At 54.7% G+C, this 57,500-nt stretch overlaps 2 protein-coding genes across 6 annotated transcripts; both read left to right on the forward strand.

Moving 5' to 3' along the window:
- Window positions 1-3,554: 3,554 nt before the first annotated feature.
- Rps7 (ribosomal protein S7) lies at window positions 3,555-9,672 on the forward strand. The gene is made up of 7 exons (XM_046441181.2): window positions 3,555-3,623; window positions 3,818-3,901; window positions 3,986-4,057; window positions 4,602-4,745; window positions 5,938-6,002; window positions 8,901-9,051; window positions 9,565-9,672. The coding sequence occupies exons 2-7, from the start codon at window positions 3,827-3,829 to the stop codon at window positions 9,640-9,642; spliced, it is 585 nt and encodes a 194-aa protein (XP_046297137.1). The 5' UTR covers window positions 3,555-3,623; window positions 3,818-3,826; the 3' UTR covers window positions 9,643-9,672.
- A 4,521-nt stretch (window positions 9,673-14,193) lies between these two features.
- On the forward strand, window positions 14,194-46,257 carry Colec11 (collectin subfamily member 11). 5 transcript variants are annotated; one of them, XM_046441182.2, is made up of 7 exons: window positions 14,201-14,392; window positions 20,686-20,839; window positions 28,960-29,031; window positions 42,622-42,693; window positions 43,590-43,643; window positions 45,111-45,206; window positions 45,337-46,257. In XM_046441182.2, exons 2-7 carry the CDS (start codon window positions 20,707-20,709, stop codon window positions 45,744-45,746), a joined length of 837 nt encoding a protein of 278 aa, XP_046297138.1. In that variant the 5' UTR covers window positions 14,201-14,392; window positions 20,686-20,706; the 3' UTR covers window positions 45,747-46,257. The 5 variants fall into 5 exon arrangements, with proteins under 5 accessions (XP_046297141.1, XP_046297142.1, XP_046297138.1 ...); XM_046441184.2 differs by having other exon boundaries at window positions 14,206-14,392; window positions 45,355-46,257; XM_046441183.2 differs by lacking the exon at window positions 14,201-14,392 and adding an exon at window positions 18,230-18,381.
- The last annotated feature ends 11,243 nt before the right edge of the window (window positions 46,258-57,500 follow it).

The following is a 57,500-nucleotide window of genomic DNA, read 5'->3' on the forward strand; positions in this document are numbered from 1 at the left end:
GCATGTGAAATCAACTAATGGGGACATCACAATGCCACAGGACAGTAAGGGCTCTGTGACCACAGTAACTCTCAGTTCTAAACAAATTGGGGTTGTCCTGCAGGCAGGCAGCACCTTGAGCAAACCGGACTCCAGTGTCTCCGTTTCCCCCTTATTGAAAACTTGCTCTCTTGTGGGTGCTGAGTGCCCTTTCTCCACCCCGGAAGTCAGATCTTCCTGAAGATGCTTGGCCATTCTTCCCAGGAGACTCTATTTTCCTGATACTGCTGGAATTTCACTTGTACCTCACTGAGCAGGACTTTGTTCTTTTTGCCTAGCTAATGATGGGTATATATTCTCTGTCTCCAGGTGATCCTTTCACTCTAACAGGAACTAGAAATAAAATATTGACTTGAAGGAAGTAAAATCTCCTTGTCAAATCCAGTTAAATCTATCTTTAAAAATTAACATTAGCTGGGCGCAGTGGCACGTGCCTGTAATCCCAGCAGTTTGGGAGGCTGAGGCAGGAGAACCCTGAGTTCAAAGCCAGCCACAGCAACTTAGCAAGGTCCTAAGCAACTTAGCAAGACCCTGTCTCAAAATAAAATATAATGGGATCCTAATTGAAATAAATTATACTCCATATATGTATAATGTAAAATGCACCCTACTGTCATATATAGCGAACAAGAACAAATAAAAAATAAATAAAATATAAAAAGGTTTGGAGATATGGCTCAGTAGTGAACTCCCCCTGGGTTCAATACCCAGTACCCGCCTCCCCCCCAAAAGTTATTAACATTGATAGGACAAGGGAATACTGTGAATAATTCTGCACATGTAATAACTTTTTTCTTTTTATGTTATAATTTAATTGTTTTATTTATTCCATAGTTTTACAGGTGCATTCTATTTGTACATAGGATTTGTTGTTACATATTTGTACATACACACAATAAAATTTGGCCAGTTCCACTCCCCAGCACTTCCCCTTCCTCCTTACCTACCACCCTCTCTCCCTTTCTGAGATTCACCACCGCCCTTCTTTTCTTTTTTCCTCTCTAGCTTCCACATGAAAGAGAACACAGGGCCTGTGATCTTCTGAGTTTGGTTTATTTTGCTTAACCTAATGGTCTCAAGTTCCTTCCATTTTCCTGAAAATGCCATATTCATTTTCCCCCCAAAGCAGGGCTGTGTATTCCACACAAAGGCAGGCAGTGAGGGGGTGATGGAGAACAAGGGAGGCAGACAGGGTGGAATGTGAGCAGACTGGGGCAAGAGCAAGGCAAATGCCTAAGGCACCTTGCCTGAAGTCCCCTAGAGGGCAAGGTCATGAAAAGGTGGGGAAAGGGGGACACGAAACTGAAGCTGGGGTCTGTGGGCAGTACACGCAGAAACGGACACCCTAGCCTCTTCCAAGCTGAAGGCAGGGGGTGGAGCAGGGCCCGAGGCCAGCAGGGTTGGGAGAAGCAGTGTGAAACCCAAAGCCTGGGACTAGTGGGTGCTAGAAGTTAGCCACACAAAGTTCTGCGGCTCCAGCAGGTTTTTCCTCAAGGGCAGGCAGGAGGGAGGTTGGAGGCCCAAAGCCAGTGGCTCCCATCTTGGTAACTTCCCCACTAAGGAAACCGTCAGTCCATGGGCGGACGCAGGACTGCAGTGTGAGTTCATTGGCTTCAGTCTAGGAAGGGAGGCCTGGGACCTGAGAACTACCAAGTTATCACAGCAAGTTCTTAAGAGGTACCATGTCCCTGACTTGAAATACCCCATATTCTCACTCTCACTCACCTCTGGGACCTACTGGAGGAGGGCAGGCCTCCGGAATTCCAGGAGGGGACCCACCTTCAGGGACGGGCATGACGCTGAGGATCTTGAGGTGAAGGCTAGGAACAGGTGTCCCAGGGACGTCCATGCTCAGACTGCAGGGTAGCAGGGCAGGGCGGAGTGAAGGTAATCTCATACCTGTGCAGGATCTTCAGGAAGCCAACCTTGACCAGAAAGCTGCTGTCCCCCTTCTGGGTGACCCCGGTCACTGAGTCATGTAGCTTCTCATGAAAGTGGACATGGCTCTGGGAGCCTTTGGCATCATGGCCTGCTGCAAGGTGGATACTCCAGACTCTGGGCTGACTGCCCTTGTTGGCTGCAGCTATCAAGGTGAAACACACAGCTCCAGCTCAGCAGAGTCCCACGCTCCAGGGACACAAGCAGGAACCTTGCAGGCTCACCTCTGGGATGGGCCAGGCAGGACGACCGTGGTGGTGGCTGCAGCTGGGGATCAATGCTGAGCAGGAGGAAGAGAGCCCAGTGCCCACCCTCCTGGCTTACAGCACACCCCCGCCTCCACCTCTCATTTTTCTTGAAGGCTGAATAAATCTCCATTGTGTACGTATACCACATTTTCTTTATTCATTCGTTGATGGACCTAGGCTGGTTACTGTGAGTTGTGCTGCTATAACCATGGGTATACATGTATCACTGTATAGTAATTCTTCAGGATAAAAACCAAGGGAAGTTATAGAGGAGTCATGGTGGTTCCATGCCTAGTGCTTTGAGAAACCTCTGTATTGATTTCCATAGTGGTTGTGGTAATTTACAATCTCACCAACAATGTAAAAGTGTTCCTTTTCCCCACATTCTTTCCATCACTTATGATTATTTGTATTCTTGTTGATTGCCATTGCGACTGGTGTGAGATGAAATCTCAGTGTAGTTTTGATTTCCATTTTACTAATTGCTAGAGATGTTAAACATTTTTTTTTTCATATATTTGGTGGTCATTTTTATCTCTTTTGAGAAGTTTTTAGTTAATTTGCCCACTTATTGGGTTGATTTTTGGGGTTAAGTTTTTATTACTAGTGATTATAACCTTGGGGCGCTTTATCAGGGAGCTACATCCCCAGGCCTTTTTAACCTTTGAAACAAGGTCTCATTTGTGAAGTCTTCCTAAATTGCTGAGGCTGACCTAGAACTTGCCATCCCCCTGCCTTAACCTCCCAAGTCATTGGATTACAGGCATGAGCCACCTTGCCCAGCTGGTGTTAAGTATTTCGAGTTCTTTATATATTCTGGATATTAATCCTCTGTCAAAAAAGCAAAGATTTTCTCCCATTCTGTGGGCTCTCGCATCACATTCCTACTTGGTTACTTTGCTAGCACACATAAATTGGACAACTTAGATGATATGGACCAGTTCTTTAAAAAGCACCAACTACCAAATCTCACCCAATATGAAATAGATAATTTGAATAGTCCTGTAATTATTTTTAAAAATTGAAAAAAGAAATCCTCAGACTCTGATTTCACAGAATTTGTCAAAATGCTCCAAGCCGAATTAATTTCAATTTTCCACAGTCTTTTCCAGAAAACAGAACACAAAGAAGTATTTCCCAGCTCGTTTTATGACGTATGTATTAACCCGATTCCCAACCAGGGGACACCCAGTACCGCATTCTAGGACTAACCAGCGAAGCTCACACACTCGAGCTCGGGACCCACTTCCGGGACGCTCTAGTTGTCCTGCGGCTTCTCAGTGGTTCTTCCGGTTTCCGCCTCTCTATTTTTGGTGTTCCCGCCTCTTTCCTTCCGCCTCCGGGATATGATGAGATCTCGCGAGAACTGGGCCTCTTTCTAAGCCGGCTCTCTTCAAGGTAGGTGGTGCGGGGCCTAAGCTCTGCCGCGCTTTTCGGCTGGCTTCGGGGAAAAGGCCCCATGGGGTCTGTTGGGACTGTGGGCCCTTCGCCTCGGCGGTGGGATGCAGTAGATTACCCGGCCCGCGCCCGCCGATGGCCCTGGCAGGCCGGGCGGGCGGCGGCCGACCTGTTGACCGCGCGTGCTCCCCCAGGATCGCGCCATGTTCAGCTCGAGCGCCAAGATCGTGAAGCCCAATGGCGAGAAGCCGGACGAGTTCGAGTCGGGCATCTCGCAGGTGAGTGGCCGCGCGGGCGGGACCCGGCGGGCGGGCGGGCGGGCGGGCGCGCGGGGCGGGCGCCCACGCTGTGTCTGCCCGCAGGCGTTGCTGGAGCTGGAGATGAACTCGGACCTCAAGGCCCAGCTGCGGGAGCTGAACATCACTGCGGCCAAGGTGAGCGGGGCCGGGCGGGCCGCCGGGGTTCCGCGAAACTGCGCCCAGTCGCACCCGCGGTGCGTTGGGAGGTTCGGCGTGGTGCCCAGGACCGCCGGCCGTCGGTGTTGGAGTCAGTGCCTGCGCCGCCTGGCCTCGGGGAGAGGAGACCGGGCCTGCGTGCAGGGTCGTCGTTAGGTTCACGAGCCAAAAGCTGGGCGTGCCAGGTGTGCCCGGCGTGGGGAGGCCGAGCCGAGGTAGGTGCTGGGGAAGGCTCGTCTGACTCCGCTCTGGAGGGTCTCTGTCTGGTGATGACCTCTTGCTGGCATCACATGGCAAAGGACAGGCCGGGCCCTCACAGAGCCACCTGCAGTGGGCTTGAAGGCCCTGTGGGTGAGCCGTGTTCACGGTGGGCTTAGGTCGCAACTCATGGACCTGCGCACACAAGCCAGGTCCAAACCATAGCAAAGTGATGTTTAGAAGGGATAAAGGCATCTCTCAGTGAGACAGGGGGTCTGGTCTGTGACAGCTTGTTGACCTTTTTTTTTTTTTTTTTTTTTTAAAGGAAATTGAAGTTGGTGGTGGTCGGAAAGCTATCATCATATTTGTGCCAGTTCCTCAGCTGAAATCTTTTCAGAAAATCCAAGTCCGGCTTGTGCGTGAATTGGAGAAGAAGTTCAGTGGGAAGCATGTGGTTTTTATTGCTCAGGTATCTGTTACTGTGAAAGGTTCTTTTTCCTGAGTTTGACCAAGTACTTTGGTTTAAGCTGTGTTGGTAATCACAATGCAGACAACAACCCTGTTAAGAGTACAAGCATGCTGGGTAGGGTGCCGGGAAGTTGTGGTCATGTTGAGTTAAGTGATTGAATACGTTCTCTTGAGGAGTCAGAAGGGCTTTCCATGATACAGTGCCATTAGTGTCTAGTGGGCTGCTGACAGGGCAACCAGACCAGACGAGGGCCCGTGAGGTTGTGCTGATCCTCTGCTGAATCTGACATGGGCTCTGAGATTGAAAGATGCCCCTGGATACCTTGTAGAGAAGGGAGCAAATGAGTGTTTTAACTTCACATCTGGCTTTGGTGCAAACTAGTCTGTGGGGAATAAAGGGCCAGGACTGATTGGGAATATAAGAAGTAGTACTTTGAGACTGGGGTTGGGGCTCAGTGGCAGAGTACTTGCCTCACAAGTGTGAAGCATTGGGTTGATTCTTAGCACCACATATAAATAATAAAATTAAGGTCTATCAACAACTAAAAAATATTATAAAAAGTAGTAGTAGTACTCTGAGTCTATCAACCATCTTCTGCCTGTGTTGCATAGTGGGCTTTGTTGAATATGGGAAGATGTCAGAAATGTGGGAGTTTTACTTGGGTAAAATAAGCTGTGGATTCTGAATTATTGAAAATTCTGGAAGTAATTTTATAGAAAGGGGTTCCTCAGTTGTTTGGTCTAGGTTTTTCCTAAACTTTTGACTTTTTTCTTTTATTTTTTTATTTATTATTATTTTTTTTAAAGAGAGGGGGGGAGAGAGAATTTTAATATTTTTTATTTTTTAGTTATCGGCGGACACAACATCTTTGTATGTGTTGCTGAGGATCAAACCCGGGCCGCACACATGCCAGGCGAGCGCGCTACCGCTTGAGCTACATTCCCAGCCCCGACTTTTTTTCTTTTAAAACCAACAGTTAGATCAGGGTTGTGGCTCATTGGTAGAGCACTTTCCTAGCATGCTTGAGGCACTGGGTTAGATCCCGGGCACCACATGAAAAAATAAAAACAAAGGCATTGTGTCCATCTACAACTAAGAAAATATTTAAAAACCCAACAATTATTAGCTTTCTGTCAACTTATGGCTCTTTTTTTTTTTTTTTTTTTTTCCTCATATAACTTTTACCTTACAGAGGAGAATTCTGCCTAAACCAACTCGAAAAAGCCGCACGAAAAACAAGCAGAAGCGTCCAAGAAGGTGAGTTTTTCAGCTGTGACTGAATTGTGCTGCGCTCCTGTCTGGCGTGTGATTTGTACAAGGTATGATGTGTATTGCAGCAAGTTATCCATTAAGAATCTTGACCAAGTGACATTGGTTTCCTCTGTAGAATTGATTCCAGACCCTCAGTTCTTAGGCGTGAGGAAAGCATGCTAGGTACAGTGGAGGTGACATAGTTGGGGATGGAGGTAGAAGTGAGGTGCCCTTCTGATGCTTCAGCTTATTTGGCATAGACTTACTTAATAGTTGACTTCCTGAACTAGGCCTTGTGTTTTTAGTGTCTCTAGTAGTTGATTTCTCAAATTTTGGATTCCAGGATCTCTGCAGACTCTTTGCCTAGGGACCAATTTGAGAAACAACTATTCTGGCTATTTCTCTAACTGCCAGAAGTGGCGCACTTAGGAATGTATCATAGTATTGTTTTCCCTAGTTCATGGATGAGAAAACGGACCCAAGCCCAGGAGAGTTTGCTCAGTTAACTAAAAGTGCTGACAAGTTTTAAAACTCAAGTTGTTCTATGAATACCTAGAAATTAGAGATGGGAACTTTAGTATTGTGGGTGTAACAGGGATTGTTGTTACCATGGGTGTAAGAGACGGGAGAGGGGCCTGAGGATGGGAAAAGGAAGTGTCTGATTTTCTAGAACTTTGAATTTGTTTCATGGGCAGTGGGAGTGGCATAAGAATTCAGGATTTTTTGGGCCTGGTGCCTTGGTGCACACCTGTAATCTCAGGAGGCAGATATAGATAGGAAGATCACAGGCTCGAGACTAGCTTCTTTTTTTTTTTTTCTTTTAACCCGCTTCTTTTTAAAAATCTTGACACTTAGAAGGTAGAAGGGGTTTGGAATCCCAGTTCTGAAAACCTGTGAGGAATTAATTGAGCGTAGGAACACAGCTAAGGGACTGTCTCCCGGACCTGCAGCCTTGATTGATGCTCTGTCCTCACAAACCTGCGATTTCCAGATGTTCTCAGCCAGGACTTGGCTCTTCCTAAGCTATTCACTAAGAATCTTGACCGAGTGACATTGGTTTCCTCTGTGGAATTCATTCTAGATGTAGAGGTCAGGTTGATTCATACAGTATAATAGAGTATAATAGAGATATATACAGTATAATAGAGCAGCGATGTAAAAGATGAGTCTGTCCATTTTTTCAGCAAAGGATAGAATGAAAGGGAAATCCTCAGTTCTTAGCTGTTGAGGAAAGCGAGCTAGGTACAGTGGAGGTGGACGTAGTTGGGGATGGAGGCAGACGTGAGATGGACTTTTGATCTTACTCTCCCGCTCCCTGAGATAACATTTAACAGGTTGTGGTGATTATGCCACTTTTCCAGTCTGGTTACCTGCTCTCAGATTGATTTTGCTTTTCAGTAGCCCCACCCCTCATATTTTTGGCTATGTAAGGGTTCTTTCCCTCTGAACAACTTCAGTCCCATGGTTTGTGATTATTAAAGTTGCATTGCCATTGTTTCCCATTTTAAATGATTTTTAAAAACAGAATTTGAGAGATGACTCTTAAGAATAGCTTTGTTTCTGTTTTAGTTTACATTTTGTTTTAGAGAGAATTTTTATATTTATTTTTCAGTTTTCGGTGGACACAACATCTTTATTTTTATTTTATGTGGTGTTGAGGATCGAACCCAGCATCCCGCACGTGTTACTGCTTGAGCCACATCCCCAGCCCTTAGTTTACATTTTAAAGGAAGTAATTGACTAATTTCACAGTGGTGTGTTTTCCAAGTACTATAAGAATGTTTCACTAATGAGTAGTAATGACTTTGTGAAAGTTGATGAAGACTTTGGAACGTGGATCCTGAGATCCACTAGAAAGCAGTTCCTGTGTGTGTGGGTACTGCCAGATAGGAAATACAAATGAGCACGACGTAGTGTCTGTTACCCACCCTGTGGTGACTGAGATCTAGACAAGTAGCCACAATATCAGTCTGCTTTAAATGTCAAAAATAAGAACTGTTTCTTGACTCAGTCCTGGCATCTTGTGGTACATAGTAGGTACCCAAAACTTGGGAATTACAGATGGTCCCTGGCTTGATTTGACTGTAAAGTCATGCAAAAGGGATAGAAACTGTACTTGGAATTCTGAATTTGGCTCTTTTCCCAGACTAGTGATATGTGATACAGTCCTCATGATGTGGGGCAGTGGCGGTGAGCCCACAGCTCCTGGTCAGCCTCATGATCTCAAGAGGGAACAACTGGCAGTCTACAGTGGACTCTTGTTAAGCTAGGGCGCTCAGCAGTTCAGGTGTATTAAATATGTTTTTGACTTTCTGTGTTTCCTGCTGCTGATGGGTTTACCAGGTATAATCACATTGTGAATCAAGGACTGTGCAGTTGAACCTTTTGATTGGTAGGTGAGGCAGCAGCTGGTGAGCTTGGTGGTGCTGCTCCAGTAAGGAACAGGTGTCCATGTCATTTACATAATGGGGATGGATGGAAAATCAGGGTCCACCTGGCTGGGGCCGCCATCCCAGAACTATGAGAGAACAGCACCTTTTGGGATGGAATAGTACAGGAGTTTTGGTGACATCTTAAGAGGCCATGGAGAGCTCTTAAAGGACCTTTAGTGGGTAAATTATGTGATCATATTGGTATTTTTGAAAGATTACTTTGGACAAGGATCCACAAAGTAGTAAAGAGGTTATTTTAAAAACCGTGTGAAAATAGATAAGTCCTCACAATGGCTTGGTGCACATGTAGTTTACCAGGGTGTCACATTTAAAATAGAAGAGACAGAACTGTTAACTCTCTTCCATCAAAGGTTGGATTTCAGGAGTTTTGTTTTGACTGAGAGGTGTCCTCCGGGGCTTACTAGGGCACAGACATTGCTAGATTGCTTAATTTTTCTGCTTATTTTTTAAGCCGTACTCTGACAGCTGTGCATGATGCGATCCTTGAGGACTTGGTCTTCCCGAGTGAAATTGTGGGCAAGAGGATTCGTGTGAAGCTGGATGGCAGCCGGCTTATAAAAGTTCACTTGGACAAAGCACAGCAGAACAACGTGGAACACAAGGTGGGGGGCTAATCCTGGTGGAGGGGCCTGACTGCTGGGAGGAGGGTGCACCCCAGGGCCGCCTTTCTGGCTCAGGGCTGGCTATTCCTTTGCCACCTCGACCCAAGTCCTTTGGACTCTATGTGCCAGGTTCTCAATTGGGGATGTTTAGAAATTGGACACTTGAATTTCTCTACCTTTTTGTTAGGAAGAATGGAAGTGACCCGGGATTGGCTTTGAGGAAGGCTTGTGTTTTCACACATCGGGGTGGGTGGTGGGGGATACCCGCTGACCCCCTGGCTTCATCCATATGCTGCAGAGGAGGAATGGCACTGTGTCAGGATGCAGTCTGTCCAGGGAGGCTGGAGTCAAGCTTGTCCCTGGTCCTGGGATTCTGGAGGGACGCCCTGAGGAGTTTTCATCCCTGGTTTTCCAGGAGGAAAATCATGCCAGGCATTTTCACAGACGTCAGGTTTTGGGGTCTGTGTGTGCATTTATTTAAGTTTGTGATTCATTTTTTTTTTTTCCTTGTAGGTTGAAACCTTTTCTGGTGTCTATAAGAAGCTCACAGGCAAGGATGTTAATTTTGAATTCCCAGAGTTTCAGTTGTAAACAAAATGGCTAAATAAACTGTTGTTTACAGTAGCCTGTTTTCGGGTATTCTGTATTCAAGATTGCGTAGATACGGGCTTCTGTTTTAGTGGCTTCCTGTGAAGACTGGAGAATTTGCACAGAGGGACCTACCTATATGTCAGGATTTTCAACAATGCTGCTACTATCACTAGAAACACCTCAGAGGGGTTAAAACAAAGCAAAAATATCTCCATGAAAAGAACCTTTAAACATACGTGAGAACATAATTGCCTTTTGAAACTAGTATAAGGATTAAGTGTATTTTAAGATGGCCTTTGGGAGATTCTTCTGTTTTAAGTTAGATTATCCTATAAGATTCCAAAAACTTGGAAATGGCTTTCCAGTCTGTCAAAGAGTTCCAGTTGGCTTTGTAACCACTTGTTAAACATTTAAAATGTTCAATGTGTTTTTTAAAATTTTTAGTTGTAGATGGACACAATACCTTTATGTGGTGCTGAGGATTGAACTCAATGCCCCACGCATGTGAGGCAAGCACTCTAGTACTGAGTAACAACCCCAGTCCCATAAAACGTTCAATATTTTCTAATTACTTTGCAAGAACAAAGATTACCAGAATACCAGGATAAGTGCAGAATTTTGGTTGGTCTGTAATAACAGCTGCACAATTGCAGGATGGGAAGCTCAGCCAAAGATGTGCTGCTTCAGGGCTGGGGATGTGGCTCAAGCGGTAGCGCGCTTGCCTGGCATGCGTGTGGCCCAGGTTCGATCCTCAGCACCACAAACAAAGATGTTGTGTCCGCCGAGAACTAAAAAAATAAATAAAATTCTCTCCTCTCTTTAAAAAAAAAAAAAAAAAAAAAGATGTGCTACTTCCATTTGCATCTATCTTTGTCTTGCAAAGTGGTAGTGGAGATTTTCTGTCACAATGGTGATGGTCAGATGCCCCTCAGCTTCCCCCTGTGTACTTTGTTTTGTCACTGAGGGTTGAGCCCAGGCGCCCTCCACCACTGAGCCACACGTCCTGACCTTTTCATGTTTTCAGACAGTCTTGATTAGGGCCTTGCTAAGTTGCTGAGGCTGATCTTGGAACTTTTCCCCCTCAGCCCCCAAGTCTAGCTCACAGCCCTCTTATTAAAGTGAATTCTAAACTCATATTCTTCAAAGTCTTAAAGATTTGATAATTATTAAAATCAAGAAAGTAAACTAAGCCTAGAGCGGGGTTTACAGTTGCTGTAAAGTATTGAGGCAAGCTTTTCAAAATGAAGTTGTCTCACTGCTTCAGCTACAATTAGTGCTTTGCTGAGCAGAGAGGTTTAGGGACCATTTCCAGTTTTATCCCAGAGTCTCATTATAGCTGGGGTAGTAGCCCAGTGGTAGCATGTGAGGCTCTGAATTCAATCCCCAGCACCACAAAACAGTGGAAATGTCTGAAATTTTGAAGGAAATCTAGTAGAAGCTTATGTTTGACCACCATTCAAAAAGTGACAGTGCAAAAAACAAATGCCAAATGTTTTCTCTGATACAAGGAGGCTGACTCATAGTGGGGTAGGGAGGGGGAGCATGGGACGAATAGGTGAAATCTAGATAGGTAAGAGGGGAGGGAGGGAAGGGAGAGGCAGGGGATTAGCAAAGATGGTGGAATGTGATGAGCATCATTATCCAAAGTACATGTATGAAGACATGAATTGGGTGTCAACCTGATTTATATACAGACATGAAAAATTGTGGTATATATGTGTAATAAGAATTGTAATGCAAAAAAAAAAGTACAAGTATAAAGAGTAAAAAAATAAAAATAATACATGCTCGCTGTTAAAACTAAAAACAACAAAAAACGACAATGACGTTTTCCAGGGAGGCTGTGGAGCTGGAGGAGGTAGGTGTGTGTGCTCTGGTGGGCTCCCTTTTGGTCCTGCAGTGCCTGCTGTGTTACTGGCTGCATGTTGAGATGGGGATCTAGCATGCTGAACAGTTGCCACCGCAACTTTCATTAGAAAACACACCACCAAGAAGTCTGTGAGCCAAACAGGACATGTCGGGAAGATAAGCAATGGCATTTGTGAATTTCTAATGTATGCCTTAGGAAGCTTGTTTTTCTTTTTGGCTTCAGATCTGTTTCCTTGACTAGCCTCATTTCTGGAGGTTCCTGTGAGCCTCAGAGATGACCTGGGAGGGTGAGAGGCCTGAGGACCACCCCCCAGGGAGCCCTGGTATAAGTTCAGGTCCACAGTTGCCCTGTGAGTGAGGAAGCTATGCTGGGCAGTTCACCATGTCCCTTTGTGTTGTGGGTGTGCTCGCTCAGCGGTGGAGTTGGCCACGGACCAGAGGGTTAAGCAGCATTTCTTCAAGACAGGTCCACCAGCAAGCACCCTTCCCTCCCGTCGGGGTGGGTGTGTTGTTTTTCAGTTCTGGCTGTGCTGCAGCAGGCGCGTACAGGCTAGTGAGGCAGCTCAGGGCACACAGGCAAGGGGGGCAGGCACCAAGCAATTCTGGCTGCAGCCACTGACCTGTGCTCCCTTGAATGCTGACAGCCATCTATGAGGCAGGTGTGGTTCTCAAAGTGTAGTCCTGGTTCTTGTGAGCTTGATAGAGAAGAAAATGCTTGGATCCCACTACTTAAGGCATGGTACCCCACAATCTGTTCTAACAAGTCTCTGAGTGATTCTGTCACTGGCTGCAGTTTGAGAAGCTCTGATGATGCCCTGACTTCCACGTGGTCAGTGGACACTGGCCTCCACACGGTCACTGGCTTCCAAGTGGTCAGCAAAGCAATCTGATTTTAAGTCAGTTAGGCTCCCTAGGAATCTGATGGTGTCCTCTAAGGCAGGGTGGCCACCCCCTCCAGGCAATCCATGACAAGCAGTGTGATCCAGATTCCGGCCTTGGATAGAAGCTTGGACAGAGAGTGCCGTAACCTGCCTCAGACGCAGAGTTTTAGCTGGCTCTCATCCATTTGCTGACATTGAGTCTTTAGTGCCTTCTCATTACTTTGCAAGAATAAAGGTCTGAAACGTGTTGGCAGCGATGTGTGTGCCCTGGGACCTGCTGGCTGCTGGGCATTGGCAGTGTGGGCTGGGAGGGAGAGGGGTGCTTAGGACAGGACCAGATGAGCAAGTCCTGCATGAGGAGGCCTCATTGCTGCCTTGCACTTCAGGGAACTCTGGAGAAACTCTGGATGAGGACCCGAGGTGGCTGCGGTTAATGTCCTTAGGGACAAAGTGCCCCAGAGATATGGGAGCATGTCTGGCGTGACCCTCTGTGAAAGTTCCCATCCAGAGACAAAGTGGTTTTCATGTGACTTATGCTCTCTGACCTCTTGATTATCTGTGAGAAATGTAAATACTGGATGTGACCAATCTTCTCCTGGCCCCTGGAGCGGAACAGTCTGTGGGGTCAGAGCTCATGTGCAAAAGAGTGCTTCCCGTGGCGTGATGCTCTCCAGAGGCCAAGTGGAGCGGGCAGGACATGGAAGTGGCGGGTGCCCCTTGGTGACTTCCTGGTACTAGTGTGCATACAGTGAACATGGTTTATCATCTTAAGTGGTCTGATTTACAACCTATGCAAAATAGGCAAATGGAATCACCACTTTTATTTTTGTAACAGGGTATTTCTCAGGTTGTTAGCATGTTTTGAAAGCCCTTTACCTTGCAGGACAATGTGAACAGACAGCTCTACAGCAGCTGTACGGGAAGGGTCCAGGAAGGAGGGACATGGAGGCTGGCTCGGCAGCAGTGGCCTGCCCATTTCTGCTAACTGGTCTTGGGCGAGGTCTCTGACTCCTGACCTCTAACATGAGGCTGGTGATGAGACTTGGTTCAGTGGTTGCAAGTGGTCTTAACCAGCACCTGGCGGCGGAGCCTGGCAGGTCCTGCTGTCCTCACCGTTGGTGTTCTGAGGGAGCAGAGGGGATGCTGCCTGGTGTTGAGGTGTGAATGTGTCCAGCCCTTGGGTGATTGCACACTGTGGCCCTGAGACGTCCACAAGACTTTGTTCCTGCATTCACTGCTTTTAAATGCAACTTAAGTGGCAATTTGGGTCTCACTGCTGGCCAGGTCTCCATGGCAGTGGTGAGTGCCTCCTGAGTTTTGCAGTGAAGTCCCACGTGGGAAACAGGACAGGAGAGGCTGAGCTGCAATTACTTCTGGCTGATGTGCTGCCAGGTGCTGGTCTCCACTCTTTCTTCTTCACACTTAGGAACTTTTCCACAGTGTGACTCATTAACAGCCACAAAGCAAAAAGAAGCTTGGCGCCTGGATCACGCTCGCAATCCATGCTCACAATCCCTGCAGCTCGGGAGGTTGAGGCAGGGGGATGCGAGTTCCAGACCAGTCTAGGCAACTTAGCAAGGTCCTGTCTCAAAGTAGAAAGGGCAGGGAATGTGGCTCAGTGGTAAAGCACCCTGGATTCAGTCCCAAGAACCACAAAACAAAAACAAAACAAACCAATAACAAAGAAAAAAGAAAACACAAAAGAATTCCACAAGAGGCAGGAGGGTGTTGGAGGCTGGGGCCATCTCCAGGCCCCGTGGTGCCGGCATTCCCACACTCAGGCACCATCCTGCAGCAGCGGATGGTCTCAGACAGGAAGCTTTTGCAGATAAGGCTGCAGCCATCCAGCTGGACTGCTGGGTCGTCCGGCAGCCAGGCAGGGTCCCCTCCGAGTGTTGGACTGGGGCCGGCCCTTGTAAAGAGCAGCCATGAGGCTTTGCGGCACAGTGTCCTTGCAGGCCAGCAGTGCTCAGGACAGCCCCCTCGCCTAGTGTGCCCAGGTAGGAGACACTGCCGACGGCTGGGGGGTTACTTGGACACTGAGACACGGATGCGGGGACAAGGTTCCATGTGGGGCTGGAGGTGGAGTTGGGCTGTGAGGAAGGTGGGATCTGGATTCAGGCAGAGACTGGGTTCAGTCATTCCTGGTAGGAACTTAATGGAGACTTTGATGACAGGAGTCAAGTCCTGGGGGTCACCAGATGGGGTCACTAGTTATATAAAACTCAACCTGCAGCCGGGGAGCCTGGTGCCTTCTCTTTTCAAACCACCGGGTCGTAACTGGCCACAGACCTCATCTGCCATCGTGAGCAGCGTTGAGTGCAGTGGCCCTCCCTGGGGACCTGCTGTCTGCCTCACCCTCGGTAGTAAGGCAGAGCTGGGACTGGAGGAGGCCACAGTCAGGGAGGGACAGTCCTTCCCAGTGGGTCATCTCCTACCAGAAGGAGTCCTCTTGTCTCTGGAATCTGGAAAAGAGCTCCAGAGGGTGGCCCTGCTGCCTGACACCAGCCCTGAGGAACCGGGGTCTTGCTGGAGCCGCGGAGATGGGGCACCTCCACGTCCAAACAGCAATGCTTGAAGCCACTGCATGTGATAGGGGACTCCGTCTGGTGCTGGGCCGAGCAGCGTCCCGGACCTTGTAGCTGTTCATTTATCTCTGATTTTGAGAAGGGACCAGGCCCATAATCTGCTTAAATCCAGGGAGACAAGAGGGAAGGGGCCTCTTCCTGCAGTGGTCGTGGTGAGGAGTTAAGAACCGTGTCCTGGCTGGAAATTGCTGTAAACCCTGGGGAGGGCACTGCAGGAAGCCAGCGTGGGCAGCTCAGTCTGCCAGTCAAACCAGCCCCCCTCGTGCTTCAGGTGTGGCTCCTGGTGGGCATTTGCAGTGTCTGGGACGCGCTGGGTCCTGCTGGAGGTATTTAGCGAGTGTGTTTGGCAGCTCGAGTCACGCTTTCCCCTTCCTTCTCCTGTCCCTGTGTGAAGTGCACGTTTCATGCCTTCTCCCTGCGGAGCTGATCTCATGGATGGCGCCTCAGAGACCTGGGCCTGGCTGGGAGATAAGGATGTTGTTCTTAAAGAGATCCTGCGCCTGCCGCAGCTTTCAGTTCATAAACCAAATTCCTCTTACGAGCAGCAGCACAGCCAGAGCGCTGGGGCGGGGGGCTCCTGGGGGGTGGGGCCTCCACCCAGTGCCTACCTGCCCTGGTTCATAGCTGGAGCCAGAGTCTGAGAGCGACTGGAGGGCAGGCCTGTGCCTCTTCCTGTCCCCAGGGAAAGGCCCGCTGGAAAGCAGGCCCCAAGCACATGCGTGGGCAGGGGGCTGCTGAGGGGGGTTGTACCAGCAGGCCCAGAGTGGCTCACTCTGGCCTCTGCCTCGCCCTGGTTACCTCCTTTCTTGGTGATAGCATCAGCCCATCCTTCTGGAAGTCACCGTAGGACCTGTACAGCAAGAGCGGTGACCGTTGCTAAACGCCCGGCTGTCTCTGGGCAGAACTGTTTCTGACCAGACAGGAAACCCCGTCAGCTTGGGGTAGCTGAGGAACCTCGAACACTCAGCATGGTTTACACCCAGCAAACACGGGGAGGGACCAAGGGCCGGGCGTGTGGAACGTGCTGCAAGGGTCAACATTGTTTTCAGAAGACGGAATCAAAATACTTGCCGCCCAGGTGGTGGCCAAGTGCGTAGGGTCAAGAGCGCTGTCAAGAGCAGGCCTGGCTGCACACTATGGCCCCTTGTTACCCAAACTCCTGGGAATTTCAGAACACTGACAGCAGAGCACTAACCCACGTGTGGCAGCCATGGCCCCCCCACAGGTGGACCGTGTAGCCAGCGACCGACCCTGGGCATTCTGTGTGGACGTTAGATGTGGTGAAGACTCTGGGAGCTGGGCATGGTGGCCACACACCTGTCGTCCCAGCAACTCAGGAGGCTAAGGCAGGGATTTCAAGTTCAAGTCCAGTCTCGGCAACTTAGTAAGGCCTTGTCTCAGAAAATGAAGAGGGCAGCCGAGCGTGGGGGTGACGCCTGTATTCCCAGAGGCTCTGGAGCCTGAGGAAGGAGGATCGTAAGCTCAAAGCCAGCCTCAGTAACTTAGCAAAGTCCTGTCTCAAAGTAAAAATGAAAAGGGCGGGGGATGTGGCTCAATGGTTGAGTGACCCTGGGTCAATCCCTGGTACAAAACAACACAAAACAAAAACAAAAAAAAACAATAAACACCTCCCCCTGGAAAAAAAAAAAAAACCCAAACCCAAACCAACCAACCAAACAGTGGTCAGAGGCAGCAGCAGAAAAGGCTGGCCTCAGAGCACCATGCACCAAGCCTTTGGCAAGGGGCCTGGTCCGTGGAAGTGCTCCCCAAGCGATGGCTCTCCATAGCATGAAGACAGGTGTGGAAGGGCAGGAAGCCAGACTCCAGGCAGAGAGGCCCTGAACAGCACCTCTGCCCATACCAGGGCCACACACGCACCCAGGAAAGTCTCGTGTCCACCCTGCCTCTGGTAGTGCACTCATCACACAGGAGCACACAGCTCCGTCCTCAGAGTCGCTGCAGAGGACGGAGCTGGGCAGCATCCGTCAGGTCAGAGAAAACAACTGCAATGCTCCTCAGAGACTCTCCACCATTCCCAGGTGCAGGTGAGGAAGCATGGTCCGAAAGACTCAGCAATGTCCCAGAATTACACGCGAGTAAGTGCTGAGGGCACTGAATAGGCTCACCTCCGTTATTCCCCCAGATAGCCAAGGGCTTCTCATTTCCATTTTAAGATGAGAAAGCCAGCTCACAAGAGGCATGCTGTTTGCCCAAGGTACTGGTAAGTGGTGCAGCTGCTTCTGTGGCTGCCCATTAAACACCATGCCATCTGGTCACCAAAGCCCCAAGTGGTGGCTCTGTGAGCTGCCCCAGGACTTCCTTCGGGATCAGGCAGATGTGAATGGCATGTCTGCTCCGGGGTACTCAGAGTGAGCTCAGGCCACAGCCGCGTCCCTCTGCCCCCCCCCCGCGCCCACCCCATCCCAGCCCCCATCGGTGACCCGTACTCTCTGCATTACTGTGACCAGACGGTCGGTGAGCAGCAGCTTCCTGCAGAGTGGAGTGGAAAGGCTGGACACGGAGGACTGCCAATATGTCAGTGCCTCACGAAACCCAACCGGCCAACCCGGCAAATATATTTAAGAAAATAAGCCTGCGTAGCAGTGCTGTTCACTGCTAGGGAACCAGGGGCTAGAATTCAGGCAGTCAGTCGCTCTGGGGGCTGCGGTGGGGAGAGGCACACCTTGACTTCACGGTTGGCCCTGGGTGGGCTCAGGTCCTTCCCTTTACTGCTAAGTGCCATAGTCCTTTCAGGCTCACCCCGTCCCTGTGTGCCTACCAGGCAGGATGGTAGGGGACTGGCAGAGAACCCACACCATGCCTCCAAGGTGTCAGTCCAGGCTGGGCAGCGGGTGCAGAGGCTCATGGCATTAGTTGTGTGCGTAGTTCAGATTTTGCATCATAAAACATTACAAACTGACCAAGGAGTGTCACGGGGAGATGCTGGGTGGGCCAGAGCTCTTGTTGGAACTGCGGCTGCTCAGAAGGACCAAGCGGCTGCTCTCCTTCGCCAGTGTACCTCCCTCTCTCCCATTCCTGATTTTGGATTTACATCTTTTTTCAGTCGGCCTGGCCCAAGTGTTTTTCTCTTAGGGAAAGCAGAAGGCCGGTTCCCTTGTGTGATTCCTTGTGATTGGACACTTGACCAATGGGTGGGTGCCTTGTGAGTTAGCCTCTGGCCTTCCCCTGCATGGGTGCACAGAGGACCCACGGCCAGCATGGGACCAAGTGGCCCAGAGGGCAGGGCCTGGGGACATGCTGGCCTGTAGAGTCAGTGTGCTGTGGGGGTGCTCAGGCCCTCTCTGTGACTTTGAGCTGTGAAGTGTCTCACTCCCCTGGCATCCCGGGCACGCAGAGGGCAGGCCGAGTCCCCCAGGCCTCAGGGCTCCAGGAAGGCGGAGGTGAGTGCCCGGATCTTGGCCACAGCCCTGCAAATGCTGCCCTTGCCCTCACTTTTGTCTCATCCTCCCTCTTCCCCCTGCACCCACCCTGACTGTTCCTTAGCATGAGTAGGGCCTAGGGGGCATGTGACATTTCCCTTCATGGTGGTGACATCAGAAAGCCATCTTCACATGACCTTTCCTTGTCATCACTCGTGGGGAGGAGAGAGTTGGAGGGTAGCCCTTCCTGTTCCCGCATCAGGGAAGCGGTCCCTGGCACCGTCACAGCCGCTCCCGCGTGCCGGACCCCTCCCTGCCCTAGCCTTCCCTCTGAAGCCCCTCATCTGTCCTCTCTCTTCCAACCGAGTGAAGCTTGCTGGTCTGGCTTCATCCTGCCGGGATGGCTTTCACACGTTGTCGGATGATCCACTGACCCAGTAGTCAGGTGCGGGCAGCGTCAGCAGGTGGCCTTTCAGGATGGACGTGTTGGTGCTGTGGAGCTCCCTCCCTCCCCGGCCCCCCGTTGGTCCTCCCTGGGCTCCCCCACTCCTTCCCTCCTGCCTCGACCGACCAACCGCTAGCCTTCTTTCCTGCCCCCTCTCCTCCCCGCCGCGCCTCTCCTCCCCCTGCCCCCCCCAGCCTCTCCTCCCCCTGCCCCCCCCAGCCTCTCCTCCCCCTGCCCCCTCTCCTCCCCCCGCGCCTCTCCTCCCCCTGCCCCCCCCAGCCTCTCCTCCCCCTGCCCCCTCTCCTCCCCCCCTCCCCCCCGCCCCCCGCCCCCTCCCCCTCCTCCCCCCCCCCTCCCCCCTCCCCCGCCCTCCCCCGCCCTCCCTCCCCTCCCCCCTCCCCCCCCCCCCTCTCCTCCCCCTGCCCCCCCTCCCCTCCTCCCCCTCCCCCCCCCCCCGCCCTCTCCTCCCCCCCCCCCCCTCCTCCCCCCCCCCCCTCTCCTCCCCCCCCCCCCCCCCTCCTCCCCCCCCCTCCCGCCCCCCTCTCCTCCCCCCCCCGCCCCCTCTCCTCCCCCCTCCCCCCCCCCCCCCCCCCCCCCGCGCCCTCCTCCCCCTCCCCCCCCCCCGCCCGCCTCTCCTCCCCCCTCCCCCCCCTCCCCTCCTCCCCCCCCCCCCCCGCCTCTCCTCCCCCCCCCCTCCCCCCCCCCCCTCCCCCCCCCCCTCCCCCCCCTCCCCCTCCCTCCCCCCCCCTCCCTCCCCCCCCCCTCCTCCCCCCGCCCCCTCCTCCCCCTCCCCCCCCCTCCTCCCCCCCCCCCCCCTCCCCCCGCCCCCTCCTCCCCCCCCCCTCCCCCCCCGCCGCCTCTCCTCCCCCCCCCCCCCCTCCCTCCCCCCCCGCCTCTCCTCCCCCCGCCCCTCCTCCCCCCCTCTCCCCCCCCGCCCTCCTCCCCCCCCCTCCCCCCCCTCCCCCCTCCCCCCCTGCCCCCTCTCCTCCCCCCCCCTCCCTCCCCCGTCCTCCCTCCCCCCTCCTCTCCCCCCCCCCTCCCTCCCCCCCCCCTCCTCCCCCCGCGCCTCTCCCCCCCCGCCCTCTCCTCCCCCTGCCCCCTCTCCCCCCCTGCCCCCCTCCTCCCCCTCCCCTCTCCTCCCCCTGCCTCTCCTCCCCTGCCTCTCCTCCCCCCCGCCCCCTCCCCCCGCGCCTCTCCTCCCCCTGCCCCCTCTCCTCCCCCTGCCCCCTCTCCTCCTCCTGCTGCCTCTCCTCCCAGGGTCTGATGGTTTCCCCCACTCAGGCTTTGAGGCCCCTCGTGATGAGGAACGGGGTGGGGGGGCAATGAGCCCCACCCGTCCCAGGACAGCACAAAGCCCATGAGGCCATTCGTGACTACGTCCCCTACAATTCCCAGAGTGGGCTCCTTCTCCTGACCAGCCTCTCTGGAGGAGGCCACGTCTAGTGAGCCATCCTGTCCTTGTCTCCTGGCGGACAGGGGACGTGGGGCCTGGCCTCCTGTCAGTGAATGGAACCATTAGCATTGGGGCTTGGGCCGTTCCCTCTGGACAGTTCTCCCCAGCTCTGTGGGGGGCCTCCGTCTGTGCCACCTGTCCTCTGTGCCCGAGTCTTTTCTGAGGATCACATGGGGTCCTGGGGCAGGCCTGGTGCTGGGTAGCTCATCCCAGCAGTGACTGTGGACACGCTCAGCCTTCACAGGCTCAGGGAAGGAGGACTGCGAGTGTCCTGCCTGACTGGGGCTTGAGGTCAGCTCGTGGCCCAGCCAGTAAGCGAGGCTCCAGATCCTGGAGGGGAAGGACAGGGTGGGCTGGTCGAGGCCCGCTTTGCTCACGTCACCCCCGCGCTCTGGAGTCCCTCACTGTTTGTGCCTTCCTTCCTCAGGTCAATGTCCTGCCTGTGCTCATGATGAAGAGGGACCTGGCTCTTGCGGGCACGCTGATTGGCCTGGCCTTCCTGTTGCTGCTGCCATCTGGATGTCCTCAGCAGACGGTGGATGACGCCTGCTCTGTGCAGATTCTCGTCCCAGGACTCAAAGGTAACAGCTGGCCAGGCGCGGTGGCACATGCCTATAATCCCAGCAGCTCAGGAGGCTGAGGAAGGAGCATTGGAAGTTCAAAGCCAGCCCCAGCAAAAGTGAGGCACTAAGCAACTCAGTGAGACCCTGTCTCTAAATAAAAGTCAAAATAGGGCTAGGATGTGGCTCGGTGGTCTAGTGTCCCTGAGTTTAATTCCCGGTACCAAAAAAGAAAAAAAGGTAACAACTAGTCCTGTGTCTGGGGCTCTGGCCCCACAGTGGCCTCCAGGTGGCTCAGGGACCCTGCAGCATCTGTCTTACAGCAGAAACCCTGAGCCTGACTCCGGTTCCAGGGACAGCCAGGCGTGGCTGCTCCTTGTTGTACCTCGGCTTCCCCCGTGTCACCCAGGATGGGTCACGGGGTGTTGGATCTTCTTCAACAGAGGAATGGTGGGACCCTGGGGTCAGCAGTCTGTGTGCAGCTCAGCCTTCCCCTGGGCTCCCCGGGTCGGGGCACCGGCTTGGACTCAGCCCGGGAGGATCTCATTGGTCTTTTGGACAAACAAGGGAGCTGGAGGCAGTTCTGAGCCAGGCGCTTTAGAAGCCAGCCTTGGTGGTGGCCTGTGCTCCTTCCCTCGGCCTTGTGGACATGGGGTGGCGCTCGGCACGAACCGTCCTGCCCAAGGTCCCACAGTGAGCTCCCACTCTGCCTCCAGACGGTTCTTCCTTTTAAAAATGAGAACTTTCTTTGTTGCTCTCTGTGACTTGCTTCCAGGTAGAGACAGCTCTGCAGGCCAGGCATGGGGCTGGCCACGGCCTGAGGAAGGTCCTCGAGGCGCCAGCTCTCGTGCCTTCCAGTGGAATATGCACTTGGGAACGCCTCGGGCCAGAGACCCCAGAGCCCTGTGGGGGGGGAGGAGCTGCGGGTGCGGCTGCCTGAGTGCCCAGTGGAGCCAGCAGAACAGGCTCAAGCGGGCACACAGGGCCACGTGAGCTGCCCTCCTAAGTGAGGGGGGGCGGTGCTGGGCCCTGGCCTGGGAGGAGAGGGCGGTTACAGCCACTTCCCACAGCCCAGATCCAGTTTTGCCTCCTGCTCCTCCCTCCAAGGGCAGCCTGGGCTGTGGGCCCTGGAGCCAGCCTCTGCCTGGGCTGCTCTTTGTGTTGAGCTGTTGAGGTGGATCCTCGCAGCCTGGAGCTGCCAGACCCCTGTGAGGACGCTCGGCCAGGACAATCCCAGGCCTCTGCGCCTTGCACCAGGTCAGGCTGTGGCGGCCAGTGTGCCGTGCTGTCCTGGTGCCCTCTCTAGGGCCTTCAGGACATCACCTCTGATCCCAGGCCTGGAAGCCAGCAGCTAGGCTCTGCCCAGGGAGCCGTCTTGGGGTTCTCCAATAACCAGCTGCTGCAGGGGTCCCTGAGCCACCTGGAGGCCGAGTTCTGAGAACTGGTTTTGGGCCCTGACTTTGAGGGCGTGTGAATGGGTCTGTGAGTGGAAACTTCAAGTTTAAATTGGGAGACGTGACTGTGGAGGTCACTTCCCCACCATCATGTGGGACTCCAGAGTGCTGGTTGGCTCTACCGTGTCTCTTGTGTCCTGCAGGACAGTGGGCATGGGCTCCAGGCTCCTTCCAGGTGGTTTTCTGTTCTGTCATGAGGAACTGTCACCTGTCTGGGAAGAAGGCTGCTGGGGGAGACAGCCCACATGGGCCTCATGCATGCTGCAGGGTGACAGGCCGCCTCTCCTCCCTGGCCGGGCCTCTCCAGCCATGGGATCCCAGCCTCCCTTCCGCAGGGTTTGTGGTGAGGGTTCCTGTGCGTGGCCGTGGCAGGACTCCATGCCCCCCTGCAGGGTAGACAGTCGGCAGTTGGATCTGGACTGCAGTTCGTTTCCCGCCTCCTAACACACGGCTCCACCTGGACCAAGTCTCTGGTAACAGACAAAGGGGGCAGGTAGGAGGACACTTCAACGGTCCTGACAGTTACAGGAAGGTGCGGTGCAGCTAAGGCTGGACAGGAGAGCAGAGTGTAAAATACCATGGTCCCTAATTTCATTTAAAACATAAAGACATATGCCACTATTGAGGAAAGCCGGAAGGAAGCACTCTGAGCCATCACCACGGCGTGGTTCTAAGCCTGCAAGCTCCCACATGCAGCAGCCCTGGCTCTGCACGCGCAGGAAGGCAGCATCAGTCCCGGGTCTCCCAGCTGGGATGCACTTCTCCGGGCAGTTCTGAGCCAGGCGCTTTAGAAGCCAGCCTTGGTGGTGGCCTGTGCTCCTTCCCTTGGCCTTGTGGACATGGGTGGCACTCGGCATGGAGCGTCCTGGACAGGTGGCCAGCCAGGTCTTTCCTCTCTTCCTGGCCAGCTCACCTCCTGGGCAGAGTGGCACCTCCTCCATCACAGTTTGTCTGCACTTGAACCCAGTGTGGGGTCAGTGATGAGCTGGCAAAGCTGTAAGGCCCCGTGCTGCCCGTGGGGTCGGCAAACCCGTCCCTCTGCAGCGTGTCGACCTACTGAGCGCCACAGTGGGCGGGTAGGTTCTGAGCAGGGTCCTACCAGTGCTCAGACCCGGGTCCTGCCCTGCAGGGCTGCTCATCAGGCAGGTGGAGAGACTCGCTCCTGGGTGGCCAAGCGTGTGGAATGGGCAAGCCGCGTGCGCTGGAGCCCACCCTCTGCATCCTGGGTGTAAACCCCCGCTTCCTGAGACCAACCCTGTCATCTGTCAAGGCCAAGGGGATGTCCACTGCAGGAATGTTGTGACACAGCTACTCAGGCCCTTGGAAACCTGACCCTCTGACAGTGGACGTAGCCAGGAGTGCTCTGTGATACTGGGTGTGCTGGCTAAAGCAGAATCAAAGACTTCCATGGTTGTGGTGTTTCAGTGGGGCGGCAGGGAGGGTGTAGAGAAGGGAGGAGGAAGCAAGTTCCGGCTCTCCAAGCCGTAAAAGCTCAGGGTTCATGTAAGTTTTTGTGAACCATGAGCAGACAGACTGGCGTCAGGAGAGAAGGCCCTGGCCTTGAGACAGCACCCTCCTGGTCCTCACACACAGGGGCGGGGGCGGGGGTTACCCCCCCAGCCCCAGACGGCCCACGATATGCTCAGCACACGTCAGCAAGTGGACGAATGCCACTCTTTTCTGGGTGTCTTACCTGGACCAGGACTCACAGGCCCTGTGGAGAGTGATGCTCACACACGCAGCGCCAGGAGAGGAGGGAGAAGTGGCCTCCAGCCCCAGCCCCTCCCCGCTGAGCCCTGTGCTGTGTGGGTTTCCTGTTCCTGGACAGGGATGCAGTGACCAGAGGGCCCAGCCCCTGCTGCCCGGCTTCTAGATGGTAGCTTGCAACTGTCAAAGGAGGTGAGAGGTCTCCCTGCATCACGTGTCCCGTGAAGATCAGCAAGTCAGAGGGGAGCACGGGGAGGAACGTGGAGCCTGACGGTGTTGGTCAAGACTGATGAGTCAGACATCATGGTGGTCCATGAAGGGGGACTGTTTAAACACAGTACAGCTCTTGCTTTTAAGAGGAAATAGGAACACGGTGGCCGCTGGTTCATGAGACGGAATTCACTGAGAATCTTGCAGGGCTAGGCTCAGGGCTGGAGAGAAGAGCAGGGTCTCTCTGTGGAGGAAGGGGCCTGTCTGTGAGACTCGGCACATGCCCTCCTTGCCTTGGGCTTCCGGGACTTTGCAGGTCCACCTGTGGTTGTCGAATCTTCTCAGCACATACACCAGGCGGCCCCTTGACTGTGTTCAACAAAATGCATCTGTTGATAGTCCACTGTGTCTGCATTTAGAGAGAGACGGACTTTCCTTAATGGTTAAAGACCTTGGCTATAGGTGGGGAAACATGTATTTAAAATTTTTTATTTTAAAACTTTTTAACATTGGTGCATAATAGTCATACCTAACAGTGAGGTTTTTGTTACGTATGGGAAAATGTGGATATGTATCAGGGAGACTGCTGCTCAGAAGTGACGAAGGGCCGGGTTGTTCTTACAGGTTTTATCAGATTAATTAAAAATTCATTGACAGTAATCTCTCAAAACTAGGGCGGCCAAGCTAGCAGGTTCCTGCCGGACTCTTGCTTTGCTGGCCCAGGCAGTGGCTCTGAGGCCATGCCTCTCCTGCTCGTGACCCTTGCAGACGGGCTGGTTCAGGGTTAGGAGCCATGTATTGACCAGGAACGTCCCGGCCCTCCTCAGCTGGCAGCAACTATGTATCTAAGTATCTCATGTTGTGGATCTTTCTAGTGCAAAAAAGGCCCCAAGTGCAAGGTGGGCAAACCTTCGTAGGACGTGCAGGAGGTGAGGGTGGGTGAAGCCCTGCCCCTTTTTTCCGTTTCTCTGAGAGGAGACACGTCAGTGGTGGAGCAGGAGCAGGGAGTTGAAACTCTGACCTCCCTGGCAGAGATGAGCCTTGTCCTTAGAGCTCTGCCTGGTAACTTGGTCCCCTACGTGGTGTCTAAGAGGACCCGTATCTTTACGAAATGCTATACCACATTCCCGCGTGAAAGAGGAGATGTTGAAACCCTGGAGCACTTCGGAGGGTGAGAGCCGCTTGATTTTGTTCAGTGTGGTTCTCAATTGCACGCCACCCTGGGCTCTTTTGTTCTGTTTCCGGCTGTCCGTGCGGCAGGTCACTGCTGGGTGGAAACTCAGTGCTAGCCCAGGTCCTGTCACCGTCCTTTACGGGGTGGTATTTTGAAACAGTGCTGCGACTGTTCAAATGCATCTGTGGGCATTTATGACACGACTGTGGGTCAGACGTAAACCCATCCACTCGTCCATTGCCTGGGCACCGGCTCTCTGAGTCCGGTGTCCCTTCAGCCTGCAGCACTGTCCTTAGGAGTTTAGGGAGGTGAGGGCGGCTCACCACATTGTGGTTTTGCTCTCTAATTAGTGGTAGGCTGATGGTGGAGATGAGCCAAGGGCCCTGGGGGAGCCTGTCGCACACGGCACAGCTCCCTGCTCATCCCTCCAGCTGGGGGCCTCTGTGGGGCCTGCTTCTGGGCCGTGAGTCCCACTGTGGTGGGCGTGCTGCATGAGCTCTGCTTGGACATCTCGGCTGAGCGCAGGCCTGGGAGCAGATGGCTGGGTCTACGTGCCATGTGCCCAGCTCTGAGAGGCTGCAGAGCCACCCAGTGCGTCTCCCTGACTCTGGGTCAAGCCGCAGTGTGTGAGGGAAGCCTAGCAGTCCTGACTCGGTGCCGTCCACTTATTTGTGTATTTATTTTTATGTGGTGCTGAGGCTCAAACCCAGTGCCTCACACATGCTAGGCAAGCGCTCTGCCTCCGAGGCCCAGCCCCAGCCCAGCGCCACTCATTTTTAAGGTGTTTCTTACCTGTTGGTTGGAAACTATAGCCTGTGTATTTTCTGTTTAATTTTAAAACATCAAAGTCTTTTTTTTTAATCTTCTCTTTTTGGAGCTGGGGATTGAACCCAGGGCTCTGTGGTGGGAGTCAGGAGCTTTGCCACCAGCTACATTCTAACCCCATCAGAGTCTTTTGGTCGGTAGTTTTTAACAGCGACCATTTTTTAAAATAGTCAATTTTGCTGGCAACAAAAAGAAGAAAGATACTGTAACTGTCACATTTCTCTTTGGAGGTGTAGATGAAAAGACATCTGCCCATCAGAAATAAGTGCCTACAGGTGACATAAGTGATCCAGTTGTCCTCAGAGGGGTGTCGAGGCTGGCAGCACGTGGGCCGGGCAGCGAGGAGCTGGTCTAGAGTCGTGCACCGCTCTGTGCTTGCCCGTGGCTGGCTCCAAGCTGCAGCGGTGGAAATGCCATGTGAGCCGGGTCCACGCTGGAGCAGGGGCTGCATGGTCAGCCAGGAGATGCGTGGTACACCGTCACGGAGCTTTCAGCCCAGCGGAGAGCAGGGGCAAGGCTGCGGCACAGGCCATGCAAGCGCCCACCCTCGTCCAGTCCGAGCGTCTCTGCTGGACTCCTGCAATGGTGCACTGCCCTGCTGTGTGGGTGACCATGCTGTCCCAGTCCTTGTGTGTACATCTCAGGGCTGGCCACTGCTCCAGCCTCTCCCTCCAGCCTCCTGGCTCACCTGACCAGCTGCAGTGCCCTGTCCCTCTCCTCAGAATGCCTCTCTTGCTCTGCCTGGCCACGTCCAGCTTGTTCAGCAGCTTCACCTTAAAGCCACTCTCTCAGAGAGGCAGCCGGTGTCCTGGCCCACACATGTCCCCGTGTTGATGCTGTTTCCTGGGTTGCTAGCGAGCGCTCCTGTCAGTCTGCTTCTCATTCGCACGCACACAGGCCTGAAATGCTTTCCTCCCGGGTAGCTTACAGACGTTGGGTAGTGACAGACGTTCTGCCTGTCACTCTGCCATGTCTGGGTGACGTTCCCCGTGCGGGTCTCAGGGGGCCTTTTCCTCATGTTCCATCATGTCCTTCCTTAATGTTGGAAGTCGCAGTCACTAGGCCTTCAAATGTCCACTGGCTCCTTCTGTCCTCCTGTAAGGTGGACATTAGCATTTATTAGATTTTCCCTCAATTCTCAACTTGGCTCAAAAGAACACCAGCGAAGCTTCCCGGTGGCTTATCTCAGTGTTGCTCAGTAGAGTCCTTCGTGTGCTCTCTGCCTTGTGGCCAGGTCCTCGTCGCTGGCCCTTCAGCCTGCCTTGGGGGGTTCTTCTCCAAGGGCGCTCCCTGCACAGGACTCGGGCGCTCCCTTCCCTACTGACTCCTATGGTGGGACACTGCTCCTCTGCTGTCTTTGCCAGGCGCTGGGCACTGGCACACGGGGGAGTCTGTCGCCCACTGCGCCCTTGCTGGCTGGTCCTCCTCCGGCGCTCGGCAGATCTCCACGCTGTGCGCACCCTGCTGGTTGACATCTCTTGTTGTTGGGTTGTCAACGTTTCTCTGAGAACTGCTGCTGGTGCATTTCTTTCTTTTTAAAAAGGTAAGAGAGAATTTGAGAATTACCCAGAGACTGAGGGCCATGCATGAATGGGGCCAGGTGCCAAACCTACAGTAGGCGAGGGGCTTTCAGCAGGTAGCCAGTGCCTGTTGCTGTAGGCCAGGGCGACCTTGGGAGGTCTCAGGTCTGTCTCTCCTTCTTGATGTCTCTCACTTTGCTTTTCTTCTTGTTTAATTAAATTTAAAATGAATGTCCCCTCGGTTAGGCCAGATGGTCAGTTTTGGGGATTTCATTGGGGTGTTGATAATCTCGGTTAAGCCTCCCACCAAGTCAAAGTGTGTGTGTGGAGAATCACAGAGGATTACTTGAATGGTGGCTTGCACTGTGCAGAAGTATGCACACACACATGCACACTCTCTCTCTGTTCCTGGCAGCACTGGTGGAACAGGTAAGGAGGTGAGGGCACAAAAAAAGCTGTACATTTGCAAGAGGGTCCCAGCACCCTGGGAGAGAGAGAGGTCAGGCTAACAGGTCAGAGAAGCCGCTGGAGGGCCAGGTGAGAGGTGGAGCCTGGTGTGTTGATGAGCCAGAGGTACGGAAGAAGTCTGACGTCTGGACATTGTTGGTGACGAAAGTCAGCTCTGTGTGCCTCTTGAGAAGGGAAAGATGTAATATGGTTTTTGTCTTAGGCAGATATCTTGGTAAGGGTTAGATTGGGAGGGGAGTGCTGGGGAGGAGGTGTTAGAGTCCCTGTCTTCTGTGGCCCCAGCCCCTCTGTGCACCTCTCTGTCCCTGTCTGGCAGGCGTCTCCTCTAGTTGCTCACATCTGTCTCCTTACTGGTGTCTGAACCCTGGAATGGGGTGGCCGTGCCCCCTGGCCCAGGTGTCCACCCCACTCAGCAGTGTGTGTTACATGGGGCTCGTGCTCAGGGAGAAGAGGTGATGTCCAGCACATCCCATGGCCCAGTGGCTTCCCGGGGGCCCTGTGGGGCAGTGAGTGGCTTCCTCTCTTCTCCTTAGTGTTAGGATGGGCCCCCGAGGATGAACTGGGAGTCAGCTCAGAGGGAATGTCTGAGGGGCATCGAAGGGTGGACAGAGTCATCCCTGAGGGGGATGGTAGGGCAAGGCCTAGAGCCTCGGGGACAGATGGGGGCACTGAGACTTGGGGAGGGTGGGCGGGGTGGAGAGGGGCACAGCAGGTGCACACGTCCACACAGCACATGGGGTCCCGGCCAGATCAGTTGCTAAACAGATGTGACTTCTTCCACAGGGGACGTGGGAGAGAAGGGAGACAAAGGCGCCCCGGGAAGGCCTGGAAGAGTCGGCCCTACGGGAGAAAAAGGTACCTGCAGTCCCCGGCCCTGTTGGGAGGAGGGAGGTGGATGAGGAAGAGGAGGGAGACCTCATGCCGCAGACTGCTGGGGAGCAGCGAGGGAGGCCCTCTGCAAATAGTGCAGCTGACCAGCGGGCCAGGAGGTAGAGCGTCCTGGACAGTGAGCTGGCCCTGGCCTCCCTGAGCCGTGCCCATCCAACAGGTGAGGGTGCTCCAGATCCTGTGTGAGCACTAGGGAGGAGGCGGGGCAGACCTGGGGCTTCAAACGGTGCCTCTGGAGTCGGCTCCCCTGGTACGATGGCAGAACTCTGCTTGCCTCGTGGGAGTGAGCTGAGGCCAGGTCACGCGAGACGGAACGATCCTGCGAGTGGAGGAGCTAGAACAACGGTGTGGCAGAGCTGGGTGGCCGTGCAGAGGGGCTGGGTGTGCGTGGGAAGGCACATGCGAGCAGGAAGCGGGAATGCAGTGCGGGATCGCGGTTGGCTCTGATTTGGCTCTTTTCTCCTGACGAGTGCCTTGGGGACCGTTCTGCGTGTGGATGCACGGGGCTCCTCAGCCAGGCAGTGAGGTGTGCGTGGATTTGTTTGATCTCCGTGGGCTCCCAAGTTCCTGGACCTGGTGCTGGAGAACCCCGAGTGGGCTTCACTGAATGTGTTGAGGTAGCACGAGGACAAATCCTCGCCGTGCACCTGTGGCATCAGAGATGCGCTGGGGGTTCTGGTAGATGTGCTGAACCGCCCCCCAAGACAGCGCGCTTCCTGCCACAGGGGCCCACGTGTGCGTTCCCCACCCTCCCGCACTGAAGAGCTGGGGCTGACTTGCCAATGCCGCCTCACCGCCTCTCCGTGAAGGAGGCAGGGCGTTTCCTCGTGTTTAACAGTCATGTGTGTTTCTTTTCTCTTTCTGCTTTTCTCCCTCTTGTTTTTAAAACCCTATTGCATCCTCTCGAGACTTCTTTATGTGAGAGGCAGCGCTCGTACTTTCTGTATGTATCTAGAATACTTCCTTGAATACTTGCTGGAAGCGAAGTTCCGAACTTCAGAGAAGGCCGGCCACGCGGGCATGTCACGCCGTCCTGGTCTTCCCCTCCCCAGGAGCCACCCGACCCCTCCATGCGTGCCCCTGTGTGCTGACAGGTGCGGACGGGACGGCTGCTGGAGGGTGACTCGCCTGCTCCCTGGAGCTCTGGGGTGGTGAGGAGTCAGGAGTGTCTTGGAAACACCAAGCGCTTCTTATTTTCACTTTACTAGGTATTTCTTCTCTTTTTCTGTGATGCTGGGGACTGAATTCCAGGGCCTGTGCAGGCTGGGTGCGTGCTGCTCCCCTGAGCCACGTCCCCAGCCCCCACTTCTGTCTTTGATGTGGTTTTGGGGGGCTGGGGCCGTGTCTGTGTTTCCTATTCGCGTGCTGCAGGTAAGTTGTGCAGCTTACTTTTTTAATGACCTGGTCATGAACTGGGCACAGCTAATGGCTGCTCCTCAGTTTCTGGGGTGGATGAAGTCTTGTCCCCGCTCTAGATGGTGGCAGTCGGTGATGTGCTGTCATTTCCCTGTCACTCTCTCAGTCCTGCTCATCCAGCTCAGTGCTGCCTGGTGGGCGGGGCCTCTACTGCACGCACATGTGGCTTATCCATGCTGTCCCTGCCTCCATGGTCATCACAGCAGGTGCCTTGTGTGCTCTTTGTCTCATTCTTACCCTCGTCCTCACTGGTCCAATTTGGAAGCTTCTAATTTTCTTTTTCTTCCTAATTGCTCGGGCCAGGACCTAGAGTGCTTATGTTGAATAGATGTGGCAACCAAAGACACCCTTGTCTTGTTCTTGATCTTAGAGAAAAACCTTCAGTTTTTCATCCTTGAGTTTGGTATTAACTGTGGCCAGGCTCCTGGACTGTTTGTTTTTTTTAATTTTTGCTGTATAAAATTTTACCAGTTATGCCTTTGGCCATCCTGAGTTTTCTGTGAGCCATTATTCGCACCAGTTCCATTTCCCAGTTAAAATGTTCAGTTTCTCATTGGCAGAAAGAGGATTCTTCCTTCAATCTTTCGTCACTGACAAATGTCTCCCTGTAGTTGTGGCCAATGTCATTTTTTTCTTGATGGCTACTTATACCGGTGATACTCCTTTTGAAATGGTTGGGGGACTAGTGACCATGAGTTTTGCTAGTTTGGGAGAACATGTGAGGGTCCTTCGGATGTTTCCAGAGTGTCGTTTTCCCCACCGCTTTCCAGGCTCCGCTGCGCCCCTGGTGCTGTGGCCTCTGGGCCTGGCTCGGTAGCTCCAGGGCTGCTCTCTGGAGGGCTTGGTTATGAGGAGGGGGCCAGTGGAGCGCCTGCTGAGCTCTCCAGTGCACGGCAGGGGCGTCCTCGAGACTAACAGGGAGGGCCAGAGCTGGCTTCTGGCTGGAGGACAGCTCTAGCCTTTGCAGGCTCATGGCCTGGGACCTGGGATGGAGACCAGGGGTTTTTAGAGGCTCCACGAGGGGTTGAAGCTGCCTCCCCCTAGGAACCTGTGCTGGACTCCTGCTTCACCTCGGATCCCTTTGGGCCATAAGTGCAGGTCCTGGGCCACCAGGCAGTGGACTCTCCCAGCTCTGTCTAGATGCAGTTTCCAAGTGGACACAGCAACAAGCACCGGCTCCTCGTGGTGGCCCCGAGGCTGCCTCTCTACAGCCCCTGGTGTGTGTCTAACGGCTGTAACATGACTGTACTTGCGGCCAAGCTCTGCCTTCAACTCCTTCCAATCCCTTTTGTGTTCAGGTCTCCGTGGCTTTGAGTCCTGGGAGGTTCCGCAGCCTCCCTTGCCCTCTGCCCCTCAGGTATGTCCTCTGGCTAGTGGCCTTCCTTCCCTGGGTCCTCAGGCACGTTCTCCTGTGAGTCCCTCCCCTCCTCTCTCTCACTGAAGGGTGGACCCTTCGCTTGGGCCCCTCAGGGACCAGATGACCTCTGGTCTCCGTCCTGACACTGGTGCCACCTGTCTCTGCAAGCCCTGTGCCACCTCCCTTTTCAGGCAGCCTTGGTGGGCAGGGCCGAGGATCAGGCCCTGCTCCTCTCACCGGGCCTGGGAGGCTTCCATGTCCGCTGTGGAATGCAGGTGGCCACTTGCAGTGTGTGCCAGGCACCAGGTGCAGGTGGCATTGTGGATGGCATTGTGAGGTGGGCCCTGCTGGGTTCTCTGGCTCCATCTCTCGGGGACGTCCCAGGTCTGATCCACTTCTTCCTGGGACCAGAGCTGCGTCTGCAGTGTGGACTTGACTCTTTCCTACCCCTTTAAAAATTCTTTGGCCAGGCGAGGTGGTGCACGCCTGTAATCTCAGTGGCTTGGGAGGCTGAGGCAGGAGGATCGAGATTTCGAAGCCAGCCTCAGTAACTTAGCAAGGCCCTAAGCAACTCAGTGAGACTCTGTCTCTCAATAAACTACAAAAAAGGGTTGGGGATGTAGCTCAGTGGTTAAGCACCCCTGGGTTCAATCCCTGGTACCCACCTCCTCCTCCAAAAAAAAAATAGGATTCTCTGCTGAGGATCCCGAGCCCTGTGTCTTTACTCTGTGCAGGACGCCGCAGCAGGCTGGCTCTTGGAGTACCCAGTGCTAGTGGCCTAGCCCATGCTCCAGCCCTAGGGCTCAGCCAGTGCGCTCACCTCGCCCCCTGAGAGGGCACTGTGCAGTCTCAGGTCCACGTGGAGTGTCCTGCCGAGTGCCTCCCGGACCCTCGATGGCCTTCAGTGCTCTCTTGCTTCTCGGTCTGCTCCACGGGGAACCCTCTCTGCTACCTCTCTACCTGCACATCTCCCTAGGTGCTGTTTCTGCTCTGGTAGAATACGAGAAATTACACTTCAACCAAAGTAGAACATTTTGGACAGAAAAAATCGTCACAGTGTATATTTTTTATATAACAGACATTACATATGTACTATCAAGTTATTTAAATGGTAGTGGGGTGATCTAAAAGGTGGCTTTGAATTCTCTAGTGTGAGTGTGAGACACAGATAAGTGTGTCAGTGATTTTTAAACCTGTTTTGAAAAAGCAGTGGAAGGTGATTGTAGCTTGAAACAGCTGGAGGGGCATTGCTGCAGAGGGGAGGGCTGGGCTGCTCGCCCCCGGGCCCTCGCACTGCCTGGATTGGCCTCCCACCTTAGGGCTCGGCAGGCCACACGTGGAACACTCCCCCATCTGACATGAGATCCATCTGAGAAACACGTCAACTGCCTGGGACCCTCAGCTGCCCCTGGCTTGGAGGTGGGGGCACCTCTCCTTGGGCCCCAGGAGGTGGGCCAGTTAGTGACCAGTGCCCTTCAGTAGACACCATGACTGCTGCTCAGTGAGCACCACAGGTGGGGGTACCTCATGCGCATTCCTTTATGTGTCTGATGCCTCTGCAGCCTAGAGGTCCCTGGGGACAGATGCACTTTGTTGCTTTCAACTTTGGGTCTCAGGGCTCAGTGCGGGACTGACATTTGGAGGGCACTCGGTTGTTTGCAGTAGATCTTGAGGCTGGTGCAGTGGTGCACACCTGTGTTCCCAGCTGCTTGCTTGGGAGGAGGCAGGAGGATCTCTTGAGCCCACGAGTTAGAAACCAGCCTAAGCAACATAGTGAAACCCCTACTAAAAGAATAAAATAAATAAAATAAAGCTATCTCAAGAAGAAATTATCTCTGAAAATCTTTAACATCTGTGGTTATTCCAGAGAGTCCCAGGTCTGTGTGCTTGACGCGGCCCCAGGTGAGGGAGCTGCCCCACCTGCGTCCAGGGAGCAGGTCTGTGTTCTGAGGCTTCTGGTTGCCTTGCTGGGCTGTGTTCTCTGCTGCTGCAAAGAGGGGGCTCTGCCGCAGCAGATGGCGCTCCTGCCCAAGCACAGCTCTGGCTTCGGGAGGACACCCAGCTGCTGTATCGTACCAACAGGCCTGGGTGCTGCTTCTGTGGGGCTGGGCTGCCCACAGGGAGGGGCCAACTCACCAGATGCAAGCTGTGCCCAGCTGGGGCTGGCCTGTGGAGCGGCTGCCTGGAACCGCTGCCCTGCCGCGTGGCAGCCCCTGCTGGAGAGGAAGTGCTCTGGTGCCTGCCTTTCTGAACTAATAGCCAGGCTGGGCAGGACTCCTGCTGCCCTTCGCTCTCCACGGAGACAAGAACAACCCAGTTTCCAGCCTCAGGCAGTATGGAAAGGGTAGATGGCTTTGCTGACGTGACCTCTGGTGTGTGTCATCTCAGTCTCTCAGTGCCTAATTCCCAGACCCGTGATGTGGCAAGAGCCGAGTGGCAGCCTTGTTCCTTTGTCACGGAGCTGGGACCCTCTTGATGTGCGGAAAAGGAGGAGGGCGGCCCACCCCAGCGAGGGGCCCTCTGTGCCGCACAGTACCCTTCATTAAAAATCGCCGAGGAAGCTGGATTCTGAGTGCTCTTTTTGCCCTATCTCCACTTCAAAGGACTGTGTGATACAGCTTCATTAAAATTAATAAGCACTGGCCACCCTGCTGTGAGCTGCTGCCTGCCGCCCCGTGTACATGGGTGTCTGCTGGACAACTCTGAGGCACCCTGCTTTTCTTTGCGGAGTGGGGTAGAGGACAGCACAGCACATACCCCCAGCGTTTGGGGCGCCGCTCCTCAGCTCAGAGGCCTAGGCTCTTCGTGTGCTGGGTGTTGCCAGGGTGCAGTGGGAGAGCCGTGTCTGGGTCTTGCCAAAAGCTGGCTGCCATCTGCAGCAGCCTGAAGACCTTCCTGGAGGCAGAGGGTGGGGAGCTCTCTGTGGGGTCCACTCTCCTGGGCAACCGTACCACCGCTCTGCTCGGGGTCAGCCCCCAATGGGTGTTTTCCAGTAACACCCATCTGCTATAGAAGAGGTCCGGCTGCCACAGAGAGAGGAGTGTTGGCAAGCTCTGGGCTCTCATGGCCCTCACCCTCTCCTCTTCCTCAACACAACCACACCACAGGAAGTTCCTATCAGGTTCACAGCTCACAGCAGCAGCAGGTCCCAGAACAGCCCAGGGGGAGGTGTAGGTTCAAACCAGCTCTGTGCTTGTGAGCTTTACAGCCTTGGATTGTGTAAGGATCAAGGGTAGGCCTCTGCACATGCATTGTGCTCTGCGTGTGGTGTGTATGTGCACCATACATGCATGTGTGTGGCATATACTGCCATGCATGTATGTTTGTACAAAAACAAGTGTGTGTTTGCACAAATATGTGTCAGTATTTGTGTTGGTATGTGTGTGTCTATGTCCACATCTAAGTGCATATATAGTGTTTTATGTTCATGGATGCATAGACACACACATAGGTACCTGTATAGAGTATGTGAGGTGTCTGTATATGTAGTGTATGTGTATTTGTTTTTGCATGTATGTTTGTATGAATGCATAAATGTGCATAGCATGCCTGTGTGCACAAGTATGTTTGTGTGTATGTATGCATACATGTGTACACATGTCTCTAAATACGTGTTTGTTTATGTGTAATGGTGTGCATATGTACGCACCCGTATATATGTCTGTGTATATTCACATAGCATATGTGTGTATAGAATGTCTATGTGCACACAGATAGTGTATGTGTATGTCTGTGTCTATGTGTGCAAATGTATATTATGAATTTTTTTGTATTTACATATGTATGTACATATACATACATTCATGCATGCATGTGTTTATATGTTTGTATTTGTGCATGTGCATGTATATGTGCATGCTTGCATGCAGATATGATTGTATATTTATCACATGAGGTTACATTTGTATAGGCATATTTGTATGGATGATGTGTATGTATGCCTGTATGTGTGTGTGTATGCCCACACAGAGTATGTGTGCACACATGCTCATATATGTGCAGTGTGTGTATGCATACAGGCACATACATGTCTAGCACACGTGTGCATGTGGGAGAAGATGACATGTGCACACGATGCATGCTTATATGTGTATATCATGCATGAACATGTCTCTATGCATACATGTATGCCAAGTGTGCATGCACACACGTGTGTGGTTATATATGCACAGTGTGCAGATATGTCTGTGTGTGGGTTTACAGTGTGTGCCTGCGTGTACAGTGTACATAGGTGTGTGCACATGTACATCCAAATCCAGTGTGGGTGTCTGTGTGTGAGTATTGCCCAGTGAGGCCCTCGGCAGAGGCTTGGTGAGTGGCAGCTCTTCTCCATTGGTTAGATCAGAGCAGGACTGGGATGAGGTGGTAGCTGTTCATGGTCTGATAAGTCTGTCCACTCTTTGGTCCACCCTGCCCCCAAAGTCCTTCCTTTGAGTGTGACCAGGTCTTTTCCTGTCTGTAGGTCTAAGCTGTGGGCAGGAGGAACCAGAGGGGCCAGGAGAAAGAGGGCCGCCCAGGGGCTGTCCCACTGCCTCTGCCCCGTGTCCTCAGCCATGGCTGACACAGAAAGGCAGGTTCTGTGGGGCTTCTCAGACCCTGGTTTCCTGCTTTGGGGGTCTGGGAGGGCCTTGTTTGTCTTCCCTCAGTACTGAGTGACCACGAGTCTGCACTGGATGGTCTGCCCTAGTTTTCAAGGGCACAGTAGTCCCTGGACCTGCAGAGGGTGGTCTTGCTGGCCCTCTGTGTGGACCAGCAGGGAGATGGAGTCCTAGCTGAGGGTGGGGTTTGAAGCCCTGGAAACGGAGTCAAGCTGCCTCGGTCTGAGTGGAATCCATGACATTTGGTGCCCACCCTGTGCTCTGCACATGACATTCTGTGTTCCTGATGTCCATAGTGACCCAACATGCTGCATACCATTAGACAATGTTTACAGATGAGGAAACTGAGGGTCAAAGAGTGTCATCACTTGTCTAAGACTTTGTGGGTAGAGACCTGGCTTTGGATCTGGGTCTGTCTGCTTGCAGTGTCTGCACTTGGAACCACTGGGCATTAGTCTTGGCTAGCTTGCTGCGTGGCCAGTGTTGTCCTGCGTACTCTGAGCTCCCTCTGTGCTGGAGCAGAGGAATGGCGTGTTGTCTGCTCAGGCTACTGCAATAAATGCCACAGACGAGCAGTTCAACTAGATTTATTTCCTTGCAAATCTGGAAGCCGGAAGTCCAAGGTCAAAGTCTGGCAGGATTGGTCTCTCCTGAGTCCTTTGTCTGTGGCTGGCAGACAGCTGCCTCTCTGGGTTTGCATGGACTTTCTTCCGTGGCTGAGCCTCCGTGATGTCTCACATCCTCCTACTAGTTCAGGGTTCAACCTGTGACCTCACTTAGCCTTAGTGACCTCTTTTAAAAAAGCGTTTGCCCTGGGGTTTAGGACTTCAACGTAGAATTTTTAGGGGTATAAAATTTAGCTTTAGCAGAGACTGAGACTGTTGTGAGCTTAAAACCAGCAAAGCCATGTGAATGTGCTGTCCTGCCCTGTGTCCTGGGAGTGTCCTGATTTATCTCTGGATGATGGACAAGTGAAGAGAATCTCCTGGGCTTCCAAGTGCTCTGCTGCCACCTTTCACCTGCACCTGCTGACTTCAAGGAGCAGGCTGGGTAGGGTCCCAGCCAGAGACTCAGAGAAGCTGCTGGGGTCTAGGTCAGTGCCCTCGAGCTTCGGTGTCCATGACAGTTCCTTAAAGCGCAGGGGCACATCTGTCCAGCCCTGGGTGATGTCCTGATTCTGAAAGTCCCTGCCAATGATGAGTCATTGCTGCTGGTGACATGTCTGTCCCACATGCTACACCCAGGTGCTCTTCCCGTGGTTCTCATTTTCCACCACAGTCTAGGAGGGGAACTGCTATCGGCCCCAGTTTGTAGGCAGGAACACAGTACAGAGGCCACACAGGTGGTGAGGGAGGACTGAGCCAGGCTCAGGGCTTGTGCTGCTGAGCAGGTTGCTAGACGGCTGTGTGTGGCAGCAGGGTGGTGGGCTCGGAGCCCTGGGCGTCAGGAGGGCGGGCGGTCATGGGGATCCGTATGCTACGGCATACTTCGTCACACCCATCTTCAGATGAGGACACTGAGGTGCAGAGAGACTAGGCAGTGTGCCCGGGGTGGCTCAGCTCCTGGGTGGTGGAGCTGAGGTGCAGACCTGGGGCTCTGTGGTCCTCTCCTGGGGCTCCTGTTCCTCCAACCTTCTTGCACCCCAAGCCTCAGCACTTCAGGGCGGCCCTTGGATCAGTGGCATCTGCACCCGTGGAAACTTGCTAGAAATGCCGGAGCCCAGGCCTCTGAGTCACCCTGGGACAGGCCCTGCCACCTGTGGTGCGCAGGCCCCCAGGGATCCCGAGGTCCTCACGGCAGTGCTGGCTGCTCTTGGCTTGGAACTCATGTCTGCTCCTTGTGTCCTTCCTGCTTGGCTGTGGCTGTCCACACAGCATTTAGTTTCCTGTGTCTGTGCCTCATCTCTTAGTACCCCGTGGCAGGGACGGGTCCCATGCCTCTGTAAGATAGGAGCTGAGCTCAGTACCTGGCTGGTGACAGGCACCCAGTGTCGGCAACAACCTTGGATTCTGTTAAAGTTTGGCTCTGTGACTGGGGGTGGGCCTGATGCCACGTTCTCACTCTCAGGTCATGGCTTCTTACAGCAGCAGGTGCCCGCTCGCCTCTGACCTTGCACTTCAGCTGGTGGAATGGGTGCTCATTAATCCCTCCGTGCAGGGGGAGGTCTCGTGTGGAGTGTGCTTGTGTTGGAAGGAGCTTCCCCTCCAGGGGAAGGGCCTCATTTTCCCTGTCGCCTCAGGGTCTGACCTTCCCAAGGGGAGTTGTCTGGGTGGGAGGGCCAGCGGTGAGGGCTGTGGGCTGCTCCTCTGCTTCCCTGTTAGGCAGAGCTCAGGGGCCTCAGAAACAACCCCAAGTGGGCAGGAGGCCCCCACTCCCTTCCCATCTTTTCCCAGGGAATCTGTAAAAGCCAGAGTCCCATTTAAGAGATGGGCCCTCTGGAGGGCTCCTCGGGCTCTTGCAGCGGGAGCTGTACGGCTAGGCAGGGACACTGCCCTGTTCCAGGCAGGGACTCAGTGGTGTCCTGGGTATTGGGAACGATCCGCCACGCTTTTGCTTTATGTGCTGGGGCAGGGTAGGGAGTGGGGGGTTCCCGGTTGGGGTCGGCAGGCTGGCCCTGTCCCAGCTCTACCCTGAACCAGCTGTGTGAACCTGGGCAGATCCTGAGGGCTCTGGGCCTCTGCCCTCCATTGGAAGGTCTGCAGGCTCACCCTGCCCTGGACTCCCCCTGATGTGAGACCCACATGCAGCCCAATTTGCCGTGATCCAGTGGGTGAGGGTGTCACAGACCACCCTGCATGGGCACCGCATGAAAGCAGAACCACCAGGTCTCGGGAGGGAAACAAGAGCAGGCCAACCCGCCATCCTCCTGCGGCTCAGCTGGGGTTTCAGGAACCGGGGGCAGTGCTAGGCTGCAGGAAGGGCTGGGGCGCTGGGCACAAGTCAGTGGGTTGAGGACAGGCTGAGGAGAAGGTGTCCCCAGGCGGGTGGGCAGGCAGGAGGGCCTCGGGACACACTCAACAGCAGACACGCATTTCAGGGGACATTGGTTTTCCTGTGGAGCCCACTTTGCATGAGGCTGAGCAGAAACACTGTGTCATCTTTCATCCTCAGACCACATTAATAGTCCAGAGCAAGGAGGCACGTGGGCCAGCTTGGGCTGCCAAGACAAGGGGCCACAGGGTGGCTGAGCTGCAGACACTCGCCTCGCACAGCCCCAGAGGCTGGAGGGCAGACAGCAGGGGCAGCGTGCAGGGTCCTGGCCAGGCCTTGCAGACGCCTGCCTTCTCACCAGGTCTCCCAGGCAAGAGCGGGCAGGAGCTCCCGTGTCTTCCCACCCTCCTGAGGACTACCCGTCCTGCAGCCCACCTCTGACTCCCCCAACCCCCTTCAGCTCCCAAAGGCCTCACCCCAGGAGCATCGGAAAGGAACTGGGGCCTGACTTAGTCCACAGTGGGAGGTGCTGGGCCTCCTGCGGGCACCCAGTGCGGTGGGCATGTCAGTCTGCAGGAGGAACACAGGCGCCCTGGACTGGCCAGAGGGAGCCCAGCCCCAGGGGGTAGGACTCCAGAGAGGAGTTTAAATGCCTGGAGGACTGTCTTGTAGGAGGTGGGCTAAACGACCTTTGCATCTCTCTGGGTGCGGCCCCAGGGTGCTGGGGGAGGGGCAGAGGGGCACCCCATCCCCACCCCATCCCTTCTGGCTTAGGGGTGGATACCCGGCTTCTCCCTCTGCAGGGAAGCAAGCCCTTAGCTGTGGTCTAGAAGTGGGTCTGGCGTCCCTCTCACAGTGCACTTGGGCACACACAGGCTGACACTTGGCGAGGACCGCGGGACCACCTCTTTCCCTGGCGCGGGGTTACCGGGAGGGGGAGGGCGACTGGCTGATTGACTGGAAGCTGCTCTCGACTTTCCCTCTGAGGCTCAGGATCTCCTGGTGGAGAAGCAGGGTGGATTCCATCAGGGCTGTCACAGCGGGTGGGGGGCGGATCTGGTGATCATGGCAGGCACTGGGTCCCCTGGTACTGCAGACTGACTCAGGCAGGGCCACCCCAGCGGCTGACACTGGGGACAGCTGGAGGGGGTGCACCTCCGGGCTGGTGTTGGGGGGCTGCCCTGCCCTGGGGCCTCTGCTTCCTCGGCTCCACCTGCTCCTCCCTGGCCACCCAGGGACTCCCCTTTGCTGCTGCGTAGTGGCCACCATCCTGCCCTGTCCTCCTCTCCCCGATTCTCCTTCCTGAACACCCCCAGGTCATGGCCACAGGCTGTTCCTGTCTCCCGTGTCCCTCCGGTTCCCTCCTTCCCTGAGTGACATCACCGGGGCCTATTTCTAGTTGCCATTGACACAATGAGGACCCCCAGTTCTCCGTCCCTGCCTGGCCCCCACCTCACACACCCAGCGCCCCCCTCTTCCTGCTCTTCCCTAGGGACACTGGGCCCCAGCGTCCTCTTCCTCTGCGACCCAGCCTCAGGGATGCTCAGCATCACCTGCCTGGCAGCCCAGGCTGCAGGTCTTCACCTCACCCCTCCCATGTGGTCACCCGAAGGGCCTGCCACTCCACCTCCCACATACCTCTGCCACCCGGCCACTACCTGCCACCTCCTAGACACTGCCTGTCCGCCTGCACCTCCCCCATCCTCCCCAGCCAGCTCCGTCCCTGCCCCTTCCCATCTCTTCACTTAGTGGCCAGCTGCGTCCTGGGTGAGACCTCGCCCTCTTCTTCCCAACTCCATGGTGGTTCAGTGGTTCACTATACCTCGGGGACAGATGCTTCCCTTGTCCCTTTGCTCATGCTCCTCAGAGACTTCAGCTTCTAAATGGCTAATTTCCTGGGTTGCAATTGCCTGATGGTCCCCTGATTTCCCAGCAGACTCCATGTGCTGTGTGGGCACACACACCTGCCGCACCAGTGTCATGCTGGGCTGGTCAGGCCCCGCCCTCCCTGGTACCCCAGCTGCACATGGCCCCAGTGACTGCTGGGGTTCCCACCTTCTAGTCCTGATTCCTCTGACTGATCCACAGGCCCTCCCTGCAGGAAAACAGCCCTGAGTTTCAGATCAACAGGTCTCCGTTCCTGTCCTGGTTCCACCCTGAAGTAGGCACTGACCTGGTCAAGCCCCACAGCCCGGCCCACTTCTATGCAGGGACCTTGTACAACCACAGGAGAACTCATGTGAGCCCACGTGCTCTGAGCAACGCATGGCTCCTTGCCCTTCCCCGGGCAGCGCTGGACTCAGTGTGGCTCACCCGAGCCGTGCTCTGTGCTCTGGAAGCTGCCCATGTGCGCCACAGCGCAGGACTTCCCGCCAGGAGTCCGTCTCTGCACGGAGCTCGCTGGACTGGGTGCAGGTCCTCCTGCTTCCCTTGGGACCTGCTTTCCCCGAGCTTCCCTGTTTCTGTGACAGCGTGGGTTGGGAGTGATCCCGAATCCTTGGGCACACAGGACACGTTGGGGATGAGAGCATGAAACTGAGCTTCCTGCTGCAGTCCCCGAGCCTGCTGTCAGTCTGCCTGGCCATCGGTGACCACCTGTGGAAAGGCAGGAGCAGGGGGCCTCTGGAGGGGAGGAGCCTGGCATTCAGCAACTGTCCTCTGAGTCTGTTCTGGGGCCATGCAAAGACAGCCATTCTCAGTCTTGGTGTAGTGACCAGAGGGAAGTCCTGCAGGGTCATGGTGGTGTGAGGCCAGGCCCTGTTCCCTCCTGCAGAAGACAGGAGAAGAGGCAGAGGGGCTGGTGACTGTTAGCAGGGGCCAGCAGGGAGTGTGGAACAGCACTTTGGTGTGGAGCTGGCCCAATGGTGAGGCATGCAGGGGCAACCCAGGCCCTCCTTCCTGCTCCCTACCCCTCCTGAGTCTCCTTCAAATGCAGCCAGGCGGAGCCCAGGCTGTGCCATCTGGCACCCGTGCCCATGTTCCCAAGAGCACCCCTCTGTGTTCTTGGAGTCCTGTGGTTCTGTTTCAGCTGGGGACGGGAGTGAGAGCTGGGAAGCACCGTGGTGCGGGATGGAGGTCAGACCATGCCTCCTTCCCTTCACTGTCACCGAGGACCTGCGTGACCTTGGAGAGGTTAAGGGCTGTGCAGTTTTTCAGTCTTGGTCTGTGTGTGCATGGGCGAGTGGGAGATGGCAAGGAGGAGGCATGTTGGATCACCTGTGCATCTGCCAACTTTGATCTTATCGTTTTCTACAGGAGACATGGGGGACAAAGGACAGAAAGGCAGTGTGGGTCGCCATGGAAAAATCGGTCCCATTGGTGCTAAAGGTATTCTAATGCAGTTCTTGCCTCCCACTCCCTCCCAGGCTCGGAGCATCTAAGGACAATTGTCGATGGACCTTCTTGCCTGGTGGTCTTACTAGTTTCTGTGTATCATGCCTGTAAATTCTGCCCCAGTGCATACTTTCAGAGTTGGAGCCAGCGGCTGCTCCACTCATGGGAGAGGGGGAGGGCAGTGTGCGCTGGCAGCAGGACTTAGGGGTTCACCTTCCCGGGTGCAGGGCAGGAGCTGTGCATGGCCAGCTTTGTGTTTTCAGCCACTCCTCTCAACAAGCGTGGTGCACAAGGTTTTCATCACTGAAGTAATGCCGGGCATGTCAGGAAGCCGGTCCGCTCCTCCAGCTTTGGTTTCTCTGTGAGGCTGCAGGATGAGTCAGCCAGAGCAGGACGCAGGTTGTCCCACCTAACAGGAGGTTGGGCCAGGGCTCCTGGCTGCCTGAGAGGGCCAGAGGGACCTGGGTTCCAGCGTGAGGTTACAAGTGTGTCCTCCCTTCCTGGCCCTGGCCGTTGCTAAGCCCAACCCCAGCTCCACCATCCTGCATGTATCTGGGTTTCCGTGCTGCGGGGAGGGTCAGGAAGGAGCTGGCGTCCGAGCCAGCCGCCTTCACCCTTGGAGCTGAGGATCTGTGCGTGCTGCCTGCAGAGTTACCCGGGGAATACCCTGGCTTCCAGAGTGAGTCAACAGCAAGCACCTGTACCTCCTCGAGCCCCAGGACATACACAGGGTCCTGTTCATGCAGAGGGCACTCCCTGTCTTCCCTGCAAAGGAGGATCTGGGAACTCTCAGGCTTGAAACCCGAAGGGAGAGGTTCAACTGGGACGCTTTTTACTCAGGGAACACATCAGCTCTGAGTGGTGACCTTGACTCTGCTATTCTTTTCCAGGTCAAAAAGGAGATTCTGGTGATATGGGACCCCCTGGCCCTAACGGAGAGCCAGGTATGGCATAGCGGCCTGAGGATTTTTTTTTATTATTATTATTTCTATTTGTTCTACTTAATTGTACACGACAGCAGAATGCATTCCAATTCATTGTACACACGTGGAGCGCAACATTTCAATTCTCGGGTTGTACATGGTGTAAAGATGCACCACTTGTGGAATCATACATGTACCTAGGGTGATGACGTCCACCTCATTCCACCATCTTTCCTACCCTCATGACCCCTCCCCGCCTCCCCTTTGCCCAGTCCAGAGCAGCCCAAGGATTTTTAATAAAATGTCTTAAAATCGTACTTTAACACTGTGAAGCGTGAGTGACACCGCGGGGGCTGGGAGGCAGGGCATCCATGACACTGGGAGGTGGTTGCTCACTAGTCCCTCTGGTGGAAGTTTCCAGCGTCCCTCACCTGATGTCTCGGTGCCCTTCCTGGGCCTGCCGTCCCTCTGACCCCTGCATGGCGAGGCTCAGGCCTGCCCGCCCCACAGCTTGTGCTCCTGGGTTTCCATCTCTCTCGGGGTGCTCCAGGATCTCCCCCTCAGAGGTGCACACCCTAATGCCCCAGGCACCCCAGCAGCGGTCCCCAGTGTCCTCACCTTGGGGGCCACCTAGGCAAGCTCAGGGGCACGTCATCCAGCCCTGTGGAGTGCCTGCTGGAGCTTCCTGCCCATTCTCTGTCCCCCCAGAGCCACATGGCTCTGCCGCAGCCCCTCTCCCTGCCTGGGCTACATCCCGGCAGGCCGCTGTGCGTGGCCTGCCTCTCAGCTCACACGTGAGGTGGAGAGGACAGCAGGATGCAGCTCGGGCTGCGTGCGGCCAGGGTTCCCCACCACCTGGAAGGCTGAGGAGGGCTGACGCTTACTGCTGCTGCTTCACATGGGTGCTTTTCCATCTGTGCTGGGTCCTGTCCCCTCCTGCCCCATGGCAGCTGGCTCTTCCTCTCTGTGAAGCCCCCTCCCCCATTTACACCTTGGCCTTCTGTGTGGAGCAGGAGGGTCCTGAAGGCCTCCCGCCAGCCTCCTGCTCCTGGTCCCTAGCTTCTCCCCATCCAGGCCTCTGGAGATGCCTCACCTGGGGCTTCTGTGTCCCCTCCCATCTGCCCCACCATCCTGCGGAGATGCCTGGGTCCCTCCGAGGGACATAGACCGTGCCTCTGGCTGCCCTCCTTCCAGGTGCCGTGTGGCAGTCCTGGGCTCTGCCGGCTCCCTTCCTCCTTCCCCCCATGCCCTGGTGTCTGCACTGCCACCCTCAGCCTCCCTGGGGAGGCCATGCCCCTCCTCCTCCTGCCCAGCGGCTTCTGCCTTCCCCTGCTGCCAGGCGACACTTGCAAACCTGGTCTTGCCTTTAGGACATCATCGTCACGGCCTCGAAGGCCTGCCTGGTGTCTGCCGAGGAACGATCATATTGGGGGTGGGGTGCGCCCCTCTTCTGAACCCAGCGCCTGCTCAGTGGCTTGATTCCTGCAGGTATCCCCTGTGAGTGCAGCCAGCTGAGAAAGGCCATTGGAGAGATGGACAACCAGGTCGCGCAGCTGACCACGGAGTTAAAATTCATAAAAAATGGTATGTTGGGCCCCGGCTTCCCTTCCCCCAGCCCCGGGGGCAGAGCCCCGGCCGCCTGCGGCTCCAGGTGTGGTCTGGGGTCCCCGTGGGCCTGAGGCCTGTTGATGGGAATGCAGTGCTCACTTTCCAGCCCTGCCCTCCCCTGCAGCTGTCGCCGGTGTGCGGGAGACGGACAGCAAGCTCTACCTGCTGGTGAAGGAGGAGAAGCGGTACGCCGACGCCCAGCTGGCCTGTCAGGGCCGGGGCGGCACGCTGAGCATGCCCAAGGACGAGGCCGCCAACGGCCTCATGGCCGCCTACCTGGCCCAGGCGGGCCTGGCCCGCGTCTTCATCGGCATCAACGACCTGGAGAGAGAGGGGGCCTTCGTGTACTCGGACCGGTCCCCCATGCAGACCTTCAACAAGTGGCGCAGCGGGGAGCCCAACAACGCCTATGACGAGGAGGACTGCGTGGAGATGGTGGCCTCGGGGGGCTGGAACGACGTGGCCTGCCACACCACCATGTACTTCATGTGCGAGTTCGACAAGGAGAACGTGTGAGCGCCCGCCAGGCCTGCCCGGTCCTGCTGCCCGGTCAGCAGGCAGTTCCCATGGATGGTGCCCCCAGCCAGCGTCCTCCGGTGTGGGAGGGACTCTTGGGACAGCATGCTCCCCCCCTCACCCCAGGAATGCAGGGGCTCCTGGCTGTGGGGCATCTGAACCTCAGAGAACGCAGTGAGCTGAACAGGAGAGCCGTGTCCTGGGGGCTCCCTGCTGTGCCGCAGATCACACGTTCACTGTGGAGGGCGCTCGGAAGGCTCTTGCCTTGGTCCGATAGTAAAGGCCGCCCTTCACTATCGCAGTAGGTAGGTGCCGACGAGGGCGTGGGTCTGGAATGACCTAGGCCTCTTCATTCCTGTGTGGAAGGGAGCCCGCTTCCAGGGGCCTGGGTTTCCATGGTTAGACTAAAATGTAGGTCCCTTTGCACTTGTTATCCAAGTAGAAGCCACTTGCTTTGCTTCAAACCCAGATTTCAGGAAGATAAGAATAAATTCTGAAGCTTTGCCATGGCCCTGTGGTGTCATCTTGTCCTCTTACCTCCAATACTGTATCAGTTATGTATTGCTGTATCACAAGCTGTCCCCAATCTTGGTGGCCCCAGGCAGAAACATTTAATCCTTGGGTGTGTCTGGACCAGGGAGTTGTGCAGGGCCTTGCTGGGGCCTCTGCTTCAGGGTCTCCCACCTGTTAGAAGTAAACCCATGAGGTTCTGGCAGAGCTCACTGAGTCCTCGTCACTCACACCAAGGACCGAGGGAGTCATAGGACCGAGGGCCGCTGGGCGGAGGCATCCTCGTTCCTCGAGAGGCTGCTCCACATGACCAGCTTCATCAGGGCAGCAAGGAGACGAGCTGCAGAGAGAACACTGGCCTCTGTAGCCTGGCCTGAGAGGGACACCCCTCGTCTCCAGTGAGTTCTGTTTGTTGGGAGAATCCCCAGGTCTGGCCCCCACACAGGGGGCCCAGGCCAGGGCGTGACCTTTGGGGGCTGGTTGCAGTGACCCATGGTTCTTTTGTATTTCAGACTCCCTAGTAAAAAATAACGGACACGCAGACCCAGAGCGGGTGATGGTGGCACCTCCCCAGCTCGTCTCAGGTTTCTGTGTCTCTCTGGAGGGAGGCCCTGACGGCCGCTGTTCTGGACTGTCTTTCCAAGGGTGTCTGCACAGAATTGCCTTGGGAGATGACGATACCTCTCTCCCCATCATACCCCTTGGTGAAAAGTTCTGGCAGGCTTGCTTACAGCCTTGGAGGAGAGACAATGGATCTCACTCAGGCCCACTGTCCAGCACCCTTCAGACCATGGCTGCCTCCGCGAAAAGAGCCAGCATTCTGACCACCTGCGATAAGGGTTTGGGTTCCCCAGGCTCAAGGGTCTCCTGTGATGACCCTCTGCATGTGCAGGTGTGGTGTGTTCCTCTTTATGAGCCCTGCAGGACCTGGGGTCAGGACGCTGGTGTAGAGGTGCTGGTGTTCTGGCCTCTGGTCTTGCTGTGAGTGATGGAGACTCAGCCGTCTCCCGGCTCCTGCCAGCATCCACGACAGGGTCAGGAGACATGCTGGCCTCTGAGTGGGGTGAATCTCAGACCCTTCCCCGGTCTTGACAGGAGTTTATTTACACTCCGTGGAAGCCTTAGAGAACAAGTGCATTCCAGTATCATGGGTCTGCGAGGTACCTGCTTTGGTTGGAAGAGGGGCTCTCTGTCTTTTGGAGCAGAAAGTGGGATCAAGTGAATGGGATCATTTGAGGAGCCCTTGCCTCGTTTGTTGGAGAGGGACATCAGAGGCAGCCAGGTCTCTCTTCTCTGTCCAGACCCTGAATGGGAGAGGCCTGCCCTTGTGCTGATGCTCACCGCCTTCCAGCACCACCAGCCGGCACGTCTGGTGCTCGGTGTATTTGCACACAGTGGTTCTCACATGGCCATGTGTTCTGCACCATCTGGAGTGAGCTTTGTGAATTGTGAGGGATGATGATGGGGACAGAGGAAGGTGTGCAGGCCCCAGTGATCCCTACCCAGGTCGGCACAGACTGAGCCCCACCCACTAGCACAGTAGTGTCCTTAGCACAGTCTTGAGAAGGGACATCAGACAGGCCTGTGTTGCCTGGGCCTCCACCCTGGGAATGAGTGTGCGTGTGTGATCGTAACACGCCCAACAGGACACACTCGTGCAGTACCCAGTTCCCCGTCTACTGCTCCTCGTCTACTGCAGGCTTTGTTTTTTAAGTACTTATGTATACACACAAAATAGGTGATTTTATTTCTTCTCTCTCTCTGTAGTACTGGGGACTGAACCCAGGGGACTGAACCCAGCCACTAAAATACATCTTTAGCCTTTTTGTATTTTTCAGTTTTCAGGCAGGGTCTTACTAAGTTGCCCTGTGAGGCCGGCAGGGACTCGGGATCTCCTGCTTTAGCTTCCCGAGCAGCTGGGGTCACAGGCCTGCTCGCCACACCTGCTAAACATCTGTGCTCACTAGTTTTAAAAAACTGAAGAATGGATCGCACTGAGCGTGTCTCTCCTTCCTTTTCCTCAGCCACATCTTGCCTTTCACATGAGGCCGCAGGGACCTGGCCGGCTTTTCCCACCTGAAGCGCTGACCTCCCTGGCATGGCCGCAGGGACCTGGCCGGCTCTGCCCCCTGCAGCGCTGACCTCCCTGGCACCGTGCAGGCAGTGCTTCCCTCTCCGTGAGCGCTGGAGCTGTTTCTGTCTCTACTCTTACAGAGGCTGCTGGGCCTGCGTCCTGGACCATGGCTTTGCACAGGGGGCAGTGCGGGCAGCGGCCCTGCACACCGGCACACTGTGTGCTAAGCAGCAGGGACGAGCTGAGCCCAGCGAGAAGCTGGACTGTGGATAGCCCCACGTGGCCCCCCAGCGGTGGCTGCTCAGCCTGGCCCAGGACGTCTCCCACAGGTGTCCTGTCTGTAGACGTTTCCCACCCGCGTGTGCACTCCCATCTCCCACCCACGTGTGCACTCACAGACAGCCACGCGCCCTCCCTGGGCCTCGCCCTTTCCTCTGCCTCTCAGGAGTGTGCCCAGGAGGCTGGAGGGCTCTCTGCCGGGGCCGAGTGCTCTGGGCCCTGGACAGGCTTAGGGGAGAGAGGAAGGGCAGAAGCAGCACAGCCCCGCTCTAGGCCCTGCTGGGGCCCACAGTGTGCTCACCGTGACCAGAGCCGTGCCTGGACGCATGCATACTGGGCCTGTGGGAAGAGAGCTCCGTGTGGGGCCTGGGGCCGGGGTCGCAGCCAGGACTTCTGGGTTTGAGTCTGTATTTGGACTTGGTCAAGATGCACAAGATTGTGTGTACGTGATCACAATTGTTAGGCCACAACTGGGCTCCGAGTCAGATACTTTGCCCTAAGTGAATCCCTGCAAGGGTCAGGCGGGACCTCTTGTGCAGCCTGGGGGATGGCATCTGCTGGGCCGAGGAGAGAGCCAGGAGTCACTGAGGTGTGACAAAAGGCTGGTGTACTATTGGATTCACAGCTTCCTGTGAAGTGTAGCTGAAGAAGTTGGGGGGACAGGGTGGCCACAGCCTGGGCAGGTGGCCAAGAAAGGCAGGTGGTTCCAGAGGGTGGCTGCTGGGAAGACTGGCCCAGAGCCACCTGACTCCCCGAGGGTGGAGCTTACTGGTGAGGACGCCCTGGTTCCATTTCCTTGTGCTGCAGCCTGGATGGGCTTCTGCACTGGGGATGCGGGCCACCAGGGGCCCGCAGGGCATATGTCACATTCCCCTACCGAGGGCTTCTCTTTGGGGTCAAGGGCAGAAGGCGGTGTCTTCCTAACCATCTTCTGCTTGTCCCATCTAGCTGGCTGCTGCCCCTGTGGGAACCCGCTCACACCGGCACTGTTAAGTGGGGCGGGAAATCCCAGGGAGTGTGGCCAGAGCACTCTACACAGCCACCTCACAGGATCCAGGCGTCCCCCTCCCCACCTCCCTGCTGGCTGTTCTGCCTCCATCTCTGAGCAATCTCCTCACTCCTCCACATGGACACACGCAAACACGCATGCGCATGCAGACACACAGTCCACACGTGTGCACACACAAAGAGCTCCTGCGGCATGGGGCATCCATGAGTCAGCTGCAGCCCCTGTGTCCACCCTCCTCCCACTGGGCCAGCAGGGTGACTGCACAGAGCCACCCCGGCCCCCAGGCAGCCACTGACGGCTCTGGTTTACAGCCTGTGTGCCTCCTTCCTGTGTCCTCCCCACGGGAGGGCACTGGGCGGGGAAGGGCACCACTCGGCCCAGGTGGCAGGCCTGCTCAGCTGTATGCAGAAAACCTGGGTCTGGCACATTTACACAGAAAGGGAATTTGTTGAAAGTTTTTTGGGAATTGACAGGAAAGATGGGAGGACTGTTTTGGTGCTCCGTGGAGGGAGCGAAACCCATGAATCATGCTGCGGGTGGGGCTGCACGGTCCGTGGCTGCTGCAGCTGCAGTGCTGTTGCCAAGGAAGCTGGTGGACTGCGTAGGACACACCATAGCTTACCACTCAGACCTGGGGGGTCTGGAGTTGGGGCACGTTAGTGTCTGTGCAGGTGTGCACTGCACAAATCCAGACAGCTGCAACCTGCACAGCTCCCTGTGGCGGCTCCGTAACCTTCTGTGCCCTAGAAACAAGGGCTGGGGCGAGCACGCATTCCCAGTTTCAGTGGTGGAAGGAAAATGCTGCTTCCTGAGGACGGCAATGTCCCAAGCAATGTATCAGTTGCTTTACTGCCGTACAACAGGTCACCCAAGATTTAGTGATGAAACAGTGCCATTTACTTCGGTGCTGTGATTCCATAGGTCAGCGGTTTGCACTGGGGCCAGTTGGTAATTCTGCTCTTGCTGGGCTCACACTGTGACTCTGTTGACCATTGGAAGGGCTCAAGTGGAGCAGGAGACAAGGTGGGGGGTGAGGGTGGTGCAGGAGGCTCAGGGAGGCAGTCACTGAACCAGCCTCCAGCTCCTCAGGTGTCTGCCTTAGTGAGCGAGCCAGAGGAAGCCATCGGCCAGGTCATCAAACCAGGAGGGAGAGGGAGGGGGCGGAAGAGGAAGGATGGGGGATAGGAGGGAGGAGGAGGGAGTTCTCTCCATGGGGGAGGGAGGGAGAGGAAGGATGGGGGATAGGAGGGAGGAGGAGGGAGGAGGAGGGAGTTCTCTCCATGGGGGAGGGAGGGAGAGGAAGGATAGGGGATAGGAGGGAGGAGGAGGGAGGTCTCTCCATGGGGGAGGGAGGGAGAGGAAGGATGGGGGATAGGAGGGAGGAGGAGGAATTGTCTCTATGGAGGAGGGAGGGAGAGGAAGGATGGGGGATAGGAGGGAGGAGGAGGGAGGAGGAGGGAGGTCTCTCTATGGGGGAGGGAGGGAGAGGAAGGATGGGGGATAGGAGGGAGGAGGAGGAATTGTCTCTATGAAGGAGGGAGGGAGAGGAAGGATGGGGGATAGGAGGGAGGAGGAGGGAGGAGGAGGGAGGGAGAGGAAGGATGGGGGATAGGAGGGAGGAGGAGGAATTGTCTCTATGGAGGAGGGAGGGAGAGGAAGGATGGGGGATAGGAGGGAGGAGGAGGGAGGAGGAGGGAGGTCTCTCTATGGGGGAGGGAGGGAGAGGAAGGATGGGGGATAGGAGGGAGGAGGAGGGAGGAGGAGGGAGGTCTCTCCATGGGGGAGGGAGGGAGAGGAAGGATGGGGGATAGGAGGGAGGAGGAGGGAGGTCTCTTCATGGAGGAGGGAGGGAGAGGAAGGATGGGGGATAGGAGGGAGGAGGAGGGAGGAGGAGGGAGGTCTCTTCAAGGGGGAGGGAGGGAGAGGAAGGATGGGAGGATAGGAGGGAGGAGGAGGGCAGGAGGGATTTCTCTCCATGGGGGAGAGAGAGGAAGGATGGGGGATAGGAGGGAGGAGGAAGGGAGGGAGGGAGCACTCTCCATGGAAGGCACAGATTCTTTCAGCCTGGACATCTGTGGGTCCTGCTATTCCATTCCCTCGAATCCGCTCTCTGGGCTTGGCCCACACAGAGACGGGGCCACAGGAGAGCCAGGCCCAGGAAGTGGGTCTTTGGGCCTTCTGCCTCTTGCTTGGTATGTGTAGCCCAGTGTCCTATGAGGTGAGTAACAAGTTGCTGTATCGTGGATGTGGACTGTCCTTAAAGACCCATGATCCCCAAGTGGTGCTATAGGAGGCGGGGCAGCCTCTAGGAGGTGGGCCTTGTGAGAGGGCTCAGTTGCTTAGGGGGGTTCATCGAGGGGCAGTGGGACCTGGTCTCTCTGCCTCCTTTTGTACCAGCTGCAAGGTGGGCAGCTTTGTCCCTCTGCCTCACCTGCACCTTACAGCAGGTGTGCGGGTGCCGCAGTCTGGCTGGGCACAATCAGGAGCCACTTGTCAAAAGAAACTAACTTTATTTGCATCACCGCAGAGGAGCCAATCAGCTAGATGTTGCTGGGGCCGCTGTGAGCCAATCATCAGCCGGCAGTTGGAAGTTTGCTGGCAGCTGGAAGTTTGCTGGGGCCCCTTCGGCTGTGGCTCTCAACATGCGGGTCCCTCTTTCTCTACAGGAATCTTCTCAGAACCATGGGGGCTTGGAGGGCAGGGACCCCTGGGCTGTGCTGCTGGAGAGGAGGCAGACCCTCCTGCAAGGCTGTTCTCCCAGGGTCCAGGGGAGGCAGAAGCTCCACCTGATGGGTATCCTCCCTGGGGCCAGGGGTTTTCCAGAATTCTCTGTGTGTGGCAGGGGCTGAGGGTCCTTAGCTTTCCCAAGTTTCACTGAAGAACAGTCTTCTCTGGGGGGGCAGGGGCCACTACTGGGTGTGCCCAGTGGTTGCTGGAGGAGCAATAGGGGATGCCCAGGGGTAGAACTTTAACTCAGGGCACCAGCTGGGAGGAGGATGGGACTTCAGCCCCCTGCTGGGGTGGGAGGTGGATTTCTGTGGCTGTCACAGGGTCGGGGCACCAAGCGTCTCCTTTGCAGGAGGGACAGGCCTGGCTCCGGCCTTGCAGGAGAGAACTCGTACTTCTTCAGGGAGGGGCTGCTCCTCCAGTTCCATCTCCCTGCAGCCTTATGACATCACATAGGCTGGACCACTTCTGGAAGGCCCTGTCTCTACCTCTGGGCCCTATAAATTCTCTCCGAGCTGGCACCAAGCACCATGGGACCATGGCTGGCTCGTGAAGAGCAGGAAATCCGATGCTGAAGGCCGGGCTTTGAACTCCCGGGTGAGGCTGGAGTGCAGGCCTTTACACCGCTTACAAATCACCGGCCACTTAAAAAGGTGGTGTTTTAAAAGAGGACAAGGTGACAGCAGACGTGGGTCTCACCCCACAATGAGCACCTGACACTTTGGGCAGGTAGGGCGACGGTGGCAGGTGGTCCTTGGGGGCTGGGAACACAGAGAAGGTCCCGAGAGGCTCCATGGTCCAGCTCTGGGCCTTGCTTGATTTGGCTTTAAGTCACGTGACTTTGGTCTTTGAACAAAAATCCCCCAAGTGGAGCTCAGAGTGAAATAAACCTGTATTAAAACAAAAGCCACAAATTAAAACCAAACTCAAATCTGTTGCAAAACTTCCCTGTAACCGGGATTGCACGTGCTGACCTCGGGTTCCTCCTATCTCCACTTAAGCTCCTTTAGTCCTTGTTCCCAACTTGAATAAACTGCTTCCTCTATTCCACCCAAATCTCACACAGAGTCAGAGGCTCTTTCGGAACCTGCTGGCAGCGATGTCCCTCCTGGCTCCCCCTCAGCAGGGCAGATCCAAGGGCAGCAGGCTCTGTGCTTGTCAGGGAAGGTCCCTCCCCAGCTCCCTAGGCCCACCTGCCTGCACCTTTTCCACTTTTACGGCAAAGCTCAAAGGAACAAGAGTGAGACAGCACCTGGCTGTGAACTCGGAGCCTGTGCTTCTCCATCGGAAGAAAGAGGCTGCCTTGACTCTCGGACGTGCCTGGCTGGCGACGGGCGGGCCTGTGGGAGAAGCTTCAGCACACTCGGGGACCCAGGAGGCTGGCACTCTGCCTGGCCGCAACCATAGCCCAGGTTTGGAAGGGTTTACCTGGGCGGGGTGGGTGGCAGAGCGCTTGCCCAGCCTATGGGAGGGTCGGCTCCCTCCCCAGCACAAGTCGGGGAGGTAAAATCCCCTCCCTTGCCTTTCTCAATTCACTTACAGCCAGGGAGCCCCCCCCCCCCGCACTGGTCACACCCACCCAGAAGGGTTTCAATGCTAGAGTCAGAAGTAGACACCTTGGGTGGTGACATCAGGCCACTTTTCCCAGGAGGGGTGCTTGGGGAAGGTGGGCACATCAGGTGAGCTGCAAGGCCTTGTGGAGGTCGGCTGGCTCCCTTCCTCTTCTCTCTGGGACCTTGGCTATGTCAACAGAAATGATTAGGACAATGAGAGAAAATTTGGGGGGGCCTGTTGAGAGCCACAGCCAAAGGGGCCCCAGCAAACTTCCAGCTGCCAGCAAACTTCCAGCTGCCGGCTGATGATTGGCTCACAGCGGCCCCAGCAACATCTAGCTGATTGGCTCCTCGGCCCCAGCAACATCTAGCTGATTGGCTCCTCTGCGGTGATGCTCATTGGGCTGTTTCCCTGCCCTTTCAGACCACGGAGCTGCTCATTGGGGGACTTTTTTGGCTCCGCCCACGTGACCCAGCCAATCGGCCTCAAGAGCAGGAGGATTGTGGGAGGTGGAGAGAAGCTTGTGTGGGAGAGAGAGGCTTGGGGAAAGCCGGTGGTGGCAGTTGAGGCTCTGAGGGTTTTTCCTGAGAGGCTGTTTTGTTTGTCGTGTGTGGTTCTAAAAATAAAGTTAGTTTCTTTTGACAAGTGGCTCCTGATTGTGCCCAGCCAGACTGCGGCATTTGGTGGCCCGTACGGGGAGCGACTGAGGGTAAGTGAAACTGCTCGCCCCTGAGGGCAGGGCGAGAGGATGGGTAGCCATTTTAAGATTCCTCTTTTATTTTGCTTCACTTTTGTTTTAAGTTGCCTGTCCCTGGAGATGAGTGAGACGGAAGAAAAACCGCTCACATCTGAGGAAAAACTATTTACGTCTGAGGAACAGATAGGGAGAAAGGACGGATGCCCATGTCAGGAGGATAGAAAGGCTATAATGACTTTTTGTTGTTCCCTTTTTATTTCATTCTGTCTCGGTTTTGTTTGGCGTCATCTTGTTGGGTTGTATTATAGTAGAAATATGGGATCAGAAATTAGTAAAAAACAAACTGAAAGAGTGTTAAGTAAATTGTTAGAGGAAGGAGGCATCCCAGTAAAATCAAGAGCAGTCAGGGCATACGTTGATACAATACAAAAATGTAGCCCATGGCTTTTTAAGGAGGAGTTGTTAAATATATCACAATGGAACCATCATGGTGAAGATTTAGAAAGAATAGAAAAGAAAAGCCCAGGGACTCTGCCAGTTGGCACATTGCCATTGTGGACGTTCATATCTTGTTTGCTTAGTCCAAAGCCTTCAGTTCAGACAATGGTAGAGGAAGGAGAAGACATAATGATTCAAGTAAAAGAGAAGGTCTCTCAAGTTAGTCAGACAGAGAAAGAAAGTGTAAAACAGAAAAAGCCATCAGGGGGAAAGGTACAACAGGAGACTGCTACTAACACCTTTCTATCACCAGAGGGTGTAAGTGTCCAACCAATAGCACCACCTCTACAGGAGACTGCTACTAACACCTTTCTATCACCAGAGGGCGTAAGTGTCCAACCAACAGCGCCACCTCCATATGCTGGGAGGCCCCCAACCCCCGCAGTTGATAGTTGGGATCCTGAGACAAGATCTCAAATACTAACATGCCCTGTATTTGAGGCAGGAGGGCAGCGATTTTACCAAGTTTTAAATTTCAAAACAGTGAAGCAGCTAAAAGAGGCTGTAACAACCTATGGTCCTCAAGCACCCTTCACTGTAAGCTTGGTCGAATCCATTAACAACTTGAACATGACGCCAGCAGATTGGGCTAATATGTGTAAAGCTGTGCTAAATGGAGGACAATACCTGTTATGGAAGGTTGCCAATGAGGAATTTTGCAAGGAGACGGCTAGGCGAAATGCAGCAGCTGGTTATCCTCAGAGAAATCTAGATATGTTGTTAGGAAAGGGACCTTATGAGGATCAGCAGCAACAAATTGCATATGATCCTGGCGTATACGCACAAATTGCTGCAGATGCAATTAAGGCATGGAAGACTTTACAAGGACATGGAGGTTTACAAGGTCAATTATCTAAGGTAATACAAGGAGCTAATGAACCTTATGCTGAATTTGTAGATAGGCTTATTCAAACAGCTACCAGAGTTTTTGGGAATACAGAACAAGCAATGCCATTACTAAAACACCTGGCTTATGAGCAAGCGAATCGTTGGTGCAGAGATATCATTAGACCATGGAAACATGAAGATTTAAACACATATATTAAATTATGTAGAGACATTAATGAACAAGAGCAAGTCGTGGCAGCTGCAGTAAAACAGGCTTTAGATGCCAGAGACATTAATGAACAAGGGCAAATTGTGGCAGCTGCAGTAAAACAGGCTTTAGATGCCAGGCCAAGAACATGCTACAATTGTGAACAAACAGGACATTTTAAAAGGAATTGCCCCATTGGAGGAGGGTTTAACAAAACTAGGTATCAAAGGAGTAGAATACCAGGTATTTGCCCACGATGCCGTAGAGGGAGACATTGGGCTAATGAATGCCGTTCTCAAACCACCATAGAGGGTACTCCATTATCAAAAAACGAACAAGGACCAGGTGTTTATCCACGATATCGTGGAGAAAGGCATCGGGCTCCATTGCCAAAAAACGGACAGGGGGGCCCAATGCTCCGGGGCCCAAAACCACAAATATACGGAGCACTGGAGGAACCCAGCAACCCCATCAGGGTAGTGCCCAGGACACATTGTCCATCAGATCCCTCATCAGACAAACCAGAGGGAGCGCAGGGTTGGACATCTGCGCCTCCGCCAGAGCAGTACTAACTCCAGAGATGGGAGTTCAAATCATTCCCACAGGGGTGAAAGGACCTCTTCCCAAAGGAACAGTAGGCTTATTATTGGGACGCAGCTCTTCTACTCTAAAAGGACTTATGATATAAGTCCTGGGGTAATTGATCCCGATTATGAAGGTGAAATAAAAATTATAGCCAGTTCTCCAAAGGGTATATCAGTAATTTCACCAGGAGATAGAATAGCACAGTTACTAATAATACCCAGCCTACATGATAAATTTTCCAGTCGTACTGTAGAAAGAGGTTCCAAGGGATTAGGCTCCACAGGTGTAGATTGGGCTATGCTTTCTTTAAATTTAGATTCTCGCCCCATGCTAAAACTAAATATTCAAGGACATGAATTTAATGGGCTACTGGATACAGGTGCAGACCTTAGCATCATCTCTCGTCAAGAATGGCCAAAACATTGGCCATTACAACAAGCCACTCAAACGCTTCGAGGCCTAGGAGTGGCGACTAATCCCCATAGAAGTGCAATGGTATTAGATTGGAAGGATCCTGAAGGATGTGAAGGAACTATACAGCCATATGTATTGGATCATCTTCCCGTAAATTTATGGGGACGAGATGTCCTAGATCAATTAGGTTTGACATTAACAAATAACATCAACCAAAATGCACCCACTATTATGACTAGACAAGGTTTTAGGAAAGGAAAAAGATTAGAAAAACAAGAACAAGGTATAGCAGCACCAATACAAATAGATCAAGGAACAGACAGACATGGGTTGGATTTTCAGAAAGGGCCACTGAGACAATAAAAATTACT

Source organism: Marmota monax, unplaced genomic scaffold, assembly GCF_021218885.2.
Source record: "Marmota monax isolate L192 unplaced genomic scaffold, Marmota_monax_Labrador192_F-V1.1 WCK01_AAM20220418_F8-fsc00010, whole genome shotgun sequence".
Classification (NCBI taxonomy): Eukaryota; Metazoa; Chordata; class Mammalia; order Rodentia; family Sciuridae; genus Marmota; species Marmota monax.

What these genes read in the sequence shown, in the direction of transcription:
- Rps7 (XM_046441181.2), top strand. Translation starts at nt 3,827, where the DNA reads ATGTTCAGCTCGAGCGCCAAGATCGTGAAGCCCAATGGCGAGAAGCCG. An exon ending in TGAACATCACTGCGGCCAAG is followed by an intron (nt 4,058 to 4,601) that starts GTGAGCGGGGCC and finishes TTTTTTTTAAAG; the next exon opens with GAAATTGAAGTTGGTGGTGG. An exon ending in AGAACAACGTGGAACACAAG is followed by an intron (nt 9,052 to 9,564) that starts GTGGGGGGCTAA and finishes TTTTCCTTGTAG; the next exon opens with GTTGAAACCTTTTCTGGTGT.
- Colec11 (XM_046441182.2), top strand. Translation starts at nt 20,707, where the DNA reads ATGATGAAGAGGGACCTGGCTCTTGCGGGCACGCTGATTGGCCTGGCC. An exon ending in TCTCGTCCCAGGACTCAAAG is followed by an intron (nt 20,840 to 28,959) that starts GTAACAGCTGGC and finishes CTTCTTCCACAG; the next exon opens with GGGACGTGGGAGAGAAGGGA. An exon ending in CGGTCCCATTGGTGCTAAAG is followed by an intron (nt 42,694 to 43,589) that starts GTATTCTAATGC and finishes ATTCTTTTCCAG; the next exon opens with GTCAAAAAGGAGATTCTGGT.